This window comes from Dermacentor silvarum, chromosome 1 (genome assembly GCF_013339745.2).
Source record: "Dermacentor silvarum isolate Dsil-2018 chromosome 1, BIME_Dsil_1.4, whole genome shotgun sequence".
Taxonomy (NCBI): Eukaryota; Metazoa; Arthropoda; class Arachnida; order Ixodida; family Ixodidae; genus Dermacentor; species Dermacentor silvarum.
In genome coordinates this window covers 966,805-1,038,893 of record NC_051154.1, presented here as the reverse complement: position 1 = coordinate 1,038,893, position 72,089 = coordinate 966,805, and the positions used below count along the sequence as shown (strand labels likewise).

Here is a 72,089-nt window from a genome sequence, read left to right as displayed (position 1 = left end):
AAGTTCGTATAGTGAGCCTCGCTCCTTCTCATTTAGCTGGTCGCATTTTGTAATTCGTGTATTTCCTGTTAGGAGCGCTCAACATGGCTAAATATTTGATCTATAATTGTGGCCATAGTAAGCGACAAACATAGTTTACATGCCATATTTCAGAAATCAAGTAGGTAGTTCTTTTTATTGGAATTCTGTTAATAAACGATTTGCTTGATTGCTTCAATCAACATTTTGAGACCCCACTAACGTACAACAAGCTGCAGCCCATTAGTCTCGATTGCTTCCCGCGCCGTTTATTGAAATTTACGTCAGTAATATTTGCGAACAGGGTAGTCGCTTAATTCCCTTGAGCAGCATCGTTTTAAAGCAGTTTTATTTTGATAGCAATAATATCTAGGGTACTTTATGTGCCCGACTGTCGAGAACCACTGCCACCAAGCCAACATCTCTAAAGATGTTGTCAGCTGTAGTGTTCATTGGCAAAACGGCTGCCATTGGTGCCGCCTCATGAGGTGTTGCTTGAAGCATAGAGAAGGAAATTCACAACAAGCCCAGCGGCCGAATTGACGGCAGCGTGCCAAGCGGTCGGCATAAATCACTTCCGGTTTCGCATTTTGAACGCAAGCTCGCACACCGGCTGCGCCCCCCCCCCCCCCTATTTTTTTTTTTTCTTTTCGTGCAGAATCGGTTTGTTATTTGGTAAAAATGATTGCGAACGATCTCGTCAAGTCCCATTGAATCTGTGCCAAGTGCAATTCCACAAAGTAGACGCAAGACCTTTTGTTAAATGTGGAAATCTTTATTTTGCTCTATATAAAAGCTCGTTCCGCGCTTTGTGCGTTCATCCAACGTTGTGACCCCAGATAAGCAGTAGTTCCCGTATGAAGCTCCACCGGACGGCACCAGCTGAAAAAAAGTAAATTACAAGCATGTTACATTTACAAGCACGTAACAGCATGTTACAATTAAGCATGTGTCATTTTGGTATTTAGATAAAGGAATACTGCGTGTAGAGGCGAAATGTGCGAAAGTGGTGAATAGGCGGCATTACAAACAAAAGCAATTCGCTTTTACATACATGGCGTAGAAAATACCCGACTCATCCCAAACAATACCATAAGATATGAAAACATCTGATTTCCAAGCGTTCCGCCATTTCCGGGCATTATTTCCTGCACTTTAGTAGCACAAATACACGGGCCACTTGGCATTTCCAAAACTTGGCCACGGGCGACGCGGCGGTACGCTACATAAGGCCGTTTCACATGGCGCGATTGGGGCGAAAAAAATCGTTCTGTCGCGCACGTCGCAGAGCGATTTTCCCTGGCAGCTTTCACATGCGTCTTTGACCGCGCGATTTCCGTCGCAGCGACGCCCAAGGTTGCTCCCTGCTCACAAAGTACCCATGCCTGCATCGTTAAATAAAAGCAACATGGGAACTAGTCAAATATTACAATTTCATATTATCTTTTTTTTAAATAGAATAGTACACAATTTTTCAGCCTTTAAACGCGTTGAGACTTTGCGATCGCTTAGTCCGCAGCTGCGGCGAGTGAAAATGCTGCACAAACCGCGGCTTGGTGGGGTGGTTTTGTTTGGTACACTCTAGCTGTGTTGTTGCGGTACGATGGAAGCCACAACTCTTCTCCTGGAGGAGTATTTGCTTCTCCAAAAGAAGAAGCTACTATTAAGTGTGCAAGTGCCTGGCACAATTTGTAGCAATGAAGACGTTGACGACGGCGACGATCATGAGGGTACGTGCCGTATGTTGAAGGCGGAGTCAGCTCCCGACCTGGATAGCATGCAGCTTCTCCTTTTAAATTAATTGTACGAGCTGGAGAAAACAAAAATTGTTGATGAAGCTCCTGAGCCACATGCGCTGGCGGGTACGCTCTGTTAAAGCATCATTGAAACTGGTGCGCGACATTGCTCCGCTGAGCTTCCAACACGTGGTAAAACAGGAAAGCGCCTATTTCGATGGAGCTTGCTGTTACGTCACGTTGCTCCGCCCACATCGCGCCGATCGCTGCGACTCGGCGACGGAAATTCCAACATGTTGGAATACCGTCGCGGAGAGCTCGCGACGTCGCGGCGGTCGCTGAGCGACGGAATTCGCTGTGTCGCTCTGTGAAAATCGCGCCATGTGAAACAGCCTATTCACAGAGACGGACGCAACAGTGGCTCCCAGCCGGACCATACTAGACGTTCGCAGAATACCTTCTATTCGCACTCAAGACAAATGCGTGGGTGCAAAGCCTCTTTTCAGTCCTTTAGAAGACGGAATTTTCGAATTACAACTTTCTGATATGTTCCTCGGCGTTATCTTTTGCGCGCTCATCCGGCACCAGCAACACACTCCCGTATGTTATCACTCTTGGCAATCGCCCATCGCGTTTTCAACAGGCGTGAGTACCGAAAGGAGGTATATGTTGTTACGGGGCCACAAAAAATGTCACAAACTTGTCCCTCTAAGATTCATTACACGCCAAACTAACTTTGTCACCACGGCCGAGCGGCTTATCGCTAACTGCGTCACAGCGCGCTGTGTGGCCAGCGTGCCCCAAAAGTACCCCAGAAAGTAACGAAATTACTTTTCCGTAATGTCTGGCGTCAGAGAAAGCGGCACAAACTTCTCCTAGCAAGATGCACTAGACTACGCACCACGGCCGAGTTCTCGCTAACTGCGTCACGGCGCCATGTGCGGCCACTGTGCCTCAAAAACCGAAATAAGTTACCATAATCCCCTAGGAAGCGTCGTAAACATGTCTCAGCACGATTCATTAACTCAAATTAACTGCGCGGATGGCCGAGCTGTTTTTCGCTAACTGCGTCTTAAGTCTCGTCCTGTGCCGTAAGCCTAATTGTGTCGTAGACTGTGAAACAAGATTTCTCACCTTGCCGAAGTCCAATAGTGCAGTGGTGTTTTGTCCCAGTCACGGTGTAAGATATATACTTAGAGTATATATCTTACACCGTGGTCCCAGTGCAGAAGTAACGCCAGAATACGCCAAGAGCCCAATAAACCAGGTTACATTTAAAAACAAAAAGGAGACAGACGGGTCGCCGCGCGCGAGCGCTCACACGCGCGCGCAGCCATCCTCGCTGGCTTCGGGGGAGTGTGTGGCGGATTACGCATGCATTTGGCGCGTGATTGGCCTGTCGCTAGGTAAGGCAAGAAAAATGAGTCGCAAAATTTAAGTTCATTTATACGCAAAACGTTTTAGTTTTCGCGGCAAAGAGTTTAAAAATAAATCAATGTCTGTTAAGTTAATTTCACTTTTTTTTTTTCGATGCTCGCGGCAGCTAACGTTCGGCATCAAAAGTATAGCGTGACGTATGGTGACGTGTTTCCTGTTGCCAGTTTTTTCCGAGTGTTCCTCTTGTTGAATTTCTTTCTCTATGCTTGAAGGGAAAAAAAATGGAGGACGCTTAAGCTTCGGCTTTAAGAGTGGAACGCGATAGCGTCAAGGCCAACCTCCATGCAGCAACGAATTTCACTTGACGAAAAATTCACCGCGAAGCGCCGTCGCGAATTCGTCACACCACACTCCATGCAACGAAGAGCCGGCGAACGCCGCTGACCATGCGGTCGACGCATGGTCAGCGGCGTGGAGAGGAGACGCGTCCAGGTAACGGGCGAGTGCGGACGCATGCAACATCCGCTCCGTGAGACCGATGCTGCCCTTCTGGTAAATTGTCATCTCGTTTCAAGAAACTTGCCGTGTAGCTACCCGAAGGTGAGTGGAGGCCACTCACCAAGTTTGGCGACCATATCGTCCAGCAAACGTGACTTATTGGACAGAGAAGACCGACACGCCGTACAGGCCGCGCCATGCCAGCCGCGAGTCCTAGCTCGGCGAATCACCGGCAGCCCACGATGATGGAAGTATAAGTCGAAGGAACTACCCTCCGAGAAGAGGACTACGACCCAGCAGACTGGACTAAGATCATCGGAACCTATCAAGGCAAGTCCCAGTCAAAAGCCCGAATGGAAGATACAAACGGGGTACGCGGAAAACAGAAGGCATCCGAGGAACGCACCGAAACGCTCCCCGCGTCGACGTGGCGTCCGATGTACCGCCCGAGCCCGGCGCACTTGCGTGCAACGCAACAAGTGAAGCGCAAAAGTCGCCAAATGGCTCCACTGCCACAACATGCGATTAAGGTAGTTTTCCGCTCACAGGGAGGCCTATTCTTACCTAACATACAACCGCAGCTGCTGCTCCACTGCCTCTGCGAAACGGCGAAGATACCGATGGGAGAAGAAGTGCAACTACGCGTGCACCCAATGGACAACACGCGCACAGTAGCCACCACTAACCAGGAAGCAGCCCTTAACCTGGTTCAAATCAGAAGCATTACCCTAAACGCAAAAGCGTATGGGGTGGCAGCGTACATAGTCCCTGCAGCGGACACAGTAAGAGGCGTGATATCGAATGCTTTTTGGGATGAAACGGAAGAAGAGCTTCTGCAAGATCTACAAGCGAGAAATCCGGAAGCAGGCATTCTACTAGCAAGACGCATGGGCAAGTCTAAATCCATCCTTATAACCTTTGCCCAGGGACCCATCCCCCGTAGAATCATCTACTATGGGGGAGTACACCTGTGCACGCCATATAGGGCGCGACCAGAGGCCTGCACGAACTGTCGCGCCCCAGGACACAGATATGATGTGTGTCCACAACCGAAAATACCGAGATGTCCAAGATGCGGCGAAGATCACGGCGAAGACAGAACACGTCAGTGCGTGCCCCGATGCATTCTGTGCGGCGGAGAGCACCTTACAGGAACAGGATGGTCTAAAGCAACGAAGCGACAACAAACAACGAAGCCACCGGTAAACAGGGAAACAACCGGAAGACGCCAGCTACACCCAGAAGATTTTCCAAGATGGAATCCATCAGCCCCCCCGAAGGCCCCCGAGGAGCTCACATGGGCAGAACGAATCGTCCGCAAACCAGACCCCCGGGACGAGGAGACGATCCGTCTTCGAGAGGAGGTAAGAAGCTTGCGACAGGCCATCACCCAACCCCACCCATCACCCGTCACCCAAACCATCATCCAACCCTCACACCCACCCACTGGTCACCCTTTACCCCTAGACACCCAGAGTTCATCTCCCGCAGAAACCTCAACCTCCACCCCACCTACAAAAAAGAAAAGAAAAGACGTTCCTCCGCCATCAGCCAAAACAACAGAGCTGGAGCAATCAGACAAAACAGCTGAGATGGAGGCTCAGTTTGAAGCCAAACTTGAGGCAAAATTAACAGCGAAACTAGCACACTTCCAACAGCAGATGTGCGATGAATTTCAGCAATTCCTAGACAAGCGCCTGCAAACACTCGAGGCTCGATTCCCCAACTCTCGAAGCTCGGATCGACAGCCTCATTGACGAACGCTTCAAAATTTTAGAGAACAAGCTAGAAACCTTCTGTACCCAGCTCAGGACACAGATGGGCCTAATGGTGGTGGAGGCAACCAACCAAATGCAGGCGGTGCCCCTACCCCATACCACTCATCCCCCCTCCACTTCCCAAACTTCTGGACAGCAAAATGGCAGGTGATTCATCTAATTCTAAGACTCCTCCCCCTTTAAAACTCTGGCACTGGAACTGTCGCAGCATACGCCGTAAGCGAGAAGCGCTAATTCAACTCATACTAAATGAGGAACACCCACCAGACCTAATTCTGCTACAGGACCCTAAAACAAGCATATCGCTCCCAGGATATACTGCTTATCACTCACCAAACGATACTACTCCGGTTGTGTCCACCTTTATCAAGCGGTTCATAAGGCATACACAACTTTCATTCTCCCACATAGTACAAAACGTAGTCCTTGAAGTTATCCCACTCGACATTCAACAGGATTCCTTACTCATAGCCAATATATATAATCCGCCGAGTATGGCAGCAACGCGCTGCGCTCACCTAATAGCGCAAATTACCGCAGCGGCAAATAAAACACCAATAATAGTGGCCGGAGACTTTAATTGCGCGCACATCGATTGGGGATACCAGAGAACTTCTGGCAGAGGGGAGGTTCTCATGACGCAAGCTCAACAGTCCCAGCTCACGGTGTACAATGATTTCGACTGCCCCACCAGACAAGGTACAACAGGAATGATGGACACTAGTCCGGATCTCACGATGGGCAGACGCATCCACAACCTTCAATGGAATAGAACAATACATACTTTAGGCAGTGACCATTATATTATCGAAGTTCAAGTCTCAGGTCCCCAAGCGTCTCGAAAAAGTTGTCGTCGCAGTTTCACCTGAAAGGCGAAGCATGAATTGCGATAGCAAATTTGTAGAGAGCTATACGGAGTAAGGATAGTAGTTTTATCAGCTGTATAAATTTGGACATGCAGCAGCACCAGCAACGCGCAGAACTGTTGTCGACGCCGTTGGCGTTTTGCCCGCGTTCGCACAAAATGCGTGCGGCGTTGCTGACTGTTGCCGGAGCCTCTGATATAAATAGGCACTTGGTGCCGCAGCTAAACGTCGCCGCCCTTCCCTCCCCCCCCCCCCCCCCCCCACGGCCTTTCGCGCGTCGGAAGAAGGCGCGTTTGCTCTACATATATGGTGATTGTAAAGGAGGAAAGAGACGCCTACTTCTGCAGCCCTTATGGGAGCAAGGCGCAGAACGCGCGTTTGTTCTCCGCCGTGGGTTCACTCCGTGAAAGCGCGCGTCCCTCGCGCCCTTTCACGCGCACATACAGCGTTCGGCGCGCGGCGACAATTTCATCTCCATTGACGTCATACGGAACCTCACGGCGACGGCGACGGCGAAGGCGACGGCGACGACGACGGCGACGACGACGGCAGAAATCTGCTTTGGAGTGTCCATATAATTGCTATCGCAATAAAAGAATAGAGCATAAATTAATCAACTGGGATAAATTTAGAAAACGGTGGGAAACAAACCAACAAACAGGGCCGGTGGATGCGCTAACCTGGACAGCACAAGTCCTCGAGGACCAAGCGGCGTGCACCAAGGAATATAGCCTAGAACAGCAAGTCCCAGTTATGGACTCAAAATTGGCGCATATGATAAAAGCGCATGAAAGTCTCATGAAAAGATATGCTAAGCAAAAACGCAACAAGAAGCTCCAACGCAGGATATCTGAGCTGGCACAGCAAATTCAGGATTACAGCCAACAACTTTGTAGACAGAATTGGCAGCAGATATGTGAGGGTCTCAGAGGCAATCTCAGTACCGCTCGAGCGTGGCATCTTTTAAAACATCTAATTGATTCCATGAAAAGTAAACAACACACTAGAAATCTTGTCGCTCGACTAACACACAACCATAAATACGACACGCAGGCGCTACTACAGAAACTTAAGAGCCTACACACCTCGCCGGGCACTTCCACTCCACTGCCGGATTTCGCCGGCCCACCAAATAATGAACTAGACAGGGACATAACTATACAAGAAGTCCGAACAGCACTTGATAGACTCAGCAACACCACGCCAGGCGAAGATCGCATAACAAACGCCGCTCTTAGAAACCTAGACGACAATTCCCTGCAAGAACTTACCGGTATCTTCAACAAGCATTGGCAGAGCGGCACACTGCCAGAGGAGTGGACACATGGAAGGGTCATACTAATACCGAAACCTAACAAACTAGTTACCCCAGAAAATATGCGCCCCATCTCCCTTACCTCCAGCCTAGGCAAACTCTTTGAGCAAGTCATCCTAGCTAGATTAGATTGCACGGTCACATGGAAGACACTGGTCAATACCCACACTCAATGATTGGTTTCCGATCGGGCTTATCCACGCAAGATGCCATGCTGCAACTCACAACAGCTATTCTGGACCCCCTCATACCTGCGCACACTAAAGTGGTACTGGCGATTGACCTCAAAAAGGCTTTCGACAACGTCACGCACGAGGCCACCCTAAAGGCCATGATAGACCTAGGAGTTGGCCAACGAACATACAACTACATAAAGGCTTTCCTGCAAAACCGAACGGCCAGCATGTGCGTAGACAACCTTCGTACACGCCGCTACACACTAGCGAACGTAGGCACACCGCAAGGCTCAGTGCTGTCCCCATTCCTCTTTAACGCAGTACTTATTCCGCTCGCGCGGAAGCTACAGCAAATTCCCCATCTTGACCATACCCTGTACGTGGATGATATCACCCTGTGGACTACATATGGATCGGACGCGCAAATCGAAGAAACACTGCAAACAGTCGCAATGGTAATACAGGAAGAGGTCACCAAGGTAGGCCTCACCTGCTCACCGGAAAAATCTGAACTTTTGTTGATCCCGCCAAAGGGTAGAACGTATCATACTCCTATTAGAATCTACCTACAGGATAGGGTGGTCCCACAGGTCCACACCATTCGAATCCTTGGCCTCTACCTGCAACAAGATGGGAGAAATACCGAAACCATCAAACGCCTAAAGAGCACGCTAGCAGCTACCAAGCAGCTAATACGCAGAGTAACAAATAAAGCTCACGGCCTGCGGGAAGAAGATACTCTGCGAGTAGTACAAGCGTATACCATGAGTAGAGTACTGTACTCTACCCCCTACCTCAACCTCAATATAACCTAAACCCAGACAATAAATTCTATAATCAGACAAGCTACCAAGGCTGCGCTCCGCCTGCCCAAAAGCACCAGTAACGAACGACTGGCGGAGTTAGGCATGCATAACACCATACAAGAACTAACCGAAGCACACCTACAGGCACAATATCTCCGACTAGCCAGTACCTCTACCGGGAGGCATATACTTTCAAAACTCGAAATTCGCATCCCTGCTAATCATGACTCCCTAAAAGCCCTTCCTACGGAAATTCGTCAAACGCTACGCATTCGACCGCTCCCTCGTAACATGCACCCCGACCAAAACCGCGAGCGGCGGAAAGCCAGAGCAGCAGCCCTTCATAAACGGTACGGCGATGAACAGAACGCAATATCGGTAGATGCTGCATGCGATCAGCACGGAGCCACAGCGGCTGCTTACACACTGAACACACCTCCATTAATAAAGGAACTACCCCAGGGAACGGACCCAGAGGAAGCGGAAGAGATCGCTATAGCGCTAGCGCTCGGCAGCTCCAGTGCTACCTACATCCTGAGTGACTCTAAAACTGCACTGCTAAATTATTCTAGGGGCAGAGTTCACCCTGCCACCTTCCACATACTGACCCAGAACCCCCCCTTCTCCCGCAGCGCTGAGCTCATCTGGGTGCCCGCGCACTCGGGAAACCCCGGCAATGAGGCCGCCGATTCTTTAGCCCGAGGGTCGAGAAACCGGGCACAGGCGGACCTCATGGGGGGTTTCTCGAGGGAGCGTGCGTGTACCTTCGCTGAGCTCATCGCGAATGCTCGCGCCGAGAGGCAAATATACCCACCGCCCCACTCTTCCCTCGCTACCAGGGAGCAACACCTGTGGCGCCGTCTGCAAACGCGCACCCTACCTACCCCATCCCTCCTCTCCCACTACAGACCCATCCCACCTTCCTGCCCTCTGTGCAATGCACCGAAAGCAAACCTCACCCACATACTTCTGGCCTGTCCGGCTCCTCCTCCCCCTGGCAGCCCGACACCACTCCAAACCTGGGAGGACTGGGAGACCTCACTGCGCTCCACGGACCCGGCAAGGCAGAAGATCGCCGCCATCCGGGCTGCTAGCGTCATGGACATGTTAAACATGAACGTCTGAGTGCGGTGGGGTCGCACGGGGACCCAGGGGACCTGGGAGGTTCCAAATGCCCTGTCAGAATAAAGTTTTAACACGAAAGTGTTTTATGCCGGGGTCCACCAAGACTTCACTGACGTATTTCCGTCACGGAAATACGTCAGCTTACAATGTACACGAACATAATACTGACGCGAGATAGGCTGGCACCTAACTGCCGACGAAATTCGTCCCACGATGTCAGTGTCGTCTCGTGGTTTTCGAACCACGTCTTTGCGGAATCCCCGAGAGCGAAGTACACATAACGCAGCTTGCGCTCTTGGGACCAATCGTTGAATTCGGCTACCCTTTCGAAGTGGTCGAGCCAGTCTTCGACGTCTTCAAGAGCACCTCCGTGGAACACATTGGGTGTTTGCGGCTGATGCAAAAGGACCTGTGTCGGCGCGGCAAGCGCAGCAGTAGACGGTTGGTGCATTGTCCTGGTAGGATCAGGTAGCAGACCGTGCTGTGGCTGGAGCCCCTGAAGACGACGGCTGGTACGGACGTGTACCGGGGTGAGCTCTGTCGGACTACGCACTGGCGACGAGTCAGGAGTACGCTGCGTCTCAGGCGATCGTATCATTTACCCAGCACTTCCACCAGAAAAAGTCACGAAGATAGCAATCGAGACCTTGGCAAAACGGTGTTCTTTGCAACAAAGGCTGACACTCGGAGAGCGCGCGCTTCAGAACACACTTTTTCGTTCTCGTTGCAGCGGCCGGCTGCCGCAGGTGCCAGCCTATCTCGCGTCATTAGAGCTGTCTTGCCCCTTATGAACTTTATTCTACCCAGCCGACCGGGACGGTCGCTTTTGGAAAGGGAGAAATGACGCGAGATAGGCTGGCACCTGCGGCAGCCGGCCGCTGCAACGAGAACGAAAAAGTGTGTTCTGAAGCGCGCGCTCTCCGAGTGTCAGCCTTTGTTGCAAAGAACACCGTTTTGCCAAGGTCTCGATTGCTATCTTCGTGACAATACAAAGAAAGAAACCAGAAGAAAAAGTTCCACAAACATGCACAATTTGGAAATCGAACCCACGACCGCTCGGTCCGCGACGATAGATCGCCGAGCGTTTAACCCATTGCGCCACAAACGCATTTGCAGAGAGCTACACAGACGCGCCTTATATATCTAACACTCCTCCGTGTACCCGCGCTCTTGCTCGGGGCGGTGCCGCCGCCTACGAGCAGAAAAGAGAAGTACTGCATTATGACACTAACGCGCACCGACAGTGAACGCTTCGGTGGTCTCAGCACTACGACGCCTCGATGCCAGCATTCGAAGGGACGCTGGCATCAAGAAGCACTACCAACGCCACCTAGGTGGCGTTCACCGTACTCAGCACAGCGGAGCGTGGCCTCCGCAATTAGCTCTGAAAATGTTTCTGAAGTTGATCGCGGAGGCTGCAATTACGACGCGCTGTACGCGCTGATTTGACTCGGTGACGATTCAGTTACGTGCTTTGTCTTGCGCGTTGTATTAGTGTGTCAGTTACGTGCTTCGTCTTTCGCGTTGTGCTAGCGTGTGCAGCGTAGTGCAGCTTCCATATGCACGACGGTTGCTCATGGTCATCGACGTTGGTAGTCGTGATGGAGGAGACGTGCCACCAGGCGTCAGCGTGGGTGCATCAACGCCTAAGGGCGCTTTAGCCACAAAACACCAATAGACATTATATATCAATGTGCAATAAACATTACACTACTTCAGTGAAAACACGTTTCACTTTCGTGTTCTATACCGATTCCTATATAAGAGGGATCAACCACATTTTTTTCCTCCTCCTCCTCCTCCTCCTCCCACAAGGAGTCATTGTGACCAGACGAGATAGGCTACGAAAGCGACGTTGGCGAATGAAAGCAGAAGGCAAAACAGCGCCTAAATCAATGTTCTTAGACGTAAAATAAGGCACCTGACCTGAAAAAGTGTGTTCGATGTTAGCCAGAATCTATTTAGACTAACTTTTGTGTGTGTGTGTGTGTGTGTGTGTGTGTGTGTGTGTGTGTGTGTGTGTGTGTGTGTGTGTGTGTGTGTGTGTGTGTGTGTGTGTGTGTGTGTGTGTGTGTGTGTGTGTGTGTGTGTGTGTGTGTGTGTGTGGTGTGTGTGTGTGTGTGTGTGTGTGTGTGTGTGTGTGTGTGTGTGTGTGTGTGTGTGTGTGTGTGTGTGTGTGTGTGTGTGTGTTGTGTGTGTGTGTGTGTGTGTGTGTGTGTGTGTGTGTGTGTGTGTGTGTGTGTGTGTGTGTGTGTGTGTGTGTGTGTGTGTGTGTGTGTGTGTGTGTGTGTGTGTGTGTGTGTGTGTGTGTGAATATGCGACACTTCGGAGTACTTATCCCTCGTCTGTCACCCTGTGTTTGTTTACGGCTCTCTCCGCTCGCGCGCAGCTGTTTTTCTCCCATCAACTTCCGCCTTCGAGCCTGCCCTGCCATTGAGCAAACACGGAAAGCTTTTAGACAGTTTTAGTATAACGTACGCAACTAATAGCGTACTCTGTACTCTAAGCATCGCACGTTTATTACAGTTTTAGTTGGCCTGCGAGATCTTTCGATCTCAGAGGCCATATGCCACCGTCACACCTATCTCTCGACTTCACCGATAGATGGCGCTGACATATCGCAAACGGCTATAAGGGATGAAGACGGTAACATCTATGAAGGCGATGATGCGCTGCGGTACATCACAGACGTTATCACGCATAACTTCGGCACGAGAAAAAGCGTAGTTCAGACAACAGATCCAGCAACAATAGAGAGGCCTGAGAGATCAAAATTTAGCATAGAAAGCTTTTATTGGAAAAAGGCAGCAGAAAATGTCCCTAACAACACGGCAGCAGGACCCGATGAAATCCCAATACAGCTAATCAAAAACCTCGGTCCAAAAAGCAAGGCACTGCTGACTAATGCCATAGAGCAAGTGATTAGAACAAAGAAAATTCCCGTTGGATGGCGTGAAAGCAAGATGAATCTCATCTACAAAGGCAAAGGAGATAAGGATAAGACGAGCTCGTACAGGCCAGTTACAGTAACGTCGGTGATATATAGAATGGCAATGCAAGCCATAAAATTAGAACTGTCGAAGTGGGTGGAGAAAAACGATGTATTGGGGGAAACTACAGAATGGGTTCAGGCCAAGCAGACGCTTAGAAGACAATATGTTTGTACTAACTCAGTGCATAGAGATTTCAGTAGCTCAGAAAAGACCTTTATGGATAGCATTTCTAGATATTAAAGGAGCTTATGACAACGTAGACAGGGAATTGTTGTGGGATATTCTTAAATACGAAGGCGTAGATGACGATTTCGTGGAGCTCCTGAGGGAGATATATAAAGACAACCAAGTACAAGTGGTATGGGAAGGTAGAAAAGGAAATGAAATGGTGGGAATTCACCAAGGATTGAAGCAAGGATGCCCTCTGTCACCATTGTTGTTCACGCTTTACGTCAAGGGTATAGAAAGACGACTGGAAAACAGCGAATTAGGTTTTGATTTATCCTACATGCGTAATGGACAAATGGTGCAACAGAAGGTCCCTGGACTGATGTACGCAGACGACATTGTGCTACTAGCGGACAATAAAAAAGATTTACAGATACTTGCGAATATCTGTGGGAATGCAGCGACAAATCTAGGCCTTAAGTTTAGCACAGAGAAATCAGGAATTATGATCTTTAATGAAGAGACGAGTAACATCGTGGTGTCAATTCAACAGCAAGTAATACCCATAGTGAAGCAATATAAGTACCTCGGCGTACACATAAACGAAGGAAAGAATTACTCAAACAACCACCAAGATAATATGAAAATAAGGGGGAAGCGGAATGCAGCAATAATGAAACACAGAGCACTGTGGGGCCACAATAAGTATGAGGTGGTGCGTGGAATCTGGAAAGGAGTAATGGTGCCAGCGCTAACATTCGCAAATCCATTATATGCTTAAAATCGGATGTATTGGCGGGTTTGGAAGTTAACCAAAGATCAGTAGGCCGGTTGGCTTTGGGAGCCCACGGTAATACCACAAATGAGGCAGTGCAGGGTGACATGGGTTGGGCCTCTTTTGAAGTCAGAGAAGCACAGAGCAAAATTAGTTTTGAAGAAAGGCTCAGGAACATGGATGAAAATAAATGGGCGGCTAAAGTGCACACGTATCTCTACATGAAAAGCGTGGACACAGAATGGAGGAAGAGGTCAAGGAAGTTGGCAACCAAGTACAGGATAATCGAAACTGCAAATAGACAACCAGGAGTCATCAGAAAGAAAGTGAGAGAAATAGAGACCGTGAATTGGATGCAAAGAATGGAAACAAAACGGACAATGGAGATTTACAAGAATGAGAAGAAAGAAATTAGAAGGGAAAATCTGTACGATAACACAAAGGGCAGTGCCTTGCTATTTGAGGCTCGAGCCGGTTGCCTAAGGACGAAAACATATCGGAACAAATATTCGGAACTAGATGAGACATGTGCATGCTGCAGTAAAGATCCAGAAACCACTCAGCACATCCTGATGGAATGCGACGGGATCCACCCAGCGAGAACCGTAGGTAACGTGCAACTCCCAGAAGCGCTTGGTTTCAAAGTGGAAGGAAACAAACAGATCAGCCGTAGAGATCATCAAGAGACGATTGGAGTACTGGTGGAAAAAAAGCAGGCAAAAGATGGATACGACCTGATCTCTTAAAATCATAGGCAGCGGCACAAGGTAAATTTTTGAAAAAGAAAAATAATAACGAGAGGTATACAAAAATGCTAGATAAAGAACATGTATAGTATACCTGATTAAATCAAGCAGGCTAGGAGACTATTTGTCGCCGCCCCGTTTCAAAGGGGTTGCCAATAAATCATCATCATCATCATCATCATCATCATCGGTTTCTCTCGTTAGGCTTCGTGTCGTTTGACACGAGAAGCGATCTCGAAAACTCCGCAAGGTTGTCCATAATACACTGTCGTCGAAGCGGCCTGAGACTAAGCGAAAGCCGTTTACGCAGTCATTTGGTACGAACGAAGCGAATTCTACAAAAGCCACGCCAAATTCAATTCGAAGCGGGCAGCGGGGACAGCCGCCATGTTTTACGTACGAGGCTTGCGAGAAGGCTCATTTGTCTCTTAAACTAGCAAGCCGCTCATATGCCGCACCTACGCGATGCTTCAGCTCGCGTTTTTCTCAGATGTGCCAGTGAACCACCCCTGCAAACTTCAATCAAACGTCTTTCCAAAACACGGCGGTACGCAAGGCATCATGTTGCGGGTATGCATGGGCAGAGCATCATCGGGAAGCGAAGCCTCTAACTACATAGACTACACAAAGCAAGCAGTGACCATATATTATTCACTAGAACATTGAGGTAGGAACAACCAACAAGGAGGTGAAAGAGCGTTGGAAAACAAGCGTTTGAAACGAAGGTAGGAAATAGCCGAACAGTAGCCAAGCGTCAACAACCAAAACTCCCGTCGACGGGCGACCGACGGAAGTCAAACTCTGCGCTGTGACCAGATTGGTCCATGCTCTCCGCCGCGCGCGACGACTTCCGGCGGCGGCGGTTCGCTGGGCGGCGAATATCTGGAGAGAGTGGATCGGCGGCGAACAATCATTTTTTTGACGTCGGGCACCGCTGCCGCCGCCGAAAGTTCGTCGCTTTTTCGCTCCATGGAGGTTGGCCTTTAGGGTACGGCCACGCTAGCGCCAACAACACGCGGCAAAAACGCGCGGCAAGAACGCGCGGCAAAAACGCGCGGCAGCGCGTCATGCCGCGCGCGGCAGAAGCGGCAGGAATCGGGGGTTTTGCGGCGTGCCGCGCGAAATGGGTTCGAGACCCATTTCTGCGGCAAGTGCCGCGAGATGAACCAATCAAGAGCGACGAGGGTGACGTCACGGAGCCATCACAACCGGACCGCCTCCGGTCCGCGCCGGGTTTTCCATCGACGATAGTCGTCTCTCGCATGAAACAACGAGCGCTCGCAGTGTTGCTCGCGTGTTCGGAGAGCGCGCGAGATCTTATCGCGCTGCCGCGCGGCGAGACGCGCTTGCTACGGTGGCCTCGCGGCAAGGCGCTGACGCGCGGCAACTTGCCGCCCGCGGCATGACGCGGGCGTTTTTCGCCGCTAGCGTGGCCGTACCCTGGGCGTCAGCGCCTTGCCGCGAGGCCACCGTGGCAAGCGTGTCTCGCCGCGCGGCAGCGAGACACGCGGCAGCGCGATAAGATCTCCCGCGCTCCCCGAACGCGCGAGCAACACCGCGAGCGCTCGTTGTTTCATGCGAGAGACGACGATCGTCGATTGAAAACCCGGCGCGGACCGTCGGCGGTCCGGTTCTGATGGCTCCGTGACGTCACCCTCGTCGCTCGTGATTGGTTCTTTCTTTCTTTATTTATTTGCTTCCATTGCTAAAAATGCAATATTCGCGCATGGTATACAGTATTGTATACAAATACAATACTGTCGGTCTCGAAGGGTACGGCCACGCTAGTGTCAAAAATGCGCGGCATCGCGTCATGCCGCGCGCGGCAAAAGCGGCAGGAATCAGGGGTTTTGCGGCGTGTCATTCTAGCCACTGTACACCACGGTGGCCTCGCGGCAAGGCGCTGACGCGCGGCAACTTGCCGCTCGCGGCATGACCGCGCGTTTTTTGTAAATATATAAAAAGTAGCGCCAACTAAAGCCCCTATATATAAAAAGTAGCGCCATCCACTTCCCTCCTCCTCCGTTCCACTATCGCGCTCGGCGCGACCAGCGCGATCGAGGCGCGATATCGACAGTGGCGCCGCCTGCGTCGGGCCTGCCGTGGCAGACGAAAGCTAACGCGCTACCAGAGGAAATCCGAGGAAAACTTCGATCGCGCCCTGCGGAGAAGTTTTTGAGGCGCGATTTTGCTTCGTCAGTCAGTAACTGGTCTTAATAATGCCGTTTTGGAAGTAGCAACGCGACGATGCGAGACGGCGCAAATATCAAGTGTGCAGCAAGCGTTTGCGTACGCCGGATGGTAAACAAAAAAAGCCTTTTGCCCTCGCCTTGTCGGTTGCGGCAACTTAAGGCGCAGCAGCATGCCATCACAACGAAGTTCTTGTCCCTAACACGTTTGATCCGTTTGTGCGTACAGCACTTTCCTCGCACAGGCCCGAGAATGGCAGTTGGAGCGCGCTCGAAAGAAAAAAAAAATATATACAAAAGCGCGACGCGAACTTCCACGTGACACGGATTGGCCAATGGGGGAGCGGAGGAGGCTGGGGCGAGGAGGAAGCGCCGGGGTGGGCGCGGTGGCGGCAAGATCTAAGAATGGCGCTACTTTTATAAATATAGGGGCACGGCCGGACTCCACCCTCCGCGCTCCCTTACGGCCTTTGCAATGATGGATGCTGCCGCCTGTCGCCGCAACTCTGTGGTGGCGCTGTTAGCTCACCGTTGCCGCCTCCGCAAAGCGCGTTCACAGATGCGCTCCGGCACTAGCAACATCTGTGCAATTCCGGCTGTCAGACGCAAGTTATCTCAAATTTTAAAGCCTAATCTTTATTTTAAGTGCCAGAAGTCAACACCATAGCCTCATACGATGTGAATAAACGGCTTACAGCCTCTGTTTGAAGCCGCACGCCTGTAGCAGACGACGCTCGAAAGATTAAAGGGGAAGTTTAAGCCAACATCCACAAATATTGAATACAGATGTCGTTACTTAGGAAAAATGATTATCTCAGTACATGCACTTCAATTTATAAGAGAGGTTCAAATACTGTGAGGCTACAACAAAGGTAAAAATTTTACAGGTACAAACTATCTATTTCCTGATCAATACAGTGCACTCTTGTACATTTTGGTGCCAACAACCTTCACATCATGTACAATAAAGCCTAAAATATTTTCTGGGTGGCTTATGCACATAAGCAACTAGCTTTTCATTTTTTTCGTTAATCTTTGTGTGATTTACTAAATGTAGTCGGACAAATTTGTCAGCAATCACACCAGCTGTGCGCCTGGCGTGACAATTGCCAACATCTGGGCAGTTCAAGATGCGCGATTGTTCATGGTAGAGTGCAACGAGAAGTTGCAGCACTTCTGTTCACGGAAAGTGCTTCGCAGCCGTTTCAAAGAAAGCCACAATGTTGTCCAAAAGTGCCAAAAACATGCGATTTTGGTGAAGCGTACACTTCGCCGGCAGTGTCAAGAGGTCAGATTTTCGAGCGTGATCATAACCTTTTGACGAAAGGAAGCGCCAAATCTCACACTCTCTGACAACTTCTTCTGAATAACAAGGTCGTTTACTGCCATAAACTTGTATCTGGTGACGGAGAAAAACAGCCTTTTTCTCACGTTTCTGGGAATCGCCAACGATCTTTTTGACGGCAATATAGTGTTTGTCGTCGTTGTCCTCTTTCATCTTTTCTTTCTCTATAGAAAACTTTCTCAGTAGCCCCCCGCCCTTCGCGCGCTGGTAGGCAACTTGAGCCCGAAGCCTTTTCATCATGACCAGATAGTGACTAGCAAGGTAAGCGTTGTTACTGGTGGTTTGTGTTGAAGCACTTTGTCTCTCCTCGGTTACCTCCTCCCTGGCACCAAAATATTAATGATCAGGCAACAGCAACTCTGCTTTTCGCTTTGATGAATTCCCAGGAGCTGTGGGGTCACGACACGCAGGGCCCTTAAGCGGTCTCTTTGCAGCTGGCATTATGTAGGACGGATAGAGTTCGAAGATGGTCGGTACATCTCCCACAAGCGACTTCCGTATTCGGCATCCGGGAACATAATCACTCTCATTGAAGTGTTTGCTACACACTATACAGTTTACCGGGGAAAAACGGGAAATGTTTTTTCGCCACTTAGAACACAGTTCCGCATCGCTAGGAAATTGGTGAAATGAAAAAACACCCGGCGTCTTCCCCTGTTGAGATTTGCAAAATGGCACACAACAGTACACCATGGCTACAGTGATCGCGTTTGAGGCAGAAGGAAGGAACGACGCTTTCACGCTTGCAACGATCCCGCGGAGAAAGCTCACGCATTCAGCTGCAAAACCTGGCACACATTAGGTAGCACACGACGGATCGGCGACATAGACATGCTGCTTCAGACGCCGCCGTCAAGAACAAAGTGGTGAAGTAATTGCGCCCACAAAAGCAGACCAAGCAGACCACACTCATGTCGTGGGCATCAGCGGACAATTCTAACGAACGTTGTGCGCACAAGAATCTCGCCAGTCGGGACACCAGCATAGAACAAAGATCAAACTTGACAGCATTTACTGAAGAAAATGGCAGCAGCAAAACCAAGCCCGCGCAAGTTCGTATGGGTGTTCTGTGCCCGCGCTACGGTGGCTACCCGCGCGACCCTTCGCTCCCACGGACACGGTGAGGTGGTAGCGACCTCTTGCGGCGAGCCATCGAGCAGCTCGTCAGAAAAAATTACATTGACTCCCGTCGCGTTGCAAAGGCCGTAAGGGAGCGCGGAGGAGAGTCGAGTCCGGCCGTGATAGGGGCTTTAGCGCCAACCACTTCCGTCCTCCGTTCCACTGTCGCGCTCGACGCGGTCAGCGCTATCGAGGCGCGATATCGACAGTGGCGCCGCCTACGTCGGGCCTGCCGTGGCAGACGACAGCTAACGTGCTACCAGAGGAAATCCGCGGAAAACTTCGATCGCGCCCTGCGGAGAAGTTTACGAGGAGCGATTTTGCTTCGTCAATCAATTACTGGTCTTAATAATGCCGTTTTGGAAGTAGCAACGCGACGATGCGTGATTGCGCAAATACCAAGTGTGCAGCAAGCGTTTGCGCTCACCTGATTGTAAAAAAAAAAAAAAAAAAAGCCCTTTTGCCCTTGCCTTGTCGGTTGCGGCAACTGAAGGCGCAGCAGCATGTCATCACAACGAAGTTCTTGTCCCTAACACGTTTGATCCATTTGTACGTACAGCACTTTCGTCGCACAGGCCCGAGAATGAGAATGGCGGTCGGAGCGCGCTGGAAAGAAAAAAATATTGACCCTTTTCGCGGAGCAGTTTGTTTTAGAGAAACGAGATGGCGCTCACAGCGACGCGCCATACCTCTCCTCAGCGACCGCGCACGAATACGAAACCACTTGCCAGTAGCGCACCCAGGATCTCTGCCAGGGGGGGGTTGACAGTTTGCCAATACCATCTAAACAGCACTAATTTCGATTTCTTCACGGGAAATTGTCAAAAAATGCGCTTTTTGCGAGTGTGCAGACGATTGCGCGTCTTACATCTTAGTTGCAGTACTCAAATGCGTAAGGAAAGAAAAGTGGTTAAAGAAAAGGGGGGGTTAAGTCGGCCTCAGGGGGGGGTTACAATCCCCGAATCCCCCCCCCCCCCCCCCCCGTCGGTGCGCCACTGCCGCTTGCGCCTTGCTTCTGTGCGATCAGCTGTCGGAAATGCAACTGAGTTTTCGCTAACACACTGTGCTCCAATCATGCTAGATTGACCCCCGTATTCTTAAACACGCCTTCACTGAACGCTTCTACTCGACTCAGCCAAGTCGAGGCGACGAGCGTTCCTTCACACAAGGCGCCGTTGCGTTTCATGAACACTACTTCACTTTTCCTCCGCCAAGGAACGCCTTGAAAATGCGCCCTTGACTCGAGTGAAGTGCACCGACCGAGAAAAGCGTCTGATATCAAGGATATTCTTAAATGCGCTTAGCAAAAGCAAATTATTTAAGACAGATATGTGTTTCCGTTAATTTGGCTTCGTTATCAAATGACAACACGGCGCAATGCACAAATTTAGCTCGGCAGCGCTGCCACTGTTAGCGTTCGACTGATAGATCAAGCGGGAGCTCTGTTTGAGGTCTGGCAACGACCGCACCCGCAGCTGAGCAGCTGAGCATGGCTGGGAAATAAGAAAATTTGTGCCCGCATTTGTCTGCTGCTCATTGTTTCCTTGTGCTTAATTTGCGGTTCACGTTGCAGTTGTTAATCGTGGTTATTATGGATGATATTGCCCGTGTGTGTGCTGTGATCGAGCCGGATTGACTTCGAAGGAGGCAACGCATGGAACGGCTGATGGGCAGCGTTGGTTAACTTCAAGACCATGTGCCGCTGAAAGCTTTCTGAAAGCAGCAACGGGACAAAAAATAAGGGTGAGCGAGCAGTTTCTGCACGGAAGCACATTACGCTGTTGCGGGTTTGGTGAAGTTGCCGCCGCGCTATCAATAATACGTGTCCGATGTATCCAAGCATGACTGGCTCCAGTTGCTCATGCTGCGGGCATTAGCACCCGAAGCATACTATTCGATGCAGCATAAGGTTGCACGAGACGTTATTTTTTTTTCTTTTTTGCTTTGGAGCTTGTGGGATATTCGGCGCGACAATCTGTTATCGGTTCAGCTGTTTAAACTAAAGCCCCTATATTTATAAAAGTAGCGCCATTCTTAGATCTTGCCGCCACCGCGCTCACCCCGGCGCTTCCTCCTCGCCCTCTCTTAGCCGCCTCCTGTCGCCCCAGCCTCCTCCGCTCCCCCATTGGCCAATCCGTGTCACGTGGAAGTTCGCGTCGCGCTTTTGTATATTTTTTTTCTTTCCAGCGCGCTCCGACTGCCATTCTCGGGCCTGTGCGACGAAAGGGCTGTACGCACAAACGGATCAAACGTGTTAGGGACAAGAACTTCGTTGTGATGGCATGCTGCTGCGCCTTAAGTTGCCGCAACCGACAAGGCGAGGGCAAAAGGCTTTTTTTGTTTACCATCCGGCGTGCGCAAACGCTTGCTGCACACTTGATATTTGCGCCGTCTCGCATCGTCGCGTTGCTACTTCCAAAACGGCATTATTAAGACCAGTTACTGACTGACGAAGCAAAATCGCGCCTCAAAAACTTCTCCACAGGGCGCGATCGAAGTTTTCCTCAGATTTCCTCTGGTAGCGCGTTAGCTGTCGTCTGCCACGGCAGGCCCGACGCAGGCGGCGCCACTGTCGATATCGCGCCTCGATCGCGCTGGTCGCGCCGAGCGCGATAGTGGAACGGAGGAGGAGGGAAGTGGATGGCGCTACTTTTTATATATAGTGGACTCTGGGCTTGGGCTCCCGTGTACTGGTGAGGGATAGTGCCCCTGTATAGGCAGGGCCTCTCTTTTCCTGGCGCCACCGGCACCACCGTTGGCCGAGCGTCGTAACGCCGTGACAAGTGATATAAGTCGTTCTACTCGGCACAGAGCAGAGAACATGGAGGAAACAACGCCGGTATACCACTTGCTTCAGCTCTTGTGCCATCCGTATCAGCAAAGGCGCGTTCCCATCACGGCGTCAGGAAGCACTTCTGGGGCGCGATTTTGTACGCGTTCCAAAATGGAACGGAGGCGGTTCGTTCTTTACGTCACGAAATAGGCGGTCCGCCATGTTCGCGAGGACGAGAGGAAGCAAAGAGCCAATGAGCGAAGTGGACGTCTGCGTCACGCTTTTGACGTCTGCTTAGGGACCGTATAACATACTTAGAAGCGTTTCTAACATGTTGAGAAATATTTGACTATTATGACTGAGTAGCAAAATATGTTGGTGTTGCTTTTCAAAGATTCAGTTTGGAATGCGGAACGAGTTAAACAAATTATTGCGGTTAATGTCTTGAAATGGCGCTAGGTGGTGTCGCAATTTTGCGAAACGTTTAGTGGTGGCGCTATCCACTACCCCGTTTCAAGCAATGCTTGTATGCATGTCTCCACCACTATTAAAATTCAAACGGCGCGAGTTTTGAAGCGGTTGGTTCGGTCAAGCCGTTACGTGCGGAGAGCCATGTAGGAAAACGTGTCGGCTTCTGCACCCGTTATGGGACCGCGCGTTTCCGAGGGCCAGCGAGAGACGGTGCTCGCTTTTATGGAGCCGCATCTCCAGCTGGCTTTAAGATCCAGCGAGCTGGGGCCGGGCTTCAGCCTTGTCGACCGACGACGGCTGTGGCAGCAGCTGGCCGACGTGCCGAACGCGGAAGGGCCCTTTGTGAAAACGGTCGACCAGTGAGGAAGCAGCAGGTCTACGAGGCCCGCCGCGATGCTACCGCTATAGCCCAAGAGCAAATGTGAGTGACCGTCGAATGGTCTGGGCGATTTGTCCTTCGACATTGGTGTGTATTTTCAGAAGCACTGGAGGGGGTCGCGCACCCGGCTTCCGGGGCCGAGTGCTCCAGCTGACGGGCGCGGTCCGCTTCCGTGGCGTCACCGACCTACCCTACCAAGAGGTAAGCACACTGCCGGCGTAATATCATGCGTTCCTGAACGGTGCCGACTTAGAGTTTGCCATTATCTCTAAGTGGTACCTTTAGCAGAACGCGACACTGTTGGTGAACAGGAAAATAGCGTCGGAAGCTTTAGGTTGGTAGATCCTTCGGTGTCATTTTACGTGAAGGACATAAATATTATTTATGCTCTGTTATCATAAGTGAATCATGAATCTGGAAAACAAGCCAACTTTTGATGTAAATAAGAAATATGCGTTGTATTAAGGACTCGGTATCCTATCTTGCCAACGATCAACAGCCGGGCAAAAGGTTGGTTGGCCCTGAAAAGGGTTGTTTGGTGGTAAGAGATGAATTTGAGTAGATGACTGAAAAGTAGTTCCAACAGGTCCTTGTCTGCCCAAACGAAGAGGGCATAACTTGTACATGACGCGTGACACTGCCAAAGGATGCCATCAGGCCAGTGGCTCTTCAACAGAGAGAGAGAAATCACTTTTTTTTATTCTGCGATAAAAAATGCATCAGTGCCCTGAGTCCAGGGCGTCGCTTGCGGCATGCTTCAGCGCTAGGCCGATGAAGTCCCCAAGGAATCGTTGGTCGTGAAGGGTGGTTGCGGCGGTCAGCCACTCGGAGGAAGGGGTAGATGGGAGGGATGAAGGTTTGGGTAAGGGGGGTAGTTTTGGATGGCATTGCCATAGGATATGTGATGTGTTAGGAGGATAGACACTACAGTGGCTACAGCGAGGGAGGTGGGCAATTGTTGTGCACGTTGCAATTCTTGACAACAACAGCTTCCAGCGATGAGCTGGTTGCGAGTAATCAGCAACTCATATGAACAATTCCACCACAATTATTCATTTCAGGTGCTGCGAAGGATCGAACAATCTACCACCCGGCTCGCCATCGCGGCAGAGAGGACGGCAGCGACTCAGGAGGGCATACTGGAGAAGGTGCGCTCCCTGGCACTAGTCGTAGCTGGCCACCTGCAACAAGAAAGGAGGAATTAATTTATTGTTTATTTTCACCTATACAATTTCATTTTAGTCATTCATTGTTTTATGAGTTCAATTTATCTTGTTTATTTATTGTTCTTTGAGTTTTATATCTTCACTTTCATTTTATGCACTTATTGTTGCTTCATTTTGAGTTTTACTGTTTAAGTTTCATTGTTGCCTTGTATGAGTAATGCAAGGGGATTTTTTGGACGAAAGGTGTAATGCGTGCACCCATTTTTGTATCGTAGTATTTTCCTCTTTCTATTTATACTAATCCAGCTGCAACGCCAGCGTGCTTTCTTTTATTTACACATTTCGAAGACCCTGGAATCATTACAAGTAGTTGTCGATTTCTGTGTATGGGTTTTGTACTGTGATATTTATATTGCTTCACTATGTTTTGTAGCTTACTGCACTCATTATGAAGCGTTACCGCATAGTGTTTGCACTGTGATATGTTCATTTCAGCACAGTGATGCTAAGGTACAACTACAATGTGGTCTTTTTTCAGAGCACCAAACTAGTCACTCTGCAAGTTGCATAGTTTCACAAATGAAAATGGCCATCATTATTGCACCACGCCGGTGATTGGTTTCCTCTAGTTTTCGTTCCAAGTGAGCAAGAATAAGTTTTAAGTGTAACACGTTCTGGGTGCTGTGAGATTGCAGAGCTAATTATTCATGTTGTATGTAATTTATGTTTCATCACAGCTGGCAAGTGCACTCACCTTTCTACAATTATGATTCACCTGTTCTTTAGCATCACACTGCAATTGCTGTCGAAAAATGAATGCTTCTGGTCAGTGACTCATAACACTGAGAAGGGAATGGACATACCTGTCAAAGTCATACTTTCTTGCAAGGTCACTTAAATGTAACTGCAAGTTTTATTTGCCGTGGTGAAAACGAATTGTGTGATGCTCATGTTGCAATGTTCTCACATGCTTTGCTACGTGTAGCATGCTGTATGTACAAGGTTCATGATGTACAGAGGTCAACACTCATGTCTAGAACACACTTGCGAGGGCCAAAGCAGCCACCTAAGCTTAAGCCGACCACCAGGTCGATAAAAATCAATGGGAACTGTACATTTAGTCATGCAAGCTCACATACAGCAGATTTTGTGCCACATGTCGTCATCAGATTCGCCAGCGCAGTCCTGCAAACATGATTTGCGCGTTCTAGAGATGTGTGTTGGCCTCTGTACTTGTCGTCATAGCATGTAATAAAGTTGACCTTTGTATTTTTGTGCTTTCACGTTAATTTACGTCTACCCATTTAGACATGATGTGACGAGTATAATGTCACAACACTCAGTGCTAGATTTTTTTCTTTTGTGGTTGAATCCGCGTTCATTACGCTTTACTTGCTTGCCTCGTCTGCGTATTCATGCTTGCATGGAAGTTTTCATACACCTAGCACAAGAGGTGGCTAGCAAGCATATTGCATCGTTCCTACTAATGTACACCGAGCGCCCGAATGCACAGGATGTGGCGGTTGCGATCATTCTGGTGTGTTTTATGAAAATTATGCAAACCTGTGCAAGAGTCTCCGAGGTTTATGCAAACCTTGGAGCCTCTTGCACAGTGAAGAGGGTACAATTGTTTCCGAGTCCACGGCTGTGGCATTCTTTTTGAAGGATTTTTGTATAACTTTACTTCGTTTGTGTTTAAATTATCATAATCTGTCGGATGTTTTGATTTGGAAACATTGACCATCCGTATGGAGGGGTACTTGATATGTATACAAGTTCTTTAATGTATTTTCCACTGTACAAACACAGCCTTGTGATAGCCTAGGGGCATTGCAATTTGTATAAATAAATTATGTATGTGTTATGAAAGCTCACCATTCCTGTGAAATCAATATTCCTATGACTATCAACAAAGTTGTTACCAACTAAAGTGCTCTGCCCTAGTTAGGGGCACCACATTACGAATACTTACCAAGCAGAGACTCGCCAGGCTGCAGTTGTGCGGCGAGGCGCGTACACAGTGGATTATGCTGCCACATCCAAGAGTCGTGGCCCGAATGAGGGAGCCGGAGGTCCACAACAAGGATGCAAAGTTCCGAGTTGCACACCTGCAATGAGGAGCAATACAAGATAGCGCTGCAGATATGCTCAAAATCCCTTTTTGCCATTCATATGCAGAAAACAATACATACATTTACGCTGGTATAAGCAGCTACACTGTTTCACTCATAGGCGTGCACAGGGTTTCGCATTTGGGGCCCTTTGTGCGCACGCCTATGGTTTGCACTAAGTGATCGCTAAATGAAAACTTGGGGCACGAAATTGCGCAAGAACACCCATACACGCCAAATCCAGCCCACGCAATGGTTGTAAGTACTTCCCTGTTCAAAATGCTTCCATCGTATCTTCCCTATAGTGTATCGATTTTTGCTACGACTGCTGCCCATGTTCCTAAATACCTCCAAAATGCACAACTCCATTGTGTATGCACGCCAGAACGAAAACACAATTTTGGTACGGCAAACGGCTCATGCACAGAAACACATGGCACTCATCATTACCGCTGACATGTCAGACTTCAACGAGCTCGTACCCCGCATGTCCTCTTTTAATCGTTACATTACTAGTTATGCCAGCTTGGGCATTAAACTGAACAATTGCTACTATGCGCGAGTAAAAATGGCGATTACAGTTTGAAGTAAAACATTCCAACGGTACTTACGACTATGACGTTGAGGGCGTAATAACCCTTTCTCGACATGAAGCTCGCCGTGTCGGCCGGGCTGAGTCCCTCTGGCTTCATAACGGCGATCAACGTGCCGTCGACGCACGCTAGCACGCCTGGAATGGCACCGCGTCGCGCAAACGCCGCCTTTGCCTCATCCTTGGCAGCCGGTGTCAATGAAAAGTCCACCAACTTTCTCCGGGCAGACACGGAAATGATGGCCTCCGTCACCTCCTGGATGGTGTTGCTCGCGGCCGGCTGCGCCATGCCTATTTGCTCCTCGCGACCAACGCTCCTCCGGAAGCTTCCAGTGCCGAAAAATCGCAGCGCGCACAACACCTTCCTTTCTGTGGAAAGGCCACTGGCTCGCTGGCATCCAATGATGGAGTCAAGCTCGTCGCACAAGCGACGCACTGTTCGTTTGGACAGACGAAAATATTGCCGGAACTCTTCCTCCGTCAACTCTTTAAATGCATCATCTACCTCGGGTCATCGTCTCTGCGCGACTGCAGCAGCCGCACAGGCGACACGAAAAGACACGGCAGAGAAAGAAAACGCCATTTTCTCCAACTGTTGGGATTCCCGATTTGGATTGAACCGGATACGAAAGAGGCTAACTGTCCCAAGCGCTTACGTTTTAATCCAATCCAAGTCGTCTGGTAGCCGTTCTAATCCGTTCTATCGAAACGGACGGACTCGGCAACCGTTCCGTTGCGTTCGTCCGTTAGCAGACACGGAATGATTGACAGCAGCAAGACGTCACGGTTCACGTCACAATTGACGTCATGGCGTTCGTCACGGTTCAAATTGACCAATCGTGTGCGGCTCGATGGAACGGAACGCCTCCGTTCCATTTTGGAACGCGTACAAAATCGCACCCCTGGCCTCTGAGGCCGGAGCAGCGGTCTTACTCTATCGCGTGCACTAGCCCAAGTAACACAGAACGTAGCGTAAACGTTGCCTGATTGTAACAAATGTCAGGCAAAGTTAAACAGCCAACCTCAACGTTGAATGTACGTTGCCAGGTGTACGTTCAAGTGATGTCATAAATAAATGTCACAGCAACGTCCTGACACCCACGTTGTGTCAACGTTGCATCTAAACATCAGTTTAACGTGTAAATGGTATCAATGTAGCAACGTTACAAAACAGCACGTTCCCAGAACGTTGCCGGATGTCACCAATAGTGACATCAATGGGATGCCAGGCTGCTGTAGCATTTCGCATGTATGCGTTCTTGCAACTATAAGATATTTTCATTTTCAACTAAACATTCATCTTTATCATACAGTGAGGTATGGAGATGTATAGTGGTTATGCAGTAATTAATATCTTCTAAGGAACACCATGTTAAATTATGTTTATTATGCTTCTCCACAGATAAGATCTGCTACAAATTATATCAAATGGCAGAAGAATTCACATGGAAAAAATGCTAATTGTTGCAACGGTTCACCTATAGTAGACAAAGTTACGCATAAAAGTATTCCCTTCTTCCACACCAAATGCACAAGACTTTGTGACTGCTTGCACGCCACATGCCCCTAAAAGTGGAAACATTAAGCAAGGGCCATCATGAATAGGTACAAGCCCCATGATACGAGCTGCATAAAAATGACGAACACATCCACACTGCACAGTGGATACACACAGATCATATCTACTTGTCCATATGAAAAACAGTGCATTTTTTTCAGTTGACGTATCATAGAAACGGCACTAGAGCAAAGGACTATAAGCCACCAATAGGGCTGCAAACACATCGTACACCAGCGCACATTTGTTTCACACACCACACAGGACGCATGCACGCTGCAGACATATTTTTTTAGGAGGAATCTTCGCGAGCCGCACGATAAACACAGAAGGTACGGACGACAGGAGCAAAACCCGCGCACATTCAACACACCGACACGAAAGGAAATGCGGACGATGCGGGTGCAACCTGCGCCACACGAGCTATCAACCCTCGTGGATTTGATCCTTTCCGCATAGAGAAAGAAATTCAACAAGAGGGGACACTCGGCAAAAACTGGCAACAGGAAACACGTCACCATACGTCACGCTATACTTTTGACACCGAACGTTAGCTGCCGCGAGCATCGAAAAAAAAAAGAAAGTGAACTTAAGTTAACAGGCATTCATTTATTTTTTTAATTCTTTGCCGCGAAAACTAAAACGTTTTGCGTATAAATGAACTTAAGCTTTGCGACTTATTTTCCTTGCCTTACCTTGCCACAGGTCAATGACGCGCCAGTTACATGCGTCATCCGCCAGACACTCCCCCGAAGCCAGCGAGGATGGCTGCGCGCGTGTTTGAGCGCTCGCGTGCGGCGACCCGTCTGTCTCCTTCTCTTTTTTTTTTTTTTTTCTTTTTTAAATGTAACCTGGTTTATTGGGCTCTCGGCGTATTCTTGCGTTCCTTCTGCACTGGGACAAGACACCACTGCACTATTGGACTACGGCAAGGTGAGAAATCTTGTTTCACAGTCTACGACGCAATTAGGCTTACGGCACGGGACCGAGACTTAAGACGCAGTTAGCGAAAAACAGCTCGGCCATCCTGGCGCAGTTAATTTGAGTAAATGAATCGTGCTGAGACATGTTTCCGACGCTTCCTAGGGGACTATTGTAACTTATTTCGGTTTTTGAGCCACACTGGCAGCACAGGGCGCCATGTCGCAGTTAGCGATAACTCAGCCGTGTAGTCTAGTGCATCTTGCTAGGAAAAGTTTGTGCCGCTTTCTCTGACGCCAGACATTACTGAAAAGTAATTTCGTTACTTTCTCGGGTACTTTTGAGGCACGCTGGCCGCACAGCGCGCTGTGACGCAGTTAGCGATAAGCAACTCGGCCGTGATGATAAAGTTAGTTTGGCGTGTAATGAATCTTAGAGGCACAAGTCTGTGACGTTTTTTGTGGCTCCGCAACAACATATACTTTCGGTACTCACGCCTGTTAGAAACGCGATGGGCGATTGCCAAGAGTGATAAAATGGGGTGTGCTGCTGGCGCCGGCAAAACGCGCGAACGACGAACATATCAGAAACTTGTAATTCGAAAATTACTTCTTCTAAAGGACTGAAAAAAGGCATTGCACCCACGCATTTGTCTTGAGTGCCTGTTGCGTCCATCTCTGTGTATGTTGCGTACCGTCGCGTCGCCCGAGGCCAAGTTTTGGAAACGCGAAGTCGCTCGTGTATTTGTGCTACCTAAGTGCAGGAAATAATGCCCGGAAATTGGGAAACGCTTGGAAATCAGATGTTTTCATATATGTTTGGGATGAGTCGGGTATTTTCTACGCCATGTATGTAAAAGCGAATTGCTTTTGTTTGTAATGCCGCCCATTCACCGCTTTCGCACGTTTCGCCTCGCAGTATTCCTATGTCTAAATACCAAAATGACTCATGCGTGTAACATGCTGTTACGTGCTTGCAAATGTAACATGCTTGTAATTTACTTTTTTTTTTCAGCTGGTACCGTCCGGTGGAGCTTCATACAGGAACTACTGCCTTACCTGCTGGTGTCACAACGTTGGATGAACTCACAAAAAGCGTGGAACGAGCTTTTATATAGAGCAAAATAAATGTTTCCTCATTGCACAAAAGGTCTTGCGTCTACTTTGTGAAATTGCACGTGGCACAGATTCGATGGGACTTTACGAGATCGTTCGCAATCATTTTTACTAAATAAACCGATTCTGCACGAAGAGCAAAAAAAAAAAAAAAAAAAAAAAAGGAAAGGAAAGGGGGGGGGGGGGGGGGGGGGCGCAGCTGGCGTGCTAGCTTGCGTTCAAAGTACGCGCGCCCAAAACCGAAACCGGAAGTGATGCAAGTGATCGACACCGACCGCTTGGCACGCTGCAGTCAATTCGGCCGCTGGGCCCTGTGGGAGTGTCCCCTCTTGTTGAATTCTTTTCTCTATGCTTTCCGCCTGAAACAGTCACAACGCGCACGGAAACATCGAACCCTGCACATCTGTACCTCCGATATCGTGTCAACAATTCCTGAGGCTACAATTCATGTTGACGACATCAGAAAGTTATCTAAAACCGAGTGACGGCGTAGGAAAAGTAGGCAGCATCGCTAAACGTCATGGATTGGCTTCGAGACAGCCCAAACCGTTCAAATCATGCCACAGCGACGGCTTGATAAGGATAACGTGAGCTAATCTCGAAGGCCATGCTTATGCTGGCTGCAGACGGCGGAAGCAATTCAAAGGTAAAATACGTTATAAAATTTCTTTCTACGCTAAACTATAGTGTAAAATATAGATTGTTCTACGGTTATCTTGTCTCGCAACATCTATACGTAGTTGTGTGTAACCCGGCACAAAATTTTAGTATGCAAGTGTACTGGTTAATATTTTTGTCATCACAGAGGCCACAACATTCTAACAAGTATGCAGGTGGCGCTATTGTTTTTCCTCCGTGTTCTGTGATGGCGGTCGTATGTGCGTGTTGCTACGAGCGTCGTGTTTGCTTGATCGTGTGTTTTTGTGTTTGCTGTTATGAAGTAGGTCGCAGTTAGCGTGCACAGAAGTGCCTGAAGATACCTTGTGTCATGCTGCAAACTGGCCGTATGCGTGGCGCGTCAGGCAAATGTGGCCCAACGATTTCATGCCGTGGAGTGCGGCCTCTTTGTTCTCGTTCTGGAAAGTTGGGAGGACGTCGCAAAGAAATAATGTGTGTTAGCGCGCCTCAGCTCGTCCACTACGCAGCGGCATGTATGCGGGGAGTAACATCGTCGACGCAGCACCGGCAACTTGGAGAGCGCTTCGCGACCGCGTCGTACCATTCAAAAGGTAAGTAATCGTGCTGGCTAACTACACGCGTGTTGTGTGAGCTTCTCGTGTGTGCTTAGCGTGCGCGAGCGTATGAAATAGAAGTCCCGCGACAACAGTGATACCTGTGCTGATGCTTGCTGAACGCTGGTTGTCAGCACTTAGCGACGCAAGTTTATTGCTTCGATGCGAAATTGAAAATCTTGATAAGCGTTTTCTTCCGATGAGAAATATAACGTTCGAAAATAATCGTGTTCATCATGTGCGTGCGGCGCGTGAGCTCCCGCTTTTCTGCTGAAGTTGCATAATAACGACTCATTTGCCTCTTCACCGATTCTTGTTGCAATGACGTTTCCTTGCTTACATGGCAAGGAAACTTGTTTCATATCTACTTGTCCAAGGAAACTTGTTTCCTTGCCTCGACGTTGTAAATAATATCTGCTTACGAAGTTTTCGGTTTACGACAGTTTTAGAGAAAAAAATTTAGCAATCACAGCTTGCTACTAGTCCAACTTACTTTTTAAGACAAGATGTTTTGACATACCTTATATGTAACTAAACATGACAGGGGAAAGTTAAACTGAGTCATGAAAAAAAAAATGAATTGTTTTGTAAACAAACATTTCTTTGCTATGTGCTGCTGCGTGTCAATAATTTTACTGTGATCAAAGGGTCCCCATTATCAAGACATTCATCAGTGACTTCTACTTTGTGCTCTGCTGCCACCCTGCAATAATGCAAACATTGTTTTTGTGACTATATTTAGATGCTCCATGCATGTCGACAATTTGACAGCTTTATAAAGCTGCGTGCCACTGCTATAAGTTAACACAGAACTTATTTTATAGTGGCGAGGCTGTGACCCATAACAGTGCCCACATAACGGAGGAGCCACCAGACCCCTTGGCTATGCCTGCCGTAGTGCAACGTGTAATCTGGATGGTCGGGTCAGGTATGTATGTAGTGTACGTGTTCCAAAAAGTAGCATCTTGGTATCATTCGTGGATAAGTTAATCGACATTAGTCAACACAGCTTACTAAATAGGCCAAATATTTATGCAACTTGCTGTTTATTTGTGTTCATAGCTGTTATGCACACCTTATTGTGTTCTATATAAAAGTAGACCTAATATGTCCTGATGTTAAGTATTTTTTCTTGCATCAATCGCTTGGCTGCAAGTTACATTTTAATGTTGCTTAGTACACACTCTATCACTTTTCATTTTGGTTTTCTTGTTTTGAAACTGTTTCCTATGCTGTAGGATTTTATTTCCGAATTTTTAGTGTTTACACTACACTCTTGTGCAGCTTCTGCGCATATAAGAATTATAAGTGTAATGGGCCAAATATGTCATAGGTGTAAGCACAGAGTGTGCTTACCATTGTTTAACATTCATATTCACGATTATTTCTGTCTTGTTCCAAGAATAACTGCCACTGGAAAATACACTTTTGATGAGCTCAAACTTCTTTGAAATTATACATTAAGGCCAGTATTCACTGTGCTGCAGTTACTACAGTTCTGAAGTGTTTTCTAGTAAGCTTGCATTTTTCTCTCCCATTTTTTAATATTTTCGGCAAGCTATATATCCCCATTCATGCAAGTAGGCATTGTAGCAGTTGCGAGTCTATGTCCAGTTACATTATTTTTCTTTTTTTTTCAAGTCAATACAGCATAGAACACATAGCTAACTGGTAGGTAGTTCATTGTATTGATGCTCTATTATTAAAAAAGCACGCTATTTCGCACATGTCTGCTTGCTCTTGCCATGTTTGCTGGTTATTGCAATGTTGCTCGTCAAATGAATTTGATTTCAACAGAACAGTCTGATTGGCTTTAGTGTAATTTTAATAGTGACAATCAACCAACAAGCCCTAATTCTACAGCTGTCAAGAAGTATTTCTAATACTTTGGGGTCCCTTTCCATATTTTCTGTTTCATCCTGTGTATTTGGTGAGCACAGTGGGCATTCGGTCTATTCATTCTGCTTGGCGCTGCTCAGGTCAGAATGTGTTCAACCTGCAAGTCCAAATTATAATGATATGTGTACAACTTCGTTTAATGGCTGGATGAATTGAAAAAGCATTATATCTAATTCTAAGAGTATTTTTGTCAAAAATACCAGTGTCTAGAACAAGCATCATATGCACTCATGTGCATATACTTTCTACATATTGGCTAGTGTTCTAGCTACACGAAACAGCCTATGTTGTCACTACTCTCAAGTCAAATTTATGGTTGATGCGCCGCTTGTTTTTGTTGTGCACTTACACTTCTGTGGTGTCTTAAGCACTGTAGATGCCTGACAGCTGAAGTATTGCAGCAGTAGACAGTTTTAGTTTAGCGTACGCTATGTCATTGCGTACGCTATAAAATAGCGGGTCATCACTGCGCATGTGCAGAACGCTATCCGACCGATAGCGTATAGCGTATGCATGCTATTTCTCAGATTTAGCATTACCGTCTGTGCGTGGTTTGCGTAGTTTACGTTAAACATGGCGGCGGTCCCCGCTGCCCGCTTCGATTTGAATTTGGCGTGGCTTTTGCAGAATTCGCTTCGTTCGTAGCAAATGACTGTGTAAACAGCTTTCGCTTACCGTCAGGCCGCTTTGACAACAGTGTAATATGGTTAACCTTGTGGAGTTTTCGAGATCGCTTCTCGTTTCGAACGGCACGAAGCCTAACGAGGGAAACCGACATATATCAGCGCCACCTGTCAGTGAAGTCGAGAGATAGGTGCAACGGATGGCATATGGCCTCTGAGATCGGAAGATCTGGGAGGCGAACTAAAACTAATAAATGTGTGCTGTTTAGCGTACGCTGTACTATAGCGTATAGGCGTACGCTATTAGTTGCATATGCTATACTAAAACTGTCTAGTGTCGAAGCTAACTGGCACTTACTATTGCTACAGTATGCCAACAGATACCTATCACCGTATTTGTGCATTTTCTAACCAGCCGTGTTTGCTAGGTGAAATTTGTAGTGTACGTATGAGTTTGCCGGTCAGTTCATGTAACTTTTCAGGATAGAATTTATATGGGGAGGAAAAGGGTACCATAAAACATGACTGCCGTTAACGGACCATTTATTTTGATGGAAGGATTAAAAATAGCAACACTGCTTGTCTGCTTATGTTGTGCACAATTTCGTTCAGAGGGGAGGCGTAAGTTGTAATATAAAGGCATAAAATCACAATAAATGGTATTTGTGTAAAAAGGAAAGTAAATATGCACAGACTAACTTCAATCACTTGTCATCTAGAAAGGACGCCTTTTATTTCATGAATTGATCATGGGGTCTGGCTCGCATGTCTTGTTTATGTGGTATGCCTGACTGATCTCTCGTGTCAATTTTTCATCGTAGGTGAAAACAGATGATCTTAATCCAGCCTGAAGTCCTATCGCGGCAATGCACGGCCAAACTGGACGAGCAAGCTGGTCTTTTGAGTGAAATATGGGAATTTATTTGGCACATTTAGTTACCGGCCAGTCTGCTCTGTGTACATTTGACCAGGTGTGAAAGAAATACAGTGAGCTGGCTCTCATGCACACTAGACAAATTTGGTGGTATCTTTAACCAAGCAAACCTCCCTTGCCTGCTCGCCTTTTTGAATTCACTTGTGAACTGTCGAGCATATCCTGCCTACTTTATTTTTCGCTGGAAATGTGCGTGCATAGCAGTCCACATGAGAATTGAGGCTTGCTGAGTTAAAGATGCAACCCAATTTGTCTTGTGTTCCTCAGGGGTAGCATAGTCTGTTCCTTTGATCATGTATATATTCAGTCAAATGTACATGGGGCAGACTGGCTGGTGCCTCAACATGTGCCCAGGAGAGCACCATAATTCACTCAAGGGAGAAATATGTTCGTGCCACTTGACGATACACTGACACGACTGGTGCTGCGTGCCAAATTTCGATTGTTCATCTATGGCAACCAATTGACCATCAAAATCAGTGACGAATACCACATTAAGGAAATGGGACATGTGTCAGTTGTAGAGATACAAACTCTACTTTGGCTATCACTAATTGCTGAGAGGGTGATTAGAGACAGTTACTAGGAGAGCTCTTCATCTGGTTGGCTGGCACAAACTGTACCTGTTTCTGCACTGCAAAAAGCTGAAAGACTCTACTTGGGCTCACTGAAACTGCTCTTTAAAATAAATTTGAAACAGGGTAAGCTATATAATTTTGTGTGCAGCCCCCACACTAATGCCACTGGACGTACCTGCCATTTCCGGTTACATTTATCGCACGGTTAGACATATTTCTTTTTGCTACCAGCACTTATTGACATAAAACCGATGGCCTATTGCACAAGCAATAAAAGCACATCAAAACACTTGGAGTAATGTCAAATTTAGGTAGGTTCATGTAAACAAAGCAAATTAATTGCTTTAATAAGAAAGTTGTGCAGACTGGGTAGGAATAGAACCTGGAGTGTGAAAGGAGCACGCTTCCCTTACGCCATGGCAGCTCTTTGGTTCTGGCTGACTTAAGGTGTGCCTAGTGCGTGTCACACTGTGCACGTCACATTGCAGCCATTTGGTTGACTAAAGGTGCTTTCACGTTCCCACACGTAAGCAGTGTTAATGTATCTCTGCCATCTTTTATTGCAGGTACACCTAGGAAATGTTGTATACATTGGCAACGATAACTGGGGCCTGCTCCAGTGCCATCGCCGGGATTCCCTGTTCTGCAAAGAACTGGCATAACTGATGTGGGGAGCCCTGGCGCTCGGCGTAGGAGCGTCACAGGGGCTCCTTGTCGGTGCTTGAAGGACGGCAATGCTGTTGAGAAGCCGACATTGAGCCCCGATAAATTGGAAGCTGTGGGTAGTAAGTATCATTCACATTTTTTCAAGTTTTTGTAGTGTTTGTAACAATACATGTATTGCACCGAAATGATTAACTTTTCAGATGCATTTGATGCATATCTTTCGAAATGTGGTGCCCCTGAGGAGAAAAAATCATCTTCTCATGCTTGGTTTTGGCCGAGCGGTTGAATCGAGTGACAAAGTTTTTGGCGTTTAGGTAGCCCAAGAAACACTATCGTCTTTAAAAAGAAACAAAAGCAGAATTAACAAACCAGCTTATTTGTGGCTACTCATGAGTTGCATTTCTTTGTTTAAAAGTGCCTGCAAAGTGGCGCTAACCTACTTATCAGGTCCAGAATTTTCGATTAACACCGCTTCCAAAAGCTCGTGTTCTAATTTGGTTTTTCCACGGCCAGAACTTCCGTATTCGTCATCCGCGGATAGCAACAACAACTTTTGCAGTGTAGAGCAATATTCAATCCTTCTCCCGATATGCAACACCTGTAGCGTAGTCGTAGCCGGTCGTTCAGGCACTGAATTGCAGTGCAGATGTAGGCAACAACAGAAGAGTCAAGACGAGAGACATGCGGCAACTCTTTAACAAAAAGCTTTATTTTTGCTGGCCCATGTTTATAGCCGTCAGTCACTGCATTGCACATGCGCAATTCGCACCCTTAGGAAGAAAGTAAACTCTGTCTGACAAGTGTACAGAAGGTGTGCTGATACACACAGAGCCAAGTCACGAAATCTTTTCAGCCTCAATTATTTTACGTGTTAGTTGATCACCGCTTCTTCTGGAAACAGTATACTGAGCAAACGACGGTTCACAGTCACACGAACTGCAATGACATTCAAGCCTACTGTCACGCACATTTTTCTTGACATTGTATGAGTGTTCTCTCAGCCGGTGATTGATACAGTATCCCATTTGACATTTATACTGTTTACCACAAGGGGGATACAATAAACCACGTTGCTAACACAGGTGACAAACGGAATTTGGTGTTTTGTTGCATATGTGTGGCGTGCTGTGACATTGCCTTTGATTACACAACTTTAGAATGATATGCAATTTTCTTGATATTGTGAGAGCTTATGAATGTAGGGTATGACGGCCAGTTTTATGTCTGTCAGATGCAGTGACCACATGACCTCTACTCTGAAAAGCGCATGCACCGAGTGGTTGCCATGTGATCACTCCATCTGACAGACTTAAAGTGGCTGCCTAACCATACATTCATAAGCTGTCTCGCAGTATCGTGAAAACTGCAGATCGTTCCAAAGTTAAAGTTGTCTTCTTTGCACCTCAGAAGCTTATAAAGTTGTGTATTCAAAGGAAATGTTTCAGTGCAGCACACAAGTGTAACAAAAAGCACAAAAATCTGTTCGTCACCTATGTTAGCAACATGAATTACTCTACCCCTCTTTCTTGTGGTAAACAGTACATAGGCCAAACAGGACGCTGTATCAATGACCAGCTGAGAGAACACTCTACAATGTCAAGAAAAACGTGCATGACAGTTGGCTTGCATGCTGTTGCCTGTGCCTGTGAACATGCTGTGCCTGTGAACCATTGTTTGCTCGGTGTACTGTTGTCAGCAGTAGCGGTGATCAACTAGCACAAGGAATTATTGAAGCTGAAAAGATTGCGCGACTTGGCTCTCTGTGTGTCAGCATCTGTACACTTATCAGACAGAGTTGACCTTCCTAAGGGTGTGAATTGCACGTGTGCAATGTGATGAGTGACGGCTATAAACATGGGTCGCTGAAAATAAAGCTTTTTGTTGGAAGTCAGCACACGTCTATTGTCTCGTCTTTTCTGTCAATATCTGTGCTGCAATTCACCAATATGTTGTACCAACTAGTCAAGTTTATCACTCACTGATTGGAACTTTCATCACGAATGAAATGTGGTTTTATTACCGTGGTAGAGCATTCACATCATTTGTTAATTTTTGTTTTCTTCCAAGACTGAACTGGATGTGACAAGCAGCCGTGGCATTGCAAGGAAGCTTTATGTTAAAGGAGTATATTGATACAAGCGTCTTAACTGCTTAGCGCAATAAAGGAAGTTGTGGGTATTGTTTATTGTGCTTTCCTTGCTCTTGTGTCCAAACTTAAAGCTATAAGGGTTAGGTTTTACTGAAATTTGCTTTTGATGTTTTGCATTATTCTCCTTTGTAAAGTCACTATTTGTTTCACAGTTATGCGAAGCTTAAGTTGTTTGTAAGCATTTTTATAGCCTGTTTTCACAGTAAACATGGCTTACTTCAGTGTTTCAGATGGCACTTTATAGTTTGATGTAATTGATGTCTCTGCAGGTTACCGCATTATTGACTTGGAAACCAGTGAGGTCTGGATGCAAGTGAAGCTACCGAGGGAGGCATGTGTGCATCACTTGGGCTGCTGGCCATCCTCTGCAAAAGTGATGGCTGGCTGTCAGTGCTTGGATGACTTTCTGTTACTCTACGCCTTGGGCTGTGTTGACTACCTCACACTTGCTGCCATGTCTGCAAGCTTAGGCAAGAAGACCGGCTGGATGCTTGGCAAGAGATAGTATCCAACCGCAGTGTTACTGTGTTGTGTTGTACATTACAAAGTGAAGGAGGACAGTATTTGTGCTGTTATTAAGAAGTATAAATTGTGTCCTGCCATTGAAATAAGGGAACTCGACAAAAAGCAAAAAATTTCGAAGTCTGACCTACATGGAAAAGCAAAATATATTGTGTTGTAGTTGCAGCTGTTAGTAGAGTCTTAATATGCGATAGAAGACCTTGATGTTTAATATAAAATATATTTAAGTGTGTTATCAGTTTTTAAGTTACTGTTATATAAGTGTCATTTGTTTGCCAGGATGATGTAAGCAGACAGTAAATAAATGCATGGTTTGACATTATAACCAGGTTTGTCTATGGCATTCACTATTATTTAAGGTCGACCAATGCATATTCATGGGTGCATATTCAACCACCACATATTCCTCCTGCACAAACAATTCCTACATACTAGCGTTTGTTCTTAGCAGCTGATGTTGGCTATTATGCAATTTCTTGAAAGCACATGCAGCTACCGACACATGATTTTTAGAGCAGTAAGTCGGAAGCAAAAACTGATTTTTTTTCTGTGGTCTAAGCTTAAATGATATGTTTAAGGAAATGAACATTTGTGGAATATATTTACTTTCCTGCTGCGAGAACCTTTATATGAGAACCTCTGCACATTGGACGTGCATGCTGCTTCTCTTGCTGTTATAGCCAAAATGAAAAATTGTTCTTATGAACCACTTCACAGCTTTGCATTGTGCACTTTTACTTGCAGTTAGCATTTATATGCTGTGCTATGGACAACAGCAAGACAAGTCAGGCAAACCACCATGTGAAACACTTTAAAGATTCTGGCTTAGGGTACTACAGTAAAAGCTCGATGATACGAATCTCACGGGGTCACGAAAAATATTCGTATTAGCCGAAATTCGTATCATCGAAACACAATTAAAACTACTGTCGAATCTCGATAATTCGAACTCGAAGGGACCCGAAAATTTGTTCGAATTAAAAGGACGTATTTTTGAAGTATTCGTGCACCATAGCACGATGCACGAACGGTGCGAGTCGTGAAATATCGCGGCGCGCAAGCGCATAGCAAGTGCGGGCCACGAAACTGCCCACGGCGGCTAACGGTCGCTTCCCGATAACGACAGAAAACGAAGCTTCAGGGAGCGAGCCGGCGGCGCCGGCACACGGGCGCGGGGAGACCGTCGAAGGTGAGGGAGGAGGGCGGCAGGGAAGCGGATATGGCCGCGTCAACTCCGCCGCTTCGGTGGCTCCCCTCGCCCTCCCTCTCAACTCCCTCGTAGCTCTCTCACCTGCGCACCTCTCCGTGCGCGCATCTGCGTCACATCTCCGTGCGCGCCCGCCGCCGTGCTGGCGCCAGCTTATTTTAGCCGCCCCCTGAAGTTTCGTTTTCTGCCGTTATCGGGAAGCGAGCGTTTGCGGGCGTGGCAGTTTCGTTGGCCCGACGGAGGCCTCCGGTCGGCACGTACACGCTTGTTCCGGCGCGATGCAGAAACGGCGACCTTGCAATTTGAGAGAGGGGGAAATTTCCGCCGCGGGTTCGGGTTCTTTCCCCCCCCCCCCGTTCCATCGCGCGCGGCATTGAGGGGTCTCTCCTGAGCTTTTGCTCTATGGCGGTGTCGGAGCAATGCCGGTCGGAGGCGCCGCCGCGTTATTTGGCGCGCTGCTAAGAGCATTGTCGGTACGCGGTATGTTCGAAGTAAGCGTGTTCGAATTAACGAGATTCGACTGTAGCTAAATTAAAGAGTCAGAGGTGAACTCACTCAGGCACATGTACGTAAAAAGCATTTATTTCTTGAAGCGCCACCGCTTCAAACTCTTCGCGCCCAGTCGCGGAGTCCGCGCTGTCCGGCGCCGCGCCTCCGCACCAAAAGAGAAGGAGAGAAAGCGCGTGACTGCGCGCTGTTCTCTTTCGCGGCCGTCGGTGGGGCGGCGTTTTTTCGTATCAACCGACGCAGGCTGAAAATCGATTCGTAACAACCGTTCTCTAGCACGTTGCAAAGTAATGGGGCTCGGCCGGGACCACAGAAAAATTCGTATCATCCGGAAATTCGTATTAGCCGTGATCGTATCATCGAGCTTTTACTGTATATATAGTGCAAAACAGATGAGCTGCCCGTACAGCAGTGCTGTCAGCATTACACGGCTGACAGCACCGCACACCCTTAAATTTATATTTGTTTGACAGATAATGCATTCTAGTAGTTTTCATGTCGTATATGCATGAAAATGTAAACAAGAACTCGTGAAAACAGCATTATTTTACGTATATAGTGTATCTTACCACAAGGTAAGGTACACAGATATCTTGGTAAGCTACACAAGATATATACGTAATAAACGCTGTTTTTCACTAATTCTTGTTTCACATTTTCATGCATATGCAACATGAAAACTACTAGAGTAAATTATGTGTCAAGCAAATATAAATTTAAGGGTTGCAGTGCTGTCAGCCGTTTATGCAGGCAGCACTGCTGCTATGCATGTCTGCAAATATTCTGCAATGTCAGTTGAGTGTTGCTTGAACGTCACATACGTACGTTGCCTGAAAGCTCAAGTGACAAAAGGCAACATCCACATTACGTTGCCAGGAAGTTCTGTTAACGTTATGTTAACGTCGTGAATGTGCTGCTCAACGCTGCCACAACGTTACGAACCAACGTTGTCTGGCGATCAAAAAAGAGGACATTAGCAGTATGTAGGCAACGTTATACACCGACATTTGTGCACATTCAGAGAACGTTACGGCAACATTTTGCGTTACTTGGGAGAGCAGTATACACGCTCGCCCTCGTCGCCGCGCAAGAACTATCTGCAGCAACTCTGAGCATGACGGGACGCCGCGCACCGGGGCTGCGCAAATCGCAATGAAAGTGGGAAAGCTGTTTACTCTGTGCCGTGCAGACGGACCGTTGTCGTCTACAGTAGTCATTAATGCGAAAGCGTTACCTGAGCCATGAGGCAGAAAAGCCGGCGTCGTCCACAACGAGTGGTATCAAAAGTCAATGTGACGTCATCAGCGTCTTGAATGAAATCAGTAGTAGTAGAGAAGATAGTAAACCGTATGACAACGTTAGTTAGTAGCAATTATGGGTAGTAATTGTGAATTAAGGTGAATTACAGTGAAGTGAATTAAAGTTACAAGTTAGAGTAGGGTGATTTAAGGTGGAGTCAAGTGAATTAAGGTGAAGTAAACTAAATTACAATGAATTAAATTTGGTTAAGGTGGATTAAAGTGGATCACCATATTAACTCGTAGCTACTTGGCGATGAGTTCTGAATGGTTGTGGTCTGGTGATTAATGAACACAGAGAAAAGAAAGCGAAGGAAGGATCGCAAGCAGGTTGTAATACTTAAGAAGTCTTTATTGGTAATGATAATGACTAGGAGAAGTCATAATGCTTTCGCATTCAAATCACGTAAGGATACTTAAGGTACAATTTTTTTTGCGCATGGGCCGCCCTGTGGCTATCGCTTTAAACCCCACCGCGCCTCTACCCGCCATATAAATCTTTGCAGTAAACCTTCTCTGTGACAGCCTTCGTGATCCACCGTTAAAACCCGCCATGTTTGGCTACGTCATAGTGCACAGCTATCGCTTTAATATCAACAATCTTTTTAATCTTCGGCGCGAACGTCCGTCACATCCAATTATCCTCGTGTTGCAACGTCAGCCCCCGCCACATCCGAGTTGCACCCCACCGCCCGCATACTTCGGCCGGCAGCATGCTGCACTGTCAATGCTTGAAGGGGTCTGCTGCGTCACGGCGCGAAGCTCCCCTCACTAGAAACCGTCGTAGTTTCTGCGCGCGCTAAGAGTGCATGTTTATTTCCCCTTAACCACTACGATTAGCAACATCTAGGTTAAAAAATTTAATTAAATTGTAGGCTTTTACGTGCCAAAACCACGATCTCATTATGAGGCACGCCGTAGTTAGGGACTCCGGAATAATTTGGACCACCTGGGGTTCCTTCACGTGCACCTAAATCTAACTACACGGGTGTTTTCGCATTTCGACCCACTCCAAACTCTTTGCCTGCCATTTCATTGAAAAGAAAAGAAAAGAAAGCCGCGGCTAGCCGTTTTCTAGTATCTTTCACGTGCACCTAAATCTAACTACACGGGGGTTTTAGCATTTCGACCCCATCGAAATGCGGCCGCCGTGACCGGAATTCGATCCCGCAACCTCATGCTCAACAGCCCAACCCCATCGCCACTGAGCAACCACAGCGTGTAACATCTAGGTGGTGTTGTTATTAGAACTAGGAGTGCCTTCACGGCAACACCTGCAACAAAATGGCAGACCATCGCTCAACTCTTCGAATCAGCTATGTTGCTTAAAAGTAGGAGCACATCGAACTAGTGATCACTAATGACTCGGCATCATCAGATAATAATGGTAACCAAAGATACTCATGTAATCCCTTTTTTATTGATGCCAAAGACAACGTGCCCGAATCAAGGCTACCACTGTCATACTAAAAAAAAAAAGTGATTTGTGATAGCAATTGACTTGGTTCTACCATATTGTAGTTTTTATTATTGAATCAGTGTTTATCTGACATTTCATTTGATATACATTAAGCTATACTGTATAAAATGCGAGAACGTTGAACTGAGCGTATTACTAGTGATCGCTAATAATTGCGGGTAATACGTCAGCAGCGGTAAACAAATAATAATTTAATGACTTTTGGATTGATATCAATGACGACGTATACGAACAAAGGCTACCCCTTTCACATTAAGTAAAGTTATCTGTGATCACTCGTAACTCAGTCCTGCCACTCCTAGTTATCCTAATTTTGTCGCTGTTTGAATGATTTTTCATTTGATATCCATGACGCAATGCTTTATGAAAGGTAGACTTGCGTAATCAGTTATTAATGTTAAGCAAGGTGCTGATTGTTTTAAAGTGCGAATGGTCCCAATGACGACGTGCACGAATAAAAATAACTGATGTACCAGTAAAAACACTGATGCATTTTTACTACTGACTTCATCATACATGTTCCCAGCAGGCCTCATTGGTGAATTACTTGTTTTATATTTCATTTGATATTCATTACATTGCATGTGTGTAAAACCGAGAGACCTAAACATAGTACGTCAGTAACTAGTGCTCACTAGTTACTATACTTCTATTAATTAGCTTACTGTGTAATTAATTAATTGGTCAATAATTCAATGAACTACTGTTGGGTATTCATAGGTTAAGCTAGAGCGTAAGGCTTATCTTTTTAAATATGAACTAAAACATTTTAACATGCGCTGAAGATTAACGATATATAATGCGCGTAGACGGGCTTAATGCTTGGATGTCATTCCATAAAGCAAATGGGTCCGCTACTTGTTGCAGAATTAGGCCGTGTCATCTTTTGTTGTACATCTGGGCACAAATGTGCATCATAGCTGCACATTCGAGTCTATGAGCTCTAACGTGATCGACGAACTTCTTTCCCTTTAATACAACGACAGACGAATCTTTTGCACCTGTAGTGCTGCTTCGTCGCATAGTAGCTGAAGAAAAGTGCCCCAGGAAAAAAATTCAGCTAGCCGAATACAAACAAACTTCACCTAAATATGGAGGGAGACCTACAACATATGCCACCTAAGTGCAATTAGCGGATCAGTTCACGCTGCGTGGCAATCAGCATTTAAAAAATCACCCCATGCATTTTAAATAGGTCTACAAAAGCGTCCCAGGAAAGAAATCCAGCCATTGAAATTAAAAGAGACGCCACAGATAACGTGAGACCGTTATCAGGCCTAAAGTGCGATTTTCGAAAAATGAGGTATTGCTCAGCAATCGATTTTAAAAAAATGCTTTCCGTAGGGTTCCGCATCGCCCCAGGGTCGGCTTCGCCGCAGTAGTTGATGCCTCGGATTCCTGGACTTGTAATGCCACCATCCTCTCTAAAGTTTCTATTAAAGAACACTAATAGGAACAAAATTTCAGTATGCATCCACTGTGTGAAATTCCATAATATTTATTACCTCATTAGAAGGCAAAATTACTCCACCCATTTTATATGTTCAACTTATGATCGAATAGCTACTCTAACCTCAAATAAAACTAAACTTGAATGTGCCACTCTTACACTGATACAGTCGAATCCGGAAATATTGAATCTGAAGGGGATCACAAAAAAAGTTCGATGTATTGGTAATTCGATATATAAAATAATAGGCCCTGAGGCAAACGGTGGCTTACCGATTGGTGCCTCCAAGAGCCGCTAACTTACTGCATGCAACTCGGGGAAAAAAAGCAAGCACACTTTATTTACCCGCAAAACAATCCTGGATTACTTTCTTGTAGCGGCCATCGTTTGCGGAAAATAAACACGTGAATCGGCACTCAATCCAAACGACGACGCCTCGAAAATCGGATAGAAGGAATGTTGACGTTCGAGGTAGCATGCGGGCTAGCCGATCAACTCGACGGGGCTCAACTAACTGCACATTCTCTTCTCCACCTCCAGGTGCCAGAATACCTCAACGTGCACAAATACTTGCACTATGAGGTCTTCTGCGTGGCGCCGCGTTCGATACATCGAATGTGCTGGTGAACGGGCCTTCTATATACGCGTGAACCAGCCCGATAAATTTGCATGGAATTTTCAAGGGGATTTTATAACAGTTCGATATACAGAATAATTTGTTATAAGTTGGTTTGATATATCCTGGTATGACTGTGTCCCCGTCGCAACATATATCGCATAGTATTGATCAGCTGTACAAAATACATATCAGATTTAGTCACATTAACTTCCTTCAGCTCTTTCTGGCCTCGCAGAGCCCTTGACTGGTATCGCCTCCCCAAAGATATGCTAAAGAGTACTAATAAGCGCAAGTTTCATGAAACAGCAACGCGTATACGTTGTGTAATCTGAATTTGTTAATTACTTATTATGTTCCTTTGTAATTCTTTGTAAAATCAGGTAATATGGTATAATTGTAAAGTTGCCTTCCTAGTGTGCTCTGAAGTTTTTTCCACGTACCACCAGCTAAAATTACATGATTAGAAAGTTACTTTTTAATCATTGCATTATTTGTTTAGGCTGCTCAACCCACTTCCTTCCGTAATGCCTTCGAGCGCTGATTATTAAACTACAAGAAGTATTTCTTGACTGAGGGGTGGTCACCTCCGGCAATGTTTCATCATCATCATCATCATCATCATCATCATCATCATCATCATCATCATCATCATCCTATCTTTATGTCCATGGCAGGACGAAGACCTCTCCCAGCGATCTCAAATGACCCCTGTCCGTCGATGTATAAAATATGTGCATTATTTAAAGCTATATAGGTTAACACGAGATAGCTAAACTCAGTTTTTCCTTCTGAAATAACTAATCAGTTGTCGCTCTTAGCCACTTATTTTGTCTGTGCACGAAAGTCTCTCGTCTTCTTTGCTCAAATGACAACTTGATCAACGAGCTCTTGAAACTTATATCGCTTTGTTAAATAAGTTGCTTTGTGCTTTTGGACTCACGCGCTAAAATAATAAAAAAAAAAAAAACGTACATTGCTGTACAAATGCAGTGGATGAAATTGCTGCGAAAAGACAAAGCCATGTAATACATTACATTACATGCCTATAGCCAGGAAGTTTATGCAAACAAATTATTGTGTATTATTACATTCTCAAATTCATACGCATTTCCCCTATGTGGAGAAGCCAGTTTAACTTTTAAATGATTCACAATTTGACTTAGTGACATTTCGACCATATATTTGATAGAGAGAAATGTGCTTGATCAATAGGAACATATGTTGGAGAGGAAAAGTCTTATCAAATTTTGCAAAATAAGCTATGTTAACCATCTGAACAGCATAGTTCTACCCTGGAACAGATAGGAAAAAAATGAATTATGGGGTTTTACGTGCCAAAACCACGATCTGATTATGAGGCACGCCGTAGAGGGGGACTCCGGAAATTTGGACAACCTGGGGTTCTTTACCGTGCACCTAAATCTAAGTACACGGGTGTTTTCGCATTTCGCCCCCATCGAAATGCGGCCGCCGTGGCCGGGATTCGATCCCGCCACCTCGTGCTCAGCAACCCAACACCATAGCCACTCAGAAACCACGGCGGGTCGGAACAGATAGGAAATTGAAATGAATCACATGCATCAAAGTTTGCATTGCGAGTATTATGAAGTACAGTTTGTTTTTTTCTTGCAATTATGGTATACGACAGTCTTTGTGATGACTTCAATTTCCTGTTTTACGTTTAGGCTACTGACACTGCACAAACTATATTTTTTGTCATAATACGGAATACAGCTCCACTTTCTCAAACATTCACAACCTTACCTTCACGTATAACGTGAGAGATTTGCGTACACTTAACAGGCACGCATGATTTCAGTTATACTTCCGAACTGAAAAAAGAAATCACGCGGAAACTCCGCTGGAAGTTGCCTAAGTATGCACAAGCATTGTGCCGCTTGTTAATCGCCACGCAGCCTGGTGTCATTATCAATGTTATGAAATTTGATTCGACCAGCATAAACCCTTATTAACTCTTATCGATCGTTATCAACCTTATCGAACACGATCCGACCCTTATCAACTATTATCGGTCCTTATCAGCCTGGATGTCCAGCTAAGCCGTTGCAAAACTACCACTACAATTGCTGAAGGGGGCATGCAATGTTTTATTCATGGTTCGGATGCTTGTTTTGAACTTGTTCTTTATTGAAGCATGTGCTGTTCAGTGTATTGTATGGGTGACCTCAATGAATGTATGCGCTGTTCGCTTCACTTCGCTGAGCGCTTGTAGCCTCTGCCTTACGTGGTTATGAGCCATTGCATTGGTCTTATGTGACGGACGGACAAATTTCGCATTTGGTAGGCATAGAAATGCTTATGCATTTAAAACTAAAATGGCATCGTTTATTAAACGAGACGAAGCTGCTGATTTTCTCTGTAACACGGGGACTCTCTTTTCCTCTTTATTTCGTTCCGTCACGCGTTCTATAGATCATAAGTTTTCCCTTTCAATTTTTTTACACTGATAATATTCAAGCCCTCGAATTGTCGGCACATTGCACTGTCAAGTAAACACAAGTAAACACAAGTAACAAGTGTTCTATTTGGCGATGTCCTTTTGTGTAAAAATTTGCGTAATAGTAAATCTCTCTAAATAACTTATCTTTCTAAATACCCAATGAAACACTTTACCATGCGTCGAAACTTGAGAAAAAGGGGCACGCGCAGCCGTTCTTAGTGCTTCGATGGCACTCCATAAAGCCATTAAGCCATTTGGCCCGCTCCTTCTTGCAAAATCTGACACCATCATCTTTTCTTATACGCCAGGGCGCAAATATGCATCACAGCTGCACATTCGTGTCCATTTTTAGCATGGTCCACAAGCTCTTTCCCATCAATTCAACGGCGGACGAATCTTTTGCCCCTGTAGAGATGCTTTGCCGCATAGTAGCCAAACAAAAGCGCCCCAGGAAAAAAATTCAGCCAGCGGAATAAAATCAAACTGGACCTACATATATAGAGAGACCTACAGTATGTGCCACTAGAGTGCAATTAGCGGATTGGTTTTTACTGTGCTGCAAATGACGTTTTAAAAATCACCCCATGCATTTTAAATGGGTCTACAAAAGTGCCCCAGAAAAAAAATCCAGCCGGCGGAATTAAACTACACTCGACATATAGCTTGAGAACGTTGTCGGGATTGAGTGCCTAAAGTGCAAATCGCGAAAAACGAGCCATTGCTCAGCAATCGATTTTTAAAAAATGCTGCCCATAGAGTTATGCCGACCGCATCGCCCCAGGGTCGGCTTCACCGCAGTAGTTGATGTCCCAGATTGCTGGACTTGCAGACCACAAAAGATGGCTGGTTGCAGCCAAACGACTTTTCGGTGCCGGCATGGGACACCTACGAAGGCGTCAAGCAGCAGTCCTGGCCTGAATGGAGCGCAGCGCTCATAGCTGCGTTCGGCCGGCATCCTTGTGCCTGCGTTGACCAGCCCATTTCTGCGCATGGCGCTCCTGCGAGCTACCGCTTTGACGCTGCGGCAGGTGTGCCCTGCAGCAGCCCTCAGGCAGAGTGGTGCGCCGCAGACACCGGCTCATCGGGTGTCGGCTCTACCGAAGACAATGGGAAGCGCATGGCGACCACCTCTCCTACTTTGACATGGTTATCTACGCCAGCCGAGATTCTGCGACTTCAGCCCCACGAAGCTCCGGAGCAACACCAAATTGCCGCTGCCGACAAGGTTTTGACATATGGGATCACGGCCTGCCCTGCTGTATAGACCCCGGTTGCCAACTACTTTTTCCACCGCGGGTCTCGGACTCTGCTTCGGCATCAGGCACCACACCATCACTGCCAGAGCGCGCGATAACATGCTATCCACAGCAGTCGGTGACGCGGTCTCCAAGCTCGCTGTTGGATGTGCACATGAACGTGCCGTCTCACCGGGTGACACCATCGGCTCTATCCGAATTAGTGGGAAACGCCGGGCGCACTTGCGCTTCCGCTACCATCCCGCTTCCGCTAGATCCACCGGCCTCGAACTTGGACAGCTCAACTGCACACGACGTGGCATCGAACACCTTGAGGAGCCTTGTTCCGTCAGTGGCAACTCTGCAAAATCGCAAGTTGCGTCCCATGCGAGCACGGATGCTCACCTCCTCAATTAAGAAGCCGCGTCGTAGACCACACCAATGCGTTGCGACCGAACGCGATCAATGCGACCATGCGCGTTCAGTGCTACAAACTGTGGTTTGGCGTCACGAATTTCCTGTCGTATTTTTTCAAGAGCGACGGGATAATCGTCGGCGAGACCTGCGACCAGCGCGCTGCAGTCAGTGCCGCCCGCCAGAGAAGCTGGTTGCGCGCTGGACGGATCACCAACGATGACCTCAAACCCTGGACAAGTTGCTTAGTTGCAAGCGCACCGGAAACTTGCAGCGTGGCAGAGTGTCAAGGCGAAGTGAATTTGGCCGCGCGCGCTCGCAAGGCGGGCGCTAAAAGAGAAGAAAGACGACGAAGCAGAGAATAGAACAGCCGGCCCAGGAACGGGTGCTGTGTCTTTGTGTCTCTTCTTTACTATATATATATATATATATATATATATATATTATATATATATATATATATATATATTTGATGGCCATCGCTGTAGCACAATTGGTAGTGCGACGCACGCGTAATGCGGAGGTTGCGGGTTCGGCTCCCGCCAGCGACAAGTTATCTTTTCGTCCACTTTCATTTTCCCTTTTCTTCATTATTTTCTACACTCCAATTTCAACTACACTTAATTTCCCCGATGCTTTCCTTGGCTTAGTTGCCTGTTGGCTGTATGTGGTTATGACTAATAAAATCGAGCCCCTCGGTTCCCATTTCTTCTTTCGTATATATATATATATATATATATGTGTGTGTGTGTGTGTGTGTGTGTGTGTGTGACGCGAGCAGGAGGTTGCGGACGGAAACAAACATGGTCGCCCGAACACTACCTTTATTCTTCATCTTCCTTTCCTTTCCCCACTAATGCACTGCACAGTCCTTGTGTGGTTTCTTACACACTCTCCCCTCCCCCCGAGAGAGTCGAAGGTGCAGGGGCGGATGAATGAAAAGCAGAAGAATGCGCAATTGGTCCAATGTCTCAAGATGACTCTCTAACCCTTGACAACTTCATAGAAAAGTGTAGCTGTCCGGTAACTTCTCGCATAACTCTGGTAGACGAGCTTGACTGTTTCGTACCGGACGACGTCTGCATGTGCCGTAGATCGTGAACACTGATCGTAGTATGCGCTCAGCGCCTGATACAAGTGCGTACAGTTTAAGTGCATTGAAGTAGCAGGAGCGATGGTTGTTCTTGAAATTAGTGCTGATGAAGGGATGCACGTTGCGAGTTTTTATTGGGATAGTGTGCTCACGTGAGGTGTACCGTTGGTGCGTGAGTCGTCTTGTTTCTGATGCTTGGAGTTGCGCGGTTCCTGAAATGACCGCTCGTTGGTCGAGGCTTATGAGGCCAGGAAATCGTACCATTCTGTTTCGCCGTCGCATTCGGAGTTGTCCCGCAATACGCGCAGTCTTGACTGGTCATGTTGTAAAGGTCCTTGTTGATGTTCTTTTCTTGGGACACGACCTACTTGGGTTCGTCTTGGGTTTAGCTGGCTCACGCGTTCACGCCCCTCTTGTCGCATCTCTGTTTCGGTGAGGCTCTTCGTCGTCGTTTATGTCGAAGCCGTCGTCGGGGTCGCTGAAGTTGATGATGGAGTTGATGTTGATCTTTTTGATGTTTCTGTGGAGCTGCTCAGGTGGTCTTTCCTGCAGATTTGGCCTTTGATTGGTTTTGCAAATCGAAGTGGTAGTCTGTGCGTTGCTGGTGCATTGCTCGCTTGTGGGAGACTTGTCTGGTGGCAAAAGCATTGTGTCAGGCTTCACAGAAGGTTCTTCTGAGGCTGCTGCGACGACATGATGAATAGGTGCTATTGTCATATGACAGAGTGTGACGCTTAGGGTTTGCGACGCTGCCGCAGTGGCAGCGGTTCCTTGGGGTGTTGTACGCGGAAGAAAGTTTCTTTGTTGCGAAGTGGTGTGGTCTCCAATGTACATGGCTCAGCCGTAGCTGCTGAAAGAGTATTGTCCTTCTTCGTGAAAAGAGCACATGCTGATGGTGGTTTCCCTCTCACGTATTGTCGGAGAGCAAGTCAGCTTCGATTCATCAGAAAAAGTAATAGTTGTGCTTGAGATGCGGCGTTGTTTCACAGCCGTGGAAGTGTCACGTGGCGAGAAACCCGGTAGTGGACCACGCGTACACAACAATGGTGTGAACGCGTCAAATGGGTCAGTAACATGATTTATGCGGCGTGTCGAGAGCATAGATGGTGAAGATGACTCTGTAGTACTCATCATCTTGCTGGGCGTGCGTTTGTGCATCGTGTTCTCGCGAGGATCACTGCATGAGAAACTCATCGATGATCTCCTCATACGAGACCTTGTTTGGCACTGATGATGATTGCGAAGTGGAGGCTGTGTGTGACTGCGGCGACACAGTTGAAAGGTCCCTAGCTGTTGGATAATGGAGGGATCTGCAGCGTATACTTTAAATTGACTAATCATTTCTTCTTTGATTCTCTCCCACGATTCATTGGTTTCAAAGATGTGCGTGAGGTAAAACCGAAATGCCTCACCGGTGACGTAGTGATTGAAGTTGGAGACCATATCCAGCTCCGACCATGATGCAGCAGATGCGTGGAGCTCGAAGAGTCGGAACCAATCTTCCACGCACCCATCATCCACTGATCCGGTGTACTTGGGTATGTCCAAGGCTTGTTGTGATGTGGTCATGATGCTGGTCGGTGTAGGTGGTGAATCTCTGCGCTTGGGGTTCACGACGTGGTGTTTAATACTTGCATGATGATGTGAGCCCGATGCGGAGGCTGCCAGGTGTTTATCCTGTCGACTTCTGCGACGCGAGCAGGAGGTTGCGGACGGAAACAACATGGTCGCCCGAACACTACCTTTATTCTTCATCTTCCTCTCCTTTCCCCACTAATGCACTGCACCGTCCTTTTGCGGTTCGTTACATATATATATATATATATATATATATATATATATATCCCCCCCCCGGAAAAATTAAAACTTTCCGCCTATGACTCAGACTCGGACCGTGTGCTTTCCTTTGTGACGTACGCGCATAATACTGCTGCCCAGACCACGATAGTATTCACTCCTTACTTCCTGCTATGTGGAAACGAGTCCTCCTGCACGCTAGACACCATACTTCCATACCACCCTGATGTGAGCCGACGACAGTTTCGCAAGCTGCTAAACACGCTGAAGACTGTCGCGCGATCTCTCACCACTGCTGATCAGCAGCGCCAAAAACACAACTGAGGCGTCTCGAAGCATTCAGCGTCGTATACCCCCGGCTCACTTGTGTTGCCCTATATTCCTTAAGCTAGCCCGGTCAGTCGATAAACTTCTTTCGAAGTACCATGGCCCGTACCATGTGGTCAAGCAAACTTCGCCCATGAATTACGTCGTAGAGCCGCTTCAGCCTTCCTCTGATCAACGACGTCGAGGGCGTGAGTAGACCGACTAAAGTCTGACTCTGCAGTCGTGTTCTGCCCATAAGTGGCTCTTTTCCAGAGGGGAAGTAAATGTAATGGAGAAGACCGGCACTACTCGCAGAAGCAGAGGTGCTGCTCACGCCGAAAGAAGACGATATTCGGCAGTGAGCAAGCTTTGCGCTAGTTGCTGGTTAACTTGCTGTATCTGTCTTTAGTAGTAAAGTGTTTATACCAAACGCTCAATAATGTTATAATAACTTCCTCCATGCTTTCCTTGGCTTCATTATCTGTTCCCTTCTTATGGTTGTGATTACCTAAAATTGGGCCCCGCAGTTCCCCTTCTTCTCGTTCACGAAATAATAGGTTGCGTGATAAGAAATTATAAAACGTGGGAAAGTTCACAGGCTCTATTTCCACAAGTACAGCAAAGATATTGCAGCGAAGACTATTGGGCGCCGCTCTAGAAAAAAGATCAAGGAACTAGATTTTTAGCGATACAGTAGAAAAAAAAGAGAAAAATAAGAGGGCCGTAACACGCTCTCGTGATTCCAACTCCGGCGGTAGCGATTACGCTGGAATTAGCAGCACGACCGATTAGACCATTCGGAAACAACGTACATCCTTGGCGCCCTGTTACGATAGATATTATCAAGACACTATGGTCAAACACGCGACTGCGTTGTAGAAAACGTCATTTTCGAACGTGTTTTTCTTCACGCGAGGAAATGATGACAGGCTGAAATGAAAACTATGTGTTCCTACTACTTGCATCTTCGGGCGATTTGCAGGTTTGCCTCTAGCGTTTTCAGACAGCCCGTTTTTGTCCTGAAACACGAGGCGTCGTTTCGGCAGCTTCCATAGGTTCCCATTGTTTAAACTTTGCACGTCATGGGAACCAGAATTTTATCCCCGATGTTGACGCTGCTGCATTTATGAAGTGCGGTACAGCTCCTAGGAACAGCGCCTTTCTACGCATATTAGGAATTTGCGCCTCTATGATTTTTTATTGCCAAAAAATGAGCCTGTCAAATTGAAAACGGGGGACCTTTCAGCAGTGACCGCTAGGAGCGCTGATTATAGTCTTCTGACGAGTGAAGACGAGTGAAGCCGACGGGAGCGGACGTGTCGAGTTGAGGTGCCATTTCAGCGCAGCAGGAGCAGCGTGCCAAAGAGATAAGTTTGTTATTTTATATTTCACTTTTTGTTTTTTTAGGAGGGTTAGCTTAGCCAAGCAATCTTATAAATTATTTTAATGCTTTTTCACTTTCTTGGTCTTCTCGCTTAGATAAAAGTAGGTAAAAAAATTTTTTTTGCCACATCTACGCCTTGTTAGTACGAGATGATGGTTGGTACTAGGGGGAACCCACGCGTGCGTTGTTCTGAGTGCGAGCGTTCCTACGCGCTGGAAGAAACGCAGTTTAAGTCAGCACGCGAAGCGAACGGTGCAGATTTTATCTGTAGGTGTGTGTGCTAGGGTCGCGGCTAGACCGCCTAGAGCAACACAAGGATAAGTTAGCTGGGCGGGTTGGAAAGCTAGAAAAGGAAACTTAAAATCGAGCAGAAGCAGAGGAAGGAGGCAGAAGAAAAGCTAGCTAAACGCAGAAAATCCAGCTGAGCGCCACATTCTGCAAAGCAATGATGAACGCATCGAGGCGAGCACCGCGAACGGAGCTGGCTCCGATGCGAGTGCAGAGACAGCCGAACCCGCCCACGCCGGGAAGCAGTGGCGGGAAACGTCAGTGATAGTCACGAAAGGGGATACCACTGACGCGGCCGGGGAAGAAAACAAAGCCAAGGGCAAGGATAGAAAGGAGGGGAGGGCATTGTGACTTCGGGGGAAGCTTTCGACGGTGAGGGGGAAGGAAAGCGTCGAGTTGTCTTTGTTGGGGATTCCAACATGCGTAAAGTAGAACCCGGCGATAGCAGAGAGGGTAGGGCAGACGAACGAGGCCAGGTTAGCGCGCTTCCGGGGAAAGCCGATTAGAGAGGTGATAGCGAAGGCCAAGGAAGACATGTGGGACACAATGGAGGAGAGACACCTAGTGGTGATAATGGGCGTGAGTGATTGACGTACTGCACGGACGAGGAGCAGGAATCACAAAGCAAATAGCCAAGGGGTCACCGACCTGCGGAATGTTTCAAAGGAAGTACAAATCGCGGTGTCCACGGTGCCAGAGGTTGAAAGGCAGGGTTATAAAATTGAAAGGGCAGTTCTTTGCAGTAAAACAGGGAAATTGGACTCTAGCTAAAGCAATGATTTACGGTCATTGACATCAACCCAGAAGTGCACCGAGCAGGCCGCGAAGGCGCTTTTGTGCGTGACGGGAAAACATTTTAGTGAAAGTATAGCAACACCGGTCGGACGTCGATTCGCGGCACGAGCTGTAGCTTTTTAGGCGGGCCCCAGGCAATCAGAAGCAGGATTGAGTATTGAACATAGCGAAACACCAGTAAAGGGCAGAATTAGGCGACCAGGAGTCAGGAAAAGACGCAGAAAGGATAAGAATAGAGAAGGTAAAATTTGCTACATTAACATGCAGGGTGGTCGCAAGCAGAAAAAATGGCTGGAAATTCAAACGCAGCTGAATGATGAAGCGATTAGCGTGTACGCCTTGACCGAAACGCATCTACGAGATTTGGAGCAGCCGCCTGTTATTGACAACTTTGTATGGGAAGGGTGCAACAGAATGACCGGGTCAAAAAAAGGCGGAGGCGTAGGCGTACTAATTAGGCGAGGTCTGAAGTGGCGAAGGGTAAACGAGACATGTAAAGAGCACGTATGGATTAGTGGCACATGGCAAGGTAAAAAGACGTGGCTGGGAGTAGCTTACCTATGGACAAGTAGTGATAGCAGGGGAAAAAATAAGGAATTGGTCGCTTGCATTAGAAGCGATATTAATGAGGTTCAGTAACTCGGGCCAGGTGATATAGTGGGAGATATGAACGCGCACATGGACGATTTAGACGGATATACTGATTACAACGGCTCTCTAGTGCTGGATTTGTGTGATGAACAGAACCTTATATTAGTTAACAGGGAGAATAAGTGTCATGGACAGGTAACGTGGCAATGCGGAAACAGGCAGTCATGTATCGACTACGACCTTAGTCTCAGAAAATGGTCTACGAACAACTAGACCAAATGATAATAGACGAAAATGGAAAAAAATAGCCTGGGAAGCGATCATAGACTTAAGCATTAAAAGTTTGGGCGAGATACCAGCGCAGAACATGAACCAATAGCCTCAGAGTTTTTAAAGATGAATGACGAGCAAATAACAGAGATCGCAAACAACATAGAGAAGAAAATTGAGGCTTTCCTACAGCAGTCTGGGAATATAAGGAACTGGTGGAGGTTATGCAGCATGAAATAAGGAGGACACGGCAAAACAATTGTTGGATTGGAAAGAGCAAACCACGTAAGTGGTGGGAACAAGGAAATTAAACAAGCTATAGAAGAGCGTACAGAGGCATCTAGGGTTCATCGAGAAGCCAAAAAGTTGGGATTACAAGAAGAAGAGGTGCTCCTTAGATGGAATTACATACCGAGAAAAGAAAAGGGTTGCGAGTGAGCTCGTGCAAGAGAAAATTAAATGCGTACTGAACGTTGGGTGCATAACATCACAAAAGAGACAAAGGCGCCCCAAAAAGATTCTGGAAACCATATAAAAGCACTCGGAGCTCAACTAGAAACTCGCAAATGGCTATAAGGGATGAAGACGGTAACATCTATGAAGGCGATGATGCGCTGCGGTACATCACAGACGTTATCAGGCATAACTTCGGCACGAGAAAAAGCGTAGTTCAGACAACAGATCCAGCAACAACAGAGAGGCCTGAGAGATCAAAATTTAGCATAGAAAGCTTTTATTGGAAAAAGGCAGCAGAAATGTCCCCTAACAACACGGCAGCAGGACCCGATGAAATCCCAATACAGCTAATCAAAAACCTTGGTCCAAAAAGCAAGGCACTGCTGACTAATGCCATAGAGCAAGTGATTAGAACAAAGAAATTCCCGTTGGATGCGTGAAAGCAGATGAATCTCATGTACAAAGGCAAAGGAATAAGGATAAGACGAGCTCGTACAGGCCAGTTACAGTAACGTCGGTGATATATAGAATGGCATGCAAGCCATAAAATTAGACCTGTCGAAGTGGGTGGAGGAAAACGGTGTATTGGGGGAACTACAAAATGGGTTCAGGCCAGGCAGGCGCTTAGAAGACAATATGTTTGTACTAACTCAGTGCATAGAGATTTCAGTAGCTCAGAAAAGACCTTTATGGATAGCATTTCTAAATATTAAAGGAACTTATGACAACGTAGACAGGGAATTGTTGTGGGATATTCTTCAATACGAAGGCATAGATGACGATTTCGTGGAGCTGCTGAGGGAGATATATCGAGACAACCAAGTACAAGTGGCATGGGAAGGCCGAAAAGAAAATGAAATGGTGGGAATTCACCAAGGATTGAAGCAAGGATGCCCTCTGTCACCATTGTTGTTCACGCTTTACGTCAAGGGAATAGAAAGACGACTGGAAAACAGCGAATTAGGTTTTTGATTTATCCTACATGCGTAATGGACAAATGGTGCATCAGAAGGTCCCTGGACTGATGTACCGCAGACGACATTGTGCTACTAGCGGACAATAAAAAGATTTACAGATACTTGCGAATATCTGTGGGAACGCAGCGACAAATCTAGGCCTTAGGTTTAGCACAGAGAAATCAGGGATTATGATCTTTAATGAACACACGAGTAACTTCGTGGTGTCAATTCAACAGCAAGTAATACCCATAGTGAAGCAATATAAGTACCTCGGCGTACACATAAACGAAGGAAAGAATTACTCAAGCAACCACCAAGATAATCTGAAAATAAGAGGGAAGCGGAATGCAGCAATAATGAACACAGAGCACTGTGGGGCCACAATAAGTATGAGGTGGTGCGTGGAATCTGGAAAGGAGTAATGGTACCGGCGCTAACATTCGCAAATGCCATTATATGCTTAAAATCGGATATATTGGCGGGTTGGAAGTTAACCAAAGATCAGTAGGCCGGTTGGATTTGGGAGCACACGGTAATACGACAAATGAGGCAGTGCATGGATACATGGGTTGGGCCTCTTTTGAAGTCAGAGAAGCACAAAGCAAATTAGTTTTGAAGAAAGGCTCAGGAACATGGATGAAAATAAATGGGCGGCTAAAGTGCACACGTATCTCTACATGAAAAGCGTGGACACAGAATGGAGGAAGAGGTCAAGGGAAGTTGGCAACCAAGTACAGGATAATCGAAACTGCAAATAGACAACCAGGAGTCATCAGAAAGAAAGTGAGAGAAATAGAGACCGTGAATTGGATGCAAAGAATGGAAACGAAAATGACAATTGAGATTTACAGGAATGAGAAGAAATTAGAGGGGAGAATCTGTACGATAACACAAAAGGCAGTGCCTTGCTATTTGAGGCTCGAGCCGGTTGCCTAAGGACGAAAACATATCGGAACAAATATTCGGAACTAGATGAGACATGTGTATGCTGCACTAAAGATGCAGAAACCACTCAGCACATCCTGATGGAATGCGACGGGATCCACCCAACGAGAACCGTAGGTAAGGTGCCACTCCAGAAGCGCTTGGGTTTAAAGTGGAAGGAACATAAACAGATCTCTTAAAACCTGATCTCTTAAAATCATAGGCAGCGGTACAAGGTTAATTTTGAAAAAGAAAAATAATGAGAGGTATACAAAAATGCTAGATAAAGAACATGTATAGTATACCTGATTAAATCAAGCAGGCTAGGTGACTATTTGTCGCCGCCCCGTTTCAAAGGGATGCCAATAAATCATCATCATCGATAATCAGCGAACGCATAAAATTAGAGCTGTCAAAGTGGGTGGAGAGAAATGATGTACTGGGGGAAGTTTGGTTCAGTTAGGAATGGGTTCGGGCCAGGCAGACGCTTAGAGGATAATATGTTTGTACTAACTCAGTGCATAGAGATTACAGTAGCTCAGAATACACCTTTATCGACAGCATTTCTAGATATTAATGGCGCCTGCGACAACGTAGACAGGGAATTGTTATAGGATATTCTTAAGCACGAAGGCATAGATGACGATTTCGTGGAGCTGCTGAGGGAGATATATAGAGACAAGCGAGTAAAAGTTGTATGGGAAGGTCCAAAAGGTAATTAAGGGGTGGTAATTGACCAAGGACTGAAGGATCTCCTCTGTCTCCATTGGTGTTCACGCTTTACTTTAGGGCATAGAAAGATGACTGTGAAAGAGCGAATTAGGGTTACATTTATGCCACGTGCGTAATGGACCAATGGTGCAACAGAAGGTCCCTGGACTGATGTACGCAGGACGACATAGTGCTACTAGCGGACAATGAAAAGATTACAGATACTGCGAATATCTGTGGCATTATCATCATCAGTAGCCTATATTTATGTCCACTGCAGGACGAAGGCCTCTCCCTGCGATCTCCAATTACACCTGTCTATCGCTAGCTGATTCCAACTTGCGCCTGCGAATTTCCTAACTTCATCACTCCACCTAGTTTTCTGCCGTCCTCGACTGCGCTTCCCCTCTCTTGGTATCCATTCTGTAACTCTAATGGTCCACCGGTTATCCATCCTACGCATACATGGCCTGTCCAGCTCCACTTCTTCCGCTTAATGTGAACTAGAATATCGGCTATCCCCATTGGTTCTTTGATCCACACTGCTCTCTTCCTGTCGTTTAACGTTAGGCCTAACATTTTCCGTTCCATCGCTCTTTGTGCGGTCCTTGTTCTCGAGCTTCTTTGTTAACTCCAAATTTCTGCCCCATATGTTAGCACCGCTAGAATGCAATGATCTAAACTTTTCTTTTCAACTACAGTGGCAATCTCCCAGTCTGGATTTGGTAATGCCTGCGTTATGCACTCCAGCTCAATTTTATTCTTCTATAAATTTCTTTCTCATGATCAGGGTCCCCTGTGAGTAATTGACCTAGATAGACGTACTCCTTTACAGACTCTAGAGGCGACTGGCGATCCATAATTCTTGTTCCCTTGCCAGGCTATTGAACATTACCTTTGTCTTCTGCATATTAATCTTTAACCCCACTCTTACACTTTCTCGGTTAAGATACTCAATCATTTGCTGTTTTCGTCCCCATTGTTGGTGAATAGGACAATGTCATCTGCAAACGGAAGGTTGCTGAAATATTCGCCGTTGATCCTCACTCCTAAGCCTTCCCAGTCTAAGAGATTGAATACTTGAATAGCAGTGAATAGCATTGGAGAGATTGTGTCTCGTAGCCTGACCCCTTTCTTGATAGGTAACTTTCTACTTTTCTTGTGGAGTACGAAGGTTGCTGTGCAATCCTTGTAGATATTTGCCAATATATTCACGTATGCATCCTGTACTCTTTGGTTACGTACTGCCTCTATGACTGCATGCTGGTATCTCTACTGAATCAAATGCTTTTTCCTAATCTATGAAAGCCATACGTTGATTGTACTCCGCAGATTTTTCTATTACCTGGTTGATGACATGGATGTGATCCATCGTAGAATATCCCTTCCTGAAGCTTGGTTGGCTGCAGTCAAGTGTTGCCCTGATTCTATTTGAAATTACCTTGGTGAATATTTTATACAATACTGAGAGCAAGCTGATGGGTCTATAATTCTTCAATTCTTTACGTTTCCCTTCTTATGTATGAGTATAGTGTTGGCGTTCTTCCAGCTTTCTGGTACACTTGAAGTCGTGAGGCATTGCGTATAAAGGGCCGCAAGCTTTTCAAGCACGATATCTCCTCCATCTTCGATTAAATCTACTGTTGCTCCATCTTCTCCAGCAGCTCTTCCCCTGGTCATGTCTTTCAAGGCTGTTCTAACTTCATCGCTAGTTATAGAGGGGCCTCTGTATCCTGTTCATCACTACTTCGAATGAAAGTAGCTTGGCTGCTCTGGGGACTGTACAGGTCAGTATAGAATTCTTCCGCTGCTTTTACTATGTCATCGACATTGCTGATGATATTACCCTGCTTATCTTTCAGTGCATACATTTTGCTTTGTCAAATGCCTAGTTTTCTTCTCACTGATTTCATGCTGCATCCATATTTACTGCTTCCTCAACCTTTTCCACGTTATAATTTCTGATATCCCTTACTTTCTTCTTGTTGATCAGTTACGACAATTCTGCGAATTCTATCTGACCTCTCGAGTTTGACACTTTCATGTTTTGCCGTTTTTTTTTTTTTTATTACGTCCTTTGTTCCTTGGGAGAGCTTACCTACTGGTTGCCTTGGTGCCTTACCTCACACTTCAATTGCTGCTTCTGATTTTTAACCTAGTTGTGGTTTCATTCATCACCTCTATGTTGTCTTTATCTTCCTTTTCTAAAGCTGCATATTTGTTTGCGAGCACCAGTCTGAATTAGTCTGCTTTTACCCTTACTGCGTCTAGGTTGGCCTGTTTCTTCATGACTAACTTTATTCTTTCTCTATACAAACTGAGAGAAATCCTAGACATCACTAACCTATGGTCACTGCACTTTACCCTACCTAACACTTCTACATCCTGCACTATTCTGGGATCAGCAGAGAGTATGAAATCTATTTCATTCCTTGTTTCTCCATTAGGGCTTTTCCAGGTCCACTTCTTGTTGCTATGCTTCCTGAAGAAGGTATTCATTATTCGGAGCCTATTCCTTTCCGCGAATTCTACCAACACCTCTCCTCTAGTGTTCCTAAAATCGATGCCGTAGTTGCCAATTGCTTGTTCGCCAGCCTGCTCTTTCCACACTTTTGCACTGAAGTCGCCCATGACTAAAGTATACTGAGTTTGCACCTTTCTCATTGCTAATTCGACATATTCATAAAAGTGTTCTATTTCTTCATCATCGTGTCTGGAGGTTGGGGCGTAGGCTTGTACAACCTTCATTCTATACCTCCTATTCAGCTTTATTACGACGTCTGCTACCCTCTCATTAATTCTATAAATTCATCAATCTTGCCCACTATGTCCTTATGGACAATAAATCCTACTCCGAATTATCTCTTACCTGGAAGACTTCTGTAGCAGAGGACGTGACCGCTAGTCAGCACTGTATAAGCCTCACCAGTTCTCGCCTCACAAAGGCCAATAATATCCCAGGCAATACCTGATAATTCTTCAAATAGCCCCGCTAAGCTAGCCTCACTCGATAGGGTGCACGTGTTGAACGCTGCCAGGTTCAGTTTCCAGATCTCGGTGTAGTTTGAGGCAAATCTCGAAGAAGGAACTTCTTCCGGAAATGCAGACGCTCGAGGAACTTGCCGGGGGATCCCCTTCTTCCGCAGACGGTCAGTCTTCGCGTCGCATCTCTTCATCGGCGCGGTCTGATCCCCCTACTGATTCCGTGCTCCCATAGCATAAACAAAGCCTCGAATATTTTAGACATTTCTCGTGTTTTCGACCGGGGCCGCCGAATCGTCTTTAAGGAGGGTGGTGCACGCTCGGGCTGTCGCCCTGCTTCTTTCTCTCGGCTCGCCGTGCGTCGGGGTCTGAGAGGGTGTTTCGGCGTGCCCTCTCTCTCTCGACAGCGCAACCTTCGCGTGTCTTGTCGAAGCTTCTAGTCTCCGTTGATCACGTCGGCTGTCTGCGGCGTTTGCGCTCTCTCCCTCTGTCGAAGCTGCCTCGGGGCCGACTTGCTCCGTTGCTGAAGCGGCGCGCGCGTTGATTATGCCCACTTTTGTAACAGAAAGAAAGAGAGAAAAGTAGAGACAGTGAATTGGATGCAAAGAATCGAAACATAAAGGACCATGGAGATTCACAAGAATGAGAAGAAAGAAAAAAGAAGGGAAAATCTGTATGATAACACAAAGGACAGTGCCTTGCTATTTGAGGCTCGAGCCGGTTGCCTAAGGACCAAAATATACCGGAGCAAATATTCAGAACTAGATGACGCATGTGTATCTGCAGCAAAGATCCAGAGACCACTCAGCACGTCCTAATGGCATGCGAATGGGATCACCCAGTGAGAACCGTAGGTAACGTATACCTTCCAGACGCGCTTGGGTTTTAAGTGGATGGAAGCATCAACCGGTCAGGAGTGCAGATAAGTAAGAGACATTTAGAGTACTGGTGGAAAAAAAAGCAGGGAAGGGATTGATACGACGTGATCTTTTACAGTAATTGGTAGCTGTACAAGGCAGATTTTGAGAAAACAAAATTGATGAAATGTATACAAAAATGCTAGATAAAAACATGTATAACATGTCTGATTAAATCAAGCAGGCTAGCTGACTATTTGTCACCACCCCGTTTCAAAGGGGATGCCATTAAATCGTCATCATCATCAACCCTGAAAGCTGGATCTGTCCCATTTGAAGCGGGCTAACGCTTGAAGATGGAATGCTGAGTGCCATTAATCTTTTTGGTAGGTGCATCTCTTGGTAAGTGATCAATTTTTTGTACAAGTGTGCCTCAGAAACACGTGCGGGATATATTGTGCAACCGATTTTCATTGCTTTATACACAGCAGTCACACATATAACCAGGCCCAATCAGTTAAAAAAAACTGTACCATAGCAATTTCTCTTCTGCGATTGTAACGTAGCTTTGGATTAAAAAAAAATATATTAATGTGTTCGTACTTTCGATCTTGCGTTGTTCAAAAACGATTAGTATCACTGAGCAAGTGAACGACATGGTAAAAAGAATGAATAGTCCTTGTTTTGGCGATGGCTACAAGCAATTATGTTATTTGCAAACGCTTGCAAAGATTAAAATAAGTGTTTTATGATAAACAGGGCGCAATGCCCACCTAATACAGCTGTCGTTCTGTCACGCAGCCGCCTCACAGGCTCGTTATTACGGATAGGATTTCCGGAAAACACCTCTGAGATTTGCCCATTTTTTTTCTTGCGGTCAAAACATGCTATTGCAATGCAAGTGTTTCCGCATTGCCGACTTAACCAAGACAATCATTATCCTCAGCTGGTCCTGTAGCGCGCTTCATGCCGAAAGGCGCTAGCATTGAGTGAACGCGCCCTTGTGTACGAAGTTTACTGTATCGTTGAGTGCGTAAGGACCGTAAGGGCACTCGATTTATCAAACGGCACGCATAAAAAGGAGGCACGTGAACAGAAAAATGCGCCATTTGACTCGGTGAACAGCGCGGCGCGCTTGTCTCTTGTGCAAATCTCTCAAAAATAAACAGTTTTACGGGATAGTTTCAAGATTTCGAGGCTGTTGTGGCACTGAAAGCCACAAAAATACTGTATACCAAGCTTGCGCGATGACGAGACCACGCTTGCCATCGTGTAAACCGCATTTCTGTTGGAGTGCGGGTACTCAAACTTTGCCTGCCGCTGGCACTTTATTCAAGCGAAGCTTGTATAATCTAGCCTGCGCCAGCGATATAACGCTAAAAAAACCAGCTGGTCTCAGAGCGGCGCAAGACAGCCTCCTTATGATACATGACGATCTAACCTCTGAGCGTTTGCAAGGCCCTCGAATACTAGCCACCGTTGATATACATAAGGCGTTTGACAACGTAGGAGTAGATGCTATGTTGCAAGAAATGCACGCAGTAGGACTAGAAGGTCGCATAGTGACATACATTACGTCACTATTGACAAACCGCACTCTTCGAGTCAAGATAGGAGATCGATTCTCGCCGCTTCATTACATCACACATGGCCTTCCGCAAGGCTCAGTGTTGTCCCCTGTACTGTTTAACATAGCCATGCACCATCTCCCGTATCACCTCGCAAAGATAGACAGGTTGCATCACTCAATATACGCAGACGACATCACAGTATGGACCACTGGAGGGTCACTTGGTGAGCAGCAAGATGCCATCCAAGCAGCTCTAGACACAATACAGTGTCATCTTTCAGCACTCAGACTCTCTCCTTCCCCGTCAAAAGCACAGTATATCGTGCTTGGTCCAAAGAAGTTGAGGAAAGAAGCAGTAGCTTTAATGAATGTGCCGGAAATACAAGGAAGCCCGATCGAAACAGACACTGAGCCGCTGCCGAGCAACACAAGGGCTCCTCCGAAGACTCACAAGTCGTAAGTGGGGCCTCAGAGAAGACACCCTGGTTATAATGACGAAAAATCTCATCACATCGAGAATTCTGTACGGCTTCCCTTACACACGAACCACGGTAAGGATGCGTCGTCGCCTCGAAGCAGCTCATCGTCAAAGTATACGTATAGCGTATGGTTTGCCGAAGCATACCCCAACCCATGTGCCTTACTCAGAGGCACAAATTAACACACTTGAAGAACTAAGGGAGGACGCAAGATGTGCCCAGGTGCTGAGGCTAGCCGCTACGTCTTCAGGCCGAAGAATACTCGCCCAGGTCGGTCGGAAGCCACAAGCCCCTCTTCTCCCGACACCTTCGGCGCCGTGGCTGCCCGTGATGTCGGCCATTGTTCACCCCCTTCCAACCAACGTGGGCATAAATCGGAGGCGTTACCATCACCGCAGAGCCATCCTCAACGATAATACAGCTCAATGCATTTACACAGATGCTGCTGTTTCACAGAATCACGTCAGTACTGCCTGGACGAACAGCGACGGCAGCAACACAGCAACAACTACTCATAGCACACCATTAAGTACGACCGGTGCAGAACTACAAGCGATTCTAGAGGTTGCTCAGGCAGCCAGATATGGCCGCCTCGAGCATCGCAGCCCTCTACACATATACACGGATTCGCAAGACGCCGTACGCGAACTAAGCAAGATTGACGCACACCCGCTGGCAACCGCCATCCACGAAGAAGCAACACTTCTGCGGCACAAGGGAACTGAGCTGCACATTTATTGGACACCGAGTCATATGGGCGCAGGAGGGAATGAGCGAGCGGACGCGCTCACGTGGGGAGCAAATTACCCACCCCCCCATTCTCCTTGCCCCGTTTCCGTCACAGCTCGATCGGCAGAAGATGTCGACGCTGTCGATGCTCACCTGCAGCTCCGACAGCATAGAAAGCTTGCTCTACAAGCGCTTCTGCCCGAAGGCCATGACCCCCTCCCTCCTGGGCTTCCACGCCGGGAACGCATGGCACTCCGCCGTCTACGCACCGGCACGGCAGTCACGCCTGCGTTCAAAGCCCAATACATTGACAAGTCGCTTGACCCCACCTGCGGAACTTGCACCACGGGTGCGCCAGCCACAGCACACCACTTGCTACGGACATGTCCTGGCCTAACCTCGCTGCGAAGAATCTGCCTTGCTGGGCTGCACAGCTCAGTCGCCACACTCAATGACTGGATCCTTCCTAGAGGGACCCCTCAACACCGCAAAGCTATATGTGACAGCTTGCTCACCTACCTTATAAGAAGCGAAACCCTTGACCTAATCTAGGCACCTCACCGGAAAAACCACTCGGGTTGCCTACATGTACAATTTTCTATTTTTTATGATTTAATAAAAGTCTCTCTCTCTCTCTCTCAGAGCTGCACAGGTGGTCGGCACGCGCTCGTACCATTGCTCCCGCGTTCGTCATCGTCGTCTCTTCCACAGCTGGCTCGTTGCCGCTAATTATTCCAGCGTAGAATTTCACTTCTGTCGTCGTAATGGGCAGGCCGCGTTTACGGGGGTATGAGCCATTCATTGTCTTACGTAACGGACAGATTTAATTTTTAAGAATTTTCAGGGAAATATATCCAGAATGAACGCGCTCGCGAAACGGCTCGTCGTCGACGTGCCGATTCTAGCGTGAGGGCTTGGGAAGCCCAGGCGAAACGTCAGCAAAGAGCCGCGGACCCCGAGTTGAGGGAGCATCGTGATGTTGAGGCCAAATGTCAGCGTCGCGTCTAGCCCTAGCCCTTCAGGAATCCGAAAACGGTGGTGCACGCCTCGGCAACGCTAGCGCCAACTTCCCCGCTGCGACGGCCAGGTTTCAATACGAGTTTCTCAACCGGAACTTCGGAGCCAGCTGCTGCGCGTGTGACCAGTTGTGGTTCGAGCACAACGTGGTACTCGTCAGTGCAATTCGCCCGGAGGAACATCGTAGAAACACACGACCAGCTTCACTTACCCCCATTTCCTCGACAGGGGAGCGCCTACTAATTGTTTTGAAGCGTGTGTTGAAAAATACGCCTTGGTGTATACTGGTAAAAGCTACGAGGTTCCTACGAATGTGTTTTACAGCGCAGCTCTTAGGCGCCCGTTCCTGAGGCGAGCGTCGGCGTAACCGAGCGAACGAGCACAGCGAAAGATGAAAGCGAACGCGGAGCGCAGCGTGAGAAGAAAAGCGTAGTGCCGCGAAAGTCGGGTGACGACTCCTACGAGATGGCGCCAGAGGAGCGCGCGGTCCTCTATTCACCGATCGTATGCAGCGAGCGCGTCCAATGATACCATATAGACCCTTTCACTGATTACAAACATAGGCCCTGCATGGCTTCCGGTTTTGCCCACTGACGTAGCTGCTAAATGTAACTGGCAAAGAAGCTACCATGCGTTAACACATAGCAGACTGATAAGGCACGTGACCGGAAGTTTCTTGGGGGCGGCACGTTCGCTGCTGTTATCGCGAGCATGAAACCGTCTATATGGAAACTAGAGTGTACTAGAATATGGTCGAGTGGGACGAGCGGCTGGGGCGGCGCATGCTTTGCCGTGAGGCGCCCGACGTGGAAAAATACTGGGGCGGCGCTGCGGTCGAAGTGGATTGGGCCGCATCAAGGTCGCGCCGTTAGAAACTGCTGGCGATACTGCTCGGCAGGGTCATTCGTACTACTTCGCGCGCTGGTATTGGCGTTCAGACCGCTCAAATGGGGTTCATAATTGCATATGACATGCATTTATGCCTTAAGAATAAATTAATTTCTTTCTCTTCTTTATTTATTTTTTATAATTTTTTAATACCGCTCGGTCGTTGCGCGTGCATTGCGGCCGCAGTGTCGGCTTTCATTCTACTATGTTATTGTACGGTTCCCTTCGGAGAAAAAATATTTTTCTCGTTCTTCAAGCAGCATGTATCTCTCGTGTGTATTGTTGCACATAAAGTTTTTCATCAGTAGGTCCTGCGAAACGCAGAAGGAGAAAGATATGCAACCTTCCTGCTTGCCGCTTCAAACAAATAAAACATAGCTGCCCATCCGGCGCCTTGTCCTCAGGTTTACGGGAAGTATTGTTACAGAAAAAAAAAAAAGCTGCAGCGCAACATTTCATTCAAATTTTCGGCTTTCTCGCGTAACAGAATGCGGAGTAATCGTTAAGGGGTCATTTATTGCAGTCAGACCTCGAGCGCCGAAAATGGTTTTAGTTAATTAAATCAAATCAAAGGGGAATTTTATTAGACAATAATATAAAAAATGCGTACAAAGATATTTGATCCCATACCCTAAAGCGGCCATTCTATATGCTAATATTTGGCCGTAAGCCGTACGTGGATTTTTTTCCAGTCGATACTTCAAAAAAAAAAAAAAAAAAAGAAAAGAAAGTCTGCCTGGTAGCTTAATTAGTGGCTACGTAGTATAGTGGATTCGGTCTTGAGAACGCGGGTTCAATCCAGGTCGCGGAATTCGATGGGAGCGAAATGGAAGAAGACTCGTGTACTTCTATTTAGGTGCACGTTAAAGAACCCCAGTTGGCAAAAAATATATAAACCGGGTGCCTTAATTATATCGTGGTTTTGCCACGAAAAAACCAAAGAATTTGCTTATATTAAAAAAAGAAAAAGCAGGTGGCTGCGTTCTTCGGCTTATTTCTGGGGGTGTCAACAACATAAATTACTCTCGAGTCTGATTTCCGAGAAAAACATGTTACGCTTATCCTATCCGAACAGCTGCTTTCAGTTATTCGGTGCACTATCATAACGACCATAATGAAACAATTAAAGGAACGGCATGTCTCACATACACGTAGAGATATGTGCAGATCTGTTGCGTTCGTTGAAGAAGATAAGTGGGGCACCACACGGGGCACTCAGTTTTAATGGGTTGAAAACACGGTGAGACGTACTGTCAAAAATGCTCGTTTATATTGAGATATACGCATACCCATAGGCAGACATTATATGTAGAGATTTTATGTCACGATTTAGTGATTGATTGCGCAGAACAGAGATAAGCTAAGTGGCACTAATTTGTCGGTCAGCACACCATACAGGGCTCATATAAGCCAGTTTGCTGGAGCTTGCATTCAGCACACACACACACACACACACACACCACACACACACACACACACACACACACACACACACACACACACACACACACACACACACACACACACACCACACACACACACACACACACACACACACACACACACACACACACACACACACACACACACACACACACACACACACACACACACACACACACACACACACACCACACACACACACACACACACACACACACACACACACACACACACACACACACACACACACACACACACACACACACACACAACACACACACACACACACACACACACACACACACACACACACACACACACACACACACGCACGCACGCACGCACGCACGCACGCACGCACGCACGCACGCACGCACGCACGCACGCACGCACGCACGCACGCACGCACGCACGCACGCACGCACGCACGCACGCACGCACGCACGGCACGCACGCACGCACGCACGCACGCACGCACGCACGCACGCACGCACGCACGCTACGCACGCACGCACGCCCGCACGCACGCACCGCAAGCACGCACGCACGCACGCACGTATATACTATACTTATATATGCTATATATATACTATACACAGAAAAAAAAGCGATTCTGGGTCCGGGTAAATCTTCACAGTGAAGTAGACGCACGTATGAAGCGGTTTACTTGACGTTTTCGGCCGGTGTCCGGCCTCATCAGATTCTGATGAAGGCCGGACCCCGGCCGAAACGTCAATAAACCGCTTCACACGCGCGTCCTACATCAACTGTATATACACGTCTACATCACTGTATATTATAATATATATATATATCAGTGAAGTAAAGAGTAACGGAGCCGGCACAGAAGTAGTTCAAAAATAGAAGCACGTAGGAAAACATAACAAGACTTTACTGACGTCTTCGGCCGGGGTCCGGCCCTTCATCAAGAGTGCGTGTACAAGCATACAGAGCTCAATTTTCTACCTTTTGCCGTAAGGGTGAAAAGAGACAAGAAAAAAATATACAAAGTGAAAAAAATAAATACAAAGTAAAAAAGAATACAACGAACACGTAAATGGAAAACTGCGCGTGCACAGAGTGGAATTATTAAAAAAAAGTGAATACAACAAGGCTGTGAAAACAAGCTCCTAAATCGTGAGTAGCCCAGACATATATATATATATATATATATATATATATATATATATATATATATATATATATATATATGGTGGTTTTGCCTGCTATGAATATTATTTCTGCGAATGCGAGTTTTATTTGCAGTATTCACTAGTAAGTGTGTTCGTTTCTGCAAACACGCGCGCTTATTCCGGTCGGGAGTTCTCACTTTTTCAATTATTGCATTTAGAAGATTTGTTATTTTTTCCCTTACATATATATCGTGAATATATATGTCTATGTACCCTTTGGTTTAATTACCTAGAAACACATTGGTAATTCTTCGCGCCACGCAGTTAATAAACCTGGTTTATTTCACTCTAATATTGTTTTCTTCGATCATTGTCCCTGATCAATATCCAGCTACAAGAAGCGCGCGTAAAATGACACGGTATCAATAATAAAATTTTCAACGTAGCCTTCATGGTGCGGAGATACCAGTTACTTTTAGAGGACAGTGGTAAAAACAGCAGTTCGCATGGCTAAAACTACATTTGGTACAGGCCGTCAAGAGTCATGGGCACACCGAAGCAACTAAAACATTAAAAAAAAATGTACTGGACAGAGGTTCTGCGAGAAAAACTGGGCGTCCCGCGCTCGCTAGCAGACGACGCGCTTGAAAACGACAGCAAAATTGAAGACGTCGCGTTGTATAATCCATGCCTGAAATATATATGTTTGGCAAAATGGTGTAAACATAAATTTGCAGTTAAAATAAAGCACTATTTTAAGAGCGTACTATGCGCAATCGGCCTCGGCGCCCGCAGCGAAAGTACGTTGAATATGCCGCGGAGCGCGTCTCCGCCCCAATCCAGTTCGCTCGCAGCGCCCTCGCACTAATTTTCCACACGCGGCGCCTCAGCGGCAAAGCGCCGTTCGGCCCACTCGACCATTGTCTAGTACACGCTAATGGAAACAAAGCACTACATGAGTGGAGGTCTGTCTGCGGCGGCTGCTGTGAATCGCGCCCACGTGTCACCCACGCGCTGCCTGTCGTGATCTCCCGATTATCGAGGCAGGCGCGTCACACTTCGCTCCGTTTGCAACGTGCCGCATGAAACAGATTTTTCGCGCCAGCTAATATATCGTGAAATGAACACATATATAGCTGAGCTCAAACTTCGAATTAGGGAGTATCGTAATCGTCGGTGAAGTTTTTTACCTTTAAGAACGCGCGAGAGTAAATTGTTTCACAAAACGCTGCGCCACTCAGAATGATTGCAGCAGCCACCCGTTAATGTTTACAAGCCGTTTCGAGGGCAGATAACTTCTCAGACATTTCTCACAGAACGGAAGTTGTGTCGAGAAGTGTAGCGAAACAGCATGTGAAAAAAGAAAGTATGAGCTGCTGACCCTACATTTTCCGTGCATAGGGTGAGCAAGCACAGACGGGGAGAGACATTTCGTGCCCGTCGAAGCGCCAGCGACGAGAACTCGGGCTGGGCCGCGTCTGCACGCCCCCGCGTAGTTAGGTCACCCACATACACCAATCCGAGAATACGTTTTTTGAGCGTTTCGACAACGAGCTGGCTTGTCGTGGCACCCTGCGGCAGCCGCGGTACCTAGCTACGAGGCGCAAAATGGCCTCCAGAACCGAAACTGACCCTCAAGAGAGAGAGAGAGAGAGAGATAAATGAGATGCGAAAGGCAGGGAGTTTAACCGGGAGGTAGATATCCAGTTTGCTACCCTACACTGGGGAAGGGGTAAGGGGAGACAGAAAGATAAAGAAAAATGCATACACTTAGAGAAGGAGATAAAAAACACACTCACACATGCCCCAGGAACGGGCGCCTAAGAGCTGCGCTGTAAAACACTCGTAGGAACCTCGTCGCTTTTACCAGTATACAACTGACCCTCGAAGTTTCCATAATGCCCGTGCCGCCACAGGTGGCGTTGACTTTTAACAGCGAAACTGTTTAAGCCAGCCGCAATTTGTGGCGCGTAGCCGTGGTAGCCATAGCAACCCGGAGGAGGAGGAGGAGAACGCGTGCATGCGCA

At 47.0% G+C, this 72,089-nt stretch overlaps 1 protein-coding gene and 2 long non-coding RNA genes across 3 annotated transcripts; 2 read left to right on the top strand and 1 right to left on the bottom strand.

Moving 5' to 3' along the window:
- Positions 1-22,633: 22,633 nt before the first annotated feature.
- Positions 22,634-25,088, top strand: LOC125944272 (uncharacterized). Its single transcript, XR_007466197.1, has 2 exons — positions 22,634-22,854; positions 23,715-25,088. It is a non-coding gene; the product is annotated as an uncharacterized LOC125944272 (long non-coding RNA).
- On the bottom strand, positions 23,337-27,349 carry LOC125944262 (uncharacterized). The gene is made up of 3 exons (XM_049664613.1): positions 26,542-27,349; positions 25,792-25,927; positions 23,337-23,834 (listed from the first exon to the last, which is right to left on the bottom strand). Exons 1-3 carry the CDS (start codon positions 26,809-26,811, stop codon positions 23,737-23,739), a joined length of 504 nt encoding a protein of 167 aa, XP_049520570.1. The 5' UTR covers positions 26,812-27,349; the 3' UTR covers positions 23,337-23,736.
- Positions 27,350-31,229: 3,880 nt separating this feature from the next.
- LOC125944268 (uncharacterized) lies at positions 31,230-38,938 on the top strand. Its single transcript, XR_007466196.1, has 4 exons — positions 31,230-31,345; positions 32,173-32,276; positions 35,949-36,167; positions 38,467-38,938. It is a non-coding gene; the product is annotated as an uncharacterized LOC125944268 (long non-coding RNA).
- Positions 38,939-72,089: the final 33,151 nt, after the last annotated feature.

Excerpts from the sequence above, each read along its gene's own strand:
- LOC125944262 (XM_049664613.1), bottom strand. The coding sequence starts at position 26,811 with ATGGCGCAGCCGGCCGCGAGCAACACCATCCAGGAGGTGACGGAGGCC. Across the intron at positions 25,928-26,541 it reads ACGCCCTCAACGTCATAGTC|GTGTGCAACTCGGAACTTTG; the intron begins GTAAGTACCGTT and ends TCCTCATTGCAG. Across the intron at positions 23,835-25,791 it reads GCCTGGCGAGTCTCTGCTTG|GTGGCCAGCTACGACTAGTG; the intron begins GTAAGTATTCGT and ends TTCTTGTTGCAG.